The 67,624-nt window shown below is 51.2% G+C and overlaps 6 protein-coding genes and 2 long non-coding RNA genes across 12 annotated transcripts; 3 read left to right on the plus strand and 5 right to left on the minus strand.

Moving 5' to 3' along the window:
- The first annotated feature begins 12,164 nt into the window (after positions 1–12,164).
- SLC16A11 (solute carrier family 16 member 11) lies at positions 12,165–15,050 on the plus strand. Its single transcript, XM_036452054.2, has 5 exons — positions 12,165–12,321; positions 12,575–12,794; positions 13,040–13,183; positions 13,917–14,684; positions 14,770–15,050. Exons 1-5 carry the CDS (start codon positions 12,304–12,306, stop codon positions 14,997–14,999), a joined length of 1,380 nt encoding a protein of 459 aa, XP_036307947.1. The 5' UTR covers positions 12,165–12,303; the 3' UTR covers positions 15,000–15,050.
- Positions 15,051–15,667: 617 nt separating this feature from the next.
- On the minus strand, positions 15,668–19,645 carry SLC16A13 (solute carrier family 16 member 13). Its single transcript, XM_036452056.2, is given in 5 exon segments — positions 15,668–16,134; positions 16,136–16,247; positions 16,947–17,684; positions 18,793–18,936; positions 19,066–19,645. Coding segments are annotated over 5 exon segments (1,368 nt in total). The 5' UTR covers positions 19,265–19,645; the 3' UTR covers positions 15,668–15,959.
- Positions 19,646–19,804: 159 nt separating this feature from the next.
- LOC118726832 lies at positions 19,805–21,860 on the plus strand. Its single transcript, XR_004990417.2, has 2 exons — positions 19,805–19,966; positions 20,243–21,860. It is a non-coding gene; the product is annotated as an uncharacterized LOC118726832 (long non-coding RNA).
- Positions 21,098–28,017, minus strand: BCL6B (BCL6B transcription repressor). The gene is made up of 9 exons (XM_036452053.2): positions 27,787–28,017; positions 27,055–27,244; positions 26,584–26,805; positions 26,123–26,473; positions 25,714–25,838; positions 24,727–24,891; positions 24,511–24,641; positions 24,225–24,362; positions 21,098–23,798 (listed from the first exon to the last, which is right to left on the minus strand). The coding sequence occupies exons 2-9, from the start codon at positions 27,231–27,233 to the stop codon at positions 23,682–23,684; spliced, it is 1,428 nt and encodes a 475-aa protein (XP_036307946.1). The 5' UTR covers positions 27,234–27,244; positions 27,787–28,017; the 3' UTR covers positions 21,098–23,681.
- A 3,040-nt stretch (positions 28,018–31,057) lies between these two features.
- On the plus strand, positions 31,058–35,261 carry LOC123652948. The gene is made up of 2 exons (XR_006742539.1): positions 31,058–31,532; positions 34,855–35,261. It is a non-coding gene; the product is annotated as an uncharacterized LOC123652948 (long non-coding RNA).
- On the minus strand, positions 33,341–36,092 carry CUNH17orf49 (chromosome unknown C17orf49 homolog). 5 transcript variants are annotated; one of them, XM_036451780.2, is made up of 6 exons: positions 35,952–36,092; positions 35,648–35,742; positions 34,996–35,097; positions 34,128–34,318; positions 33,843–33,947; positions 33,341–33,598 (listed from the first exon to the last, which is right to left on the minus strand). In XM_036451780.2, exons 1-6 carry the CDS (start codon positions 35,970–35,972, stop codon positions 33,594–33,596), a joined length of 519 nt encoding a protein of 172 aa, XP_036307673.1. In that variant the 5' UTR covers positions 35,973–36,092; the 3' UTR covers positions 33,341–33,593. The 5 variants fall into 5 exon arrangements, with proteins under 5 accessions (XP_036307673.1, XP_036307672.1, XP_036307675.1 ...); XM_036451779.2 differs by having other exon boundaries at positions 33,341–33,602; XM_036451782.2 differs by lacking the exon at positions 34,996–35,097.
- A 208-nt stretch (positions 36,093–36,300) lies between these two features.
- On the minus strand, positions 36,301–38,177 carry RNASEK (ribonuclease K). Its single transcript, XM_036451784.2, has 3 exons — positions 37,972–38,177; positions 37,258–37,334; positions 36,301–36,612 (listed from the first exon to the last, which is right to left on the minus strand). Exons 1-3 carry the CDS (start codon positions 38,047–38,049, stop codon positions 36,471–36,473), a joined length of 297 nt encoding a protein of 98 aa, XP_036307677.1. The 5' UTR covers positions 38,050–38,177; the 3' UTR covers positions 36,301–36,470.
- Positions 38,178–40,007: 1,830 nt separating this feature from the next.
- ALOX12 (arachidonate 12-lipoxygenase, 12S type) lies at positions 40,008–51,942 on the minus strand. The gene is made up of 14 exons (XM_036451785.2): positions 51,710–51,942; positions 50,990–51,191; positions 49,507–49,588; positions 49,292–49,414; positions 49,075–49,178; positions 48,570–48,730; positions 46,857–47,000; positions 45,649–45,858; positions 43,919–44,005; positions 43,549–43,718; positions 42,944–43,065; positions 40,851–40,951; positions 40,576–40,746; positions 40,008–40,460 (listed from the first exon to the last, which is right to left on the minus strand). The coding sequence occupies exons 1-14, from the start codon at positions 51,842–51,844 to the stop codon at positions 40,281–40,283; spliced, it is 1,992 nt and encodes a 663-aa protein (XP_036307678.1). The 5' UTR covers positions 51,845–51,942; the 3' UTR covers positions 40,008–40,280.
- Between the last annotated feature and the right edge of the window lie 15,682 nt (positions 51,943–67,624).

Genomic DNA, 67,624 nt, shown 5'->3' on the forward strand with positions numbered 1-67,624 from the left:
AATAAGTCAGCTCTCTTCAAGGACAACAGAGAAATAAACCCAGAAACCACGAGCCATCTAAGAATAGCCAAGCTGCCGAAGCCGGTTTGGCTCAGTGGATAGAGCATCGGCCTGTGGACCGAAGGGCCCCAGGTTCGATTTTGGTCGAGGGCATGTACATTGGTTGCGGGTACATCCTGGGTGGGGGGTGTGCAGAAGGCAGCTGGTCGATGTATCTCTCTCATCGATCTTTCTAGATCTCTATCTCTCTCCCTTCCTCTCTGTGAACAATCAATAAAATATATTAAAAAAAAAAAAAAAGAATAGCCAAGCTTTATGTTCCATGAACTCAGGCTCTGATATTACCCCGCCTTCCTGCTCACTGGCCATGACCTGGAACATCTGCACCCGAGCCTTTGAGTAAGCTCATGACCCATAAACCAGGATGCCGCTCCTAGGCAGCTGGTTGACCAGAAGCCCAAGGTCTTGCCCTCACCTCTCTGTAGGCCTATGCAGTTGTGCCTTCCCTCCAGGGCCCAGCCACCACACTCTTCAAACTAAGCAGTAGGCACCAGACTCACAAATGTGCTTCACACTAGGATCAGCCACACTTCAAGACTCTTGGTTGTGAATCAAGAAAGAGAGATGTGACCAGAACTTGAGCAGAGATGGATAAAGCATGAGCTGAAAATGGAGTCTTCCACTTCCTTAGCATCTATTTTACTCTCCTCCAACTCTTTTCCTGCTAACGCTGCCTTGTAGCAGGCCCTTGTAATCTCTCCCCGCACACCCCACATGTCTCCTCATGGATCTCCTGTTTCTTTCCCACCACATCACCCTGGTCCCAGCCTCATGAGTTTCCTTAGAATTGACCAGCTCTCTGAAACTCTTGCTGCCTATTTTCCTAGGATGCCTCCCCGCTCCCAATTCTCCTCTACCCCCTTTGCCTATCAAATTTCAAGACTCAGTTCAAGTTCTTTCCCTGAGAAGCCTGCTTGGTGTGCATGTGATTCCAGACCACGTGTGTGCACCCTTCTACGAAGAAGTAAAGATGTTTGCCTTGCTGTCTGGCTCCCGAGTGTTTTGTATTCTATCAGAACCCCTGACTTGGGGGGCTCGCCTTATTTCTAGCACTGCCCACAAATAAAAATGCTTTGACTGTTAGGGAGAAGGCTTTGCAAAGGACATGGCATGGAAGTGCCGACAGGGGCAGAGGAGATTCGGGCAGAGAAGAGGAACTCTGTTCAGAAGAAAGGACACTGAAAGGAAAAGACCTTGTGCATGGACAAGAGGAGGTTTGTGTGGCATTAGCAGCAGCAGTCATAGCCTTTTCAGTTCCCAGACCCTCCCAGAGGCTTCAGGACTTTCCCAGGCTCAGACATCCTCACCCCACTCCTTCCAGTGTCCATACAGGGCATTCCTCTTGAGGAAAGAGAACAGACCTTAACACTTCTGCCTTGTACATGTGAGACCTCCAGAATGTCCAGTTTATGTGCCCACAGCTGCAGGAAGACTTGTTGTCTGACTCCCTGTCTCCTCCCACCTTGGCTTTTGGTGCTGGTTGACATTATTCAGTTGGGAAGCAGATTCTGGGACACTGTAGCAGGTGTTGTCAAGAGAGTTCTCTGGGAGGCTGAGCCCCTTTAAATCAGATGTGAGGTCCCAGGCTGGGGCCAGAAAGACAGACAATGTACCCAGAAAAGTCAGAGGTAGCTAAAAGGTTGGGTACTGCAGAGAGAAATGACAGACCTCACCCCTTGCCCCTTCTGGTGTGAGTCCCCTTCTCAAATCAAGACATGAGGAGTGAGGGACACCTGGACTGAAGTAGACATGAAGGCCAGCTGTGGCCAGAAAATGGGAGGAAATGAAGTGGAAGGGAAACTCCATTTGTAAAGTGCCCACCATGTGGCTGGAGCTGGTCCTTTCCAAGCCTTATTTCACTTAAGCCTCACCAACTACCTAAATGCCTAGAAAATGTTGGCACTGAGAGCCAAGAACTATGGCCCTCGTCTGTGTGGTTCAGTTGTTTAGAGCGTCATCCTGTGCACCAAAGGGTTTTGGGTTTGATTCCAGTCACAGCACAGGCTCAGGTTGCGGGTTCAATCCCCGGTCTGGACAGGTGCAATCTGGACTGGTGTGGAGGCAGTCGATGGATGTTTCTCTTTCTCTTTCTTTCTCTCCCTCTCTATCTCCCTTCCTCTATCTCTAAGAATTAATAAAAAGCATATCCCCAGATGAGGATTTAAAACAAATCAAGAACTATGTTTTTAACACGTCCAACTTGCTTTTGCAGGATGCACACTGTGGTTTCCATTCAAATTCCATCCCCATCCTGACAACCTGTTTTTAGTGGACATTTTGGGCTGCTTTGCACCTCACATTCTTCCTCTCTTTGAGAAATTCCCAATAGTATATTATATTCATTTCACTTTATTCAGTTATGATGGACATGTCCTATCTTATTATTTCTGATGGGAGGCAGAACTCATTCTGCCTGCAGACACTGAAAACACCAGGGGCTCACTTTCCTGGTGTCCCTGCCAGCTAGTGATCAAGGTTCAGTTGGTCAGGAATACGGGCCCTGGACTTGGACTTAGAGCTAATGGTGAATGAAGCAGAGAAGGGGTTCTGAGCAGCAGCCATTTCTAGGCCCTGTGAATGCAGACTGCAGCGACATCTAATGGTGACAGCAGTGGTGCTGGCCACCCATTTAGCCCTGTGGCAGTCTGTGTTCCTGCCAAACCTAGCTCTGCAGCCTTCTTGGTAATTCTCGAGGTACCCAGTAAATGCTGTAATCCATCAGTTCTCTCTCTAAACAATTCTTTGGAATGAGTGCCTAAGGCTGACAGCTAAGACCTTTGACACAGATATTGGCCAAAACTCCAGAACCAGATAATTCCAGATAAGACATACAGAGATCAAGCTATCATTCAGAATGGAAGGTCAAATAAAGAGCTTCACAGATAAGAAAAAGCTAAAGGAGTTCATCACCGACAAACCAGTGTTATATGAATTGCTGAAAGGTATTCTTTAAGAAGAGGAGGAAGAAGAAGAAAAAGGTAAAGATAAAAATTATGAACAACAAATACATATCTATCAACAAGTGAATCAAAAAATCAACTGAATAAAAAAATCTGATGAACAGAATAAACTGGTGAATATAACAGAATCAGGGGCATAGAAAAGGAGTGGACTGACAATTCTCAGGAGGAAAGGAGTGTGGGGGTGCAGGAAGAGACTGGACAAAAATCGTACACCTATGGATGAGGACAGTGTGTGGGGGCGTGTTAAGGGCAGAGGGTGGGGTGGGAACTGGGTGGAGGGGAGCTATGGGGGGAAAAAGAGGAACAATTGTAATAATCTGAACAATAAAGATTTATTTTTAAAAAGTCGCACAGAGCCAAAACCGGTTTGGCTCAATGGATAGAGCATTGGCTTGGGGACTGAAAGGTCCCAGGTTCGATTCCGGTCAAGGGCATGTACCTTGGTTGCGGGCATATCCCCACTAGGGGGTGTGCAAGAGGCAGCTGATGGATGACTCTCATCGGTTTCTAACTATCTCTCTCCCTTCCTCTCTGTGCAAAATCAATAAAATATATATTTTTTAAAAAAGTCACACAGAGCAAGTTCAAATATTTTAGTGGGGTGCTCCCCCCACTGTCCTGATCCCCTGTCCCGGAGACGGCTGTCTGGAAAGATCCAAGAGCTCGAGGCTCCAGACCTTCAGCACTTAAGGGGACTAGGGAGGTGGCAGGGGGAGGGTGCGGGTGACAGAGGGAAGGGGTGGAGACTGAATTGGAAGAGGCACTGGTAGTAGGGGTAAGAGAGAAGTGATGTTGGGGTACAACTCCCATCCCATCCCAGGTCTTGGCTCCAGTCTAGCTCCAGCCTTGGCTGTCTCATCTGTGCCAACTTCAACCTGACCATGGCCTCTTCCAGCCCCAAACCCAGCGGACTACTTACCCAGTCTCAGTTCCAACACAAGGTTCAGGAGACCCAGCTTGGTCCTCCATTTACGTGTGGTCATCCAAGCAGACGGTCCCTTCTACACAGTGAGCCCCGCTGTCCTGAGTGGAGGGCTGGCTTTCCCTTCTCGCTTTATTACCCGCCCCCTCTCCCCCATATTTCAGAGCATCTCCACAGATGTGCTCCCCTGACCCCAAAACCCAAACCCTGGGCTTATGATCTCATCCTCTTCCCAGATCGTGTTTTTCCTCCACTCTTCCAGACCCTGGCTCTGGACTTGGAGATCTATGCTAACTTCCCACGGCATGGGCTCTGGGGAGCTGGGGAAGGACAGGTTTCTGGTGGCTGAGGGGTGAGAGGCACATATTAGGCACTTAGAAGCCCAAGACCAGCCTGGCCGAACACCAGTAAGTCTCGTGTTTTTGTGAACCTCAAATAGTGCTGTTTCCTGTGGGTAATGCCACCCATCTTTGCCTGTCCCCTTCCCTCCCATCTGCAGAGGAGCCCCCAGTGGGTGTACCCAAGGAATGGCTAGGCTTAGTTCAGGCCTTCCCCAAGGTTGCAGATCCCCTGAGGCCCCCAAACCTCCCATGAGACAGGTGCTCCCATGAGAAAACCCCAGAGCAGTTGGGGTTCACAAACATAGAAACACTCCTGATCCCATGGTCCCCCAAAGCGAATCATGTACAGACCTTGACCCTCTGTTTTGATCCCTCTGAAGACCCTCCCTGCCTCAGCATCTGCTTCTGCGGCTTCCTCCAAGTCGGCAAGCATCTAGCAGTTTAGTCCACCAGCAATCCCTTCTTTAGAATAAAGTAGGATGCAAAATTCCACATACATTTCCAATGTCAAACAAGATGTTTCAGAGAAACTTCCTACACATAAAAGGTCTATAACCCCAGACTCTCCTGACCGCTCTGACTTAGAAATGAGTCCCCTTTCCTCTGTGTTCAGCTTCTAATGTTAGCGAATGTTAGCCAATGCTACATAAAAGTCGACCTTTTTGAGAAGTGTCAGCCTCTGGGAAAACATCTACATTTCTTAGCCTGGCCCTTCTGCCCCAGCAGAAGTCTACATTGGCCTCCTACACGCTCTCTGTCCTCCGCGCGGCAGCTATTTGCAGCGCCCCAAACAATACGCCGTGTGCCAAGCTGGCTCATGCCTTTGTGATGTTTCCACCGGCTGCTCCCTTTGCCCGGAGTGCCCCTGCCCACACACCCATCTGGCAAACTCCTCCTCATCCCTCAAGACCCAGCTCACACGGCTCCTCTTCTGTGAAGCCGCCCCAGCAGAGTGAGTCAGTTCCCAGCATGCAGCACTCTGTGATGTCTGTGTCTCTCTCCTCGTGTCGAGATTTCTTTATTTCACTCTATTCCCTCTCATTTGATTGTGAGAGTGTGGAGGGGAGAGACTGTGTCATTCATATTTGTATCCCTAGCATAGCATCTGGCATGGGAGGTATCTATAAATATGTTGTAAGAACAAATGAACAAAACTTACTTAGACTCCTTTCTTCTCTTTTATTTTTAGAGTCAAGATAGGGAGACCAGCATTTTCTTTTCTTTTCTTTTTAAATATATTTTATTGATTTTTTTTTTTTTTTTTTTTTACAGAAAGGAAGGGAGAGGGATAGAGAGGTAGAAACATTGATGAGAGAAACATCAATCAGCTGCCTCCTGCACACCCTCTAGTGGGGATGTGCCTGCAACCAAGGTACATGCCTTTGACCTGAATTGAACCTGGGACCCTTCAATCCGCAGGCAGACGCTCTATCCTCTGAGCCAAACCGGTTTTGGCAAGACCAGCATTTTCTTATAAACTTTTGGAATGCTAAGAAAAACACTTACCACATAGAAAAAAAAAAAGTCCATTTAACCTCTTTTTGTAGCCATTCGCATCCTGTAACTAGTGTAGTTCTACTGAGAACTCACCAGGCCAATGAGTTTCTTTGACCTTGAAGCATGAAGATGCAGCCAGGTGGCAAAATCTCGGTGGTACTTGAAGGGTCGAGTCAGGTTCCTCCAAGTCACAATAGCAGCAATATGGGGGACACATGTCATGCTCCAGGCACCACTTTAAGCTCTTTTTTATACATGTAGACACAGTGACTCATTTAATCCTCATACAACCCTTATCATGTAGCTACTACCCTGTTTCCCCGAAAATAAGACAGTGTCTTATATTAATTTTTGCTCCCAAAGATGTGCTAGGTCTTATTTTCAGGGGATGTCTTATCTTTCCATGAAGAAGAATACGGTACACATTTATTGTTAAATGAAAATAAAGGAAATTTATTACCTGTATACGGTATGGTAGTACGGTTGTTGTCAACACAAACCAGACAAACTGTGAATCCTACAGTATCAAGAATTTACTCATTTATTCAATGACAATCCTGTCATCATCTTCTGGAACATCATCATAACAATCCAATTCCTGAATTTCCTGGCGAATTTCTTGTGACTCCATTTCTTTCAGAATCAGTGGACCAAATCTCTCATGTTTAGCCTAGGGGGGGGGGGGGCTTATTTTTGGGAATGCCTTATATTTCACTCAGAAGAAAACCTGTAAGTAGGTCTTGTTTTCGGAGGATGTCTTATTTTCGGGGAAACACTGTATTACTATTCCCATTTTAGAGATGAGAAAACTGAGGCACAGAGAGATTAACTTGCTCACAATCATCCAGCTAATAAGCGGCTGAGATGGGATTCAAGCTAAGGAAGTGTAGCTTGGAAATCTATTCTACTAACCTCAACACTACATTAGCTCAATGAGCAAAAGTACAGTGAGGGTAATTTTGGCTGAGAATGTAGGGGACAGGAGGTAGAAGAGGAATGTGCTTTTTCACAACCAGTCAGCCCAGGTCCAGGCTCTGGGACGCCCTCTGGGTTCGGGAGGTTCCTTTGAAGATGCTCAGCATAACCCTATAGAATTCCCAGACCCAGACGGCCCAGGCTCCTCTTTGAGTGCCTGGCATTATCTTCACCATGGACCGGGAGAGGTTTGTTTCTGGGACTACTTTCAGCTGGGAACAGAATCCTCACCACCCACCTCCGGAAGTGGGCTCCCCGCCCTCCTGGTGACTGAGGATATGCTGGCTCCGCCTCCCAGGCGCCTTTCACCAAAGCAACCCGGGCTAGGAGAACCAGTGAGGCCACTTTTCTAGGTGTGTTTGGCAGGGCCTTAAACTCTCAAGGACTCTGGGCCCCACCTTGGACAAGCAGAGGGCATGACATATGCAAACATTCAGGAGGGAGAAAAAGACAGGGCGAGCACTCTGGCCAATGGAAGGGCGTGTGCGGAAGGAGAGGGTAATGGCAATGGGAAAGTATTCTTTGGTTGTGAGAGGCATCATACCCAAAGAAGAGAAACTTGATTCTTTTCCTCCTGCAGGCAGTGGAGAGCTCATGCTGTATTTGTTAGATTTACCGGTTCACTAGTTAAGAAGCTGTTTTTTTCTTGAGCTGCAGGTACTTGTCAGCAATTAGGAAACACTGCCATCATGTGGCTTTGGGGAGGTACATGCTCCAAACAGTAACTTACCTAATTTTCTGATATTGTATAGGAATGAAACCAAAGAACACATCTCTGATTTAAATAGCTGAAGTATAGCAATGGCGACCTTCATTCTAATGTAAAAAGGATGCTTTTACTAAAACGTTTTGCATAGCAAAGGAAATCATCAACAAAAAGAAGACAGTTACTGAATGGAGAATATATCCCCTATGATACATCTGATAAGGGGTCAATATCCAAAAGTTATAAAGAATCCATTCAGCCGAGACCGGTTTGGCTCAGTTGATAGAGCGTCGGCCTGTGGACTGAAAGATCCCAGGTTCAATTCCGGTCAAGGGCATGTACCTTGGTTGCGGGCACATCCCCAGTGGGGGTGATGCAAGAGGCAGCTGATCGATGATTCTCTCTCATCGATGTTTCTAACTCTCTATCCCTCTCTCTTCCTCTCTGTAAAAAATCAATAAAATAAAAAAAGAAGCTTAAAAAAAAAGAATCCATTCATCTCAACACCAAGAAAACAAATGATCCAATTAAAAATTAGCAAAGCGACAAAACTGGTTTGGCTCAGTGGATAGAGCGTCGGCCTGTGGACTGAAAGGTCCCAGGTTCGATTCTGGTCAAGGGCATGTACCTTGGTTGCAGGCACACCCCCAGTAGGGGGTGTGCAAGAGGCAGCTGATCAATGATTCTCTCTCATCGATGTTTCTAACTCTCTGTCCCTCCCTCTCTCTTCCTCTCTGTAAAAGAATCAATTAATATATATATATCCCCCCCCCCCCACCCGCCAAGCCTGGGGTTTTACTCCTGTGGTGTTGTTGCTGTTTTGGCTGACCCTGATTGAGCTAGGGTCCAGTTACACAAAATAGAGGATAACTCCACCCTGCCCCACAGTGCAATAAAATATATTAAAAATAAATAAATAAATAAATAAATAAATAAATAAATAAATGAAAATGAGCAAAGGACCTGAATAGACACTTCTCCAAAGAGGACATACAGATGGTGAATAGACATATGAAAAGATGCTCAATGTCAATAATTATCAGAGAAATGCAAATTAAAACCAAAGTGAGCCGTGACTGGTTTGGCTCCGTGGATAGAGCAGCAGCCTGCGGACTGAAGGGTCCCAGGTTTGGTTCCAGTCAAGGGCATGTGCGTTGTTTGAGGGCACATCCCCAGTGGTGGGCGAGCAGAAGGCAGCTAATTGATGTTTCTAACTCTCTATCCTTCTCTTTTCCTCTCTGTAAAAATCAATGAAATATATATTTTAAAAAAACAATGAGATATCACCTCACACCTATCAGAATGGCTACCATCAATAAATCAACAAATAACAAGTATTGGCAAGGATATGGAGAAAATGGAGCCCTCATGCACTGTTAGTAGGAATGCAGATGGTGCAGCCACTGTGGACAACAGTATGAAGGTTTCTCAAAGAATTAAAAACGGAACTGTCTTTTGACCTGGTGATCCCACTTCTAGGAATATATCCTAAGAATCCTGAAACACTAATTTGAAAGAATATATGCACCCTTATGTTCCTTGCAGCATTATTTACAACAGCCAAGACCTGGAAACAGCCCAAATGCCCATTAGTATTATAGATGAGTGGATTAAAAAAGCTGTGGTAGCCGAAACCGGTTTGGCTCAGTGGACAGAGCATCGGTCTGTGGACTGAAAGGTCCCAGGTTCGATTCTGGTCAAGGGCATTTACATTAGTTGTGGACACATTCCCCGGTAGGGGGTGTGCAGGAGGAAGCTGGTCGATGATTCTCTCTCAACGATGTTTCTAGCTATCTATCCGTCTCCCTTCCTCTCTGTGAAAAATATATATTTAATAAAATATATTTTTTAAAAAGCTGTGGCCAAAACTGGTTTGGCTCAGTGTGTAGAGCATCGGTCTGTGGACTGAAAGGTCTCAGGTTTGATTCCAGTCAAGGGCATGTACATTGGTTGCGGGCACATGCCCGGTATGGGGTGTGCAGGAGGCAGCTGATTGATGTTTCTCTCTCATCGATGTTTCTAGCTCTCTATCCCTCTCCCTTCCTCTCTGTAAAAAATCAATAAAGTACATTGAAAAAAAGAAATTATAAAAAAATAATAAAATAAATAAAATAAAATAGTTGCTTCTGGAAAAAAATTAAAAATTAAAAAAAAGCTGTGGTACATTTACACAATGGAATACTACTTAGCCATAAAACAGAAGAGAATCTTACTCTTTGCGACAGCATGGATGGACCTAAAGATTATTATGCTGAGTGAAATAAGCCAGTCAGAGAAAGACAAATACCACATGATCTCACTTATATGTGGAACCTAATGAACAAAATAAAAACAGAGGAGTGGATTCATGGAACAGACTGGTTAGAGTGTCATTCCAAAATGCCACGGTTGCGGGTTCGATCCCTAATTAGGACACGTACAAGAAGCAACTGATGATTGCATAAATAAGTGGAACAATAAATCTCTCCCTTCCCCTCCCTCCCTCTCTCTCTCTCTCTCTCTCTCTCTCTCTCTCTCTCTCAAATCAATCTTTAAAAAAGTATATGGGCAGCAACCTGGATGGAATTGGAGAACATCATGCTGAGTGAAATAAGCCAGTCAATGAAAGAGAAACACCGCATGACCTCACTTATTTATGGATGATAAAGAACATTATAAACTGATGAACCAAAAGATAGATATAGAGACAGTAAAGCAACAAGCAGACTGTCAAATTACAGCGGGGAGGGTAGGGATATCTGGGGGAGATAAGAGATCAACTGAAGGACTTGTATACATGCATTTAAGTACAACCAATGGACACAAAACTCTGGGGAAGGAGGGTATGTATGGGGGGGGGCAATGGTAACATATGTACACAGATAATAATTTAATAATAAAAAAGTATATGGTTATCTAACCACTATAGTGTATACATGAAACTAATACAAAATAATGTTAAATGTAAAAAATATATGTACTTTTGATTAGATGAAAAAAAAGCTACACATTGCTTAGAATTGTCTGAGAGGGCAGGGCGGGGCGGGGCTAAGTCCTGACTCCATTTTGTACTGTGGGGCAGGGAGGAGCTATCCTTCATTTTGTAACTGGACCCTGGTCCTCACCCAACCAATCAGGGTCAGCCAAAGCAGTGACATCACCACCGTATAAAATCCCTTGACCTGTTGAAGCCCGTGCTCTTCCGCCAAGCTGCTGGCGTACGTGGGACAGAGCCCACGCTGGCATGGACGAGGCTCTTTTGTTTATTGCACTGGACTCGGCTCCCTGGTGGTCCTTAGGGATCATGAAATCTGGGTGTAACATGTCCAAATTACACTAATTGTAATCTAATTAAAAATAAATAAAAAAAATCTAAAGGATACAGTTAATAAAGGTTTTAAATCAGTACCTGAACGCTGGCCAGGTAGCTCAGTTGGTTAAAGCATTGTCCTGGTACACCAAGGTTTGATCCCTGGACAGGCCACATACAAGAATCAACCAATGAATGCCTACAAAAGTGGAACAAGTCAATCTCTCAATCTCTCTTTCTCTCAACTCAGTAAATAAATTTAAAAGTTTTTAATTAAAAAAATCAGTACCAGGGTTCACGTCTCAGATTTCTCACTTTGTTTTTAAAATTCTAATCTCGAATCTTTAGCGATTCTGATGGCAAAGATCCTTCCTATTCTCCCAGCGCCCCTATCTTAGAATCAAATTCTCTGGCCCCAAAAGGCTGCCTTTCCAGGCCAGTTTGGCATCAAACTGTCTCCAGGCCATTCCCCTCCACTCTGGCAGATTCTGCTTCCATCCTGGGTCTATTTAATCCTCACCAGAGGCTACTTTCCCCCATGGAATTTTAGACACATTGGAAGGGAGGGGAGAGATGCAGAAAGAGAAACATCGGTGTGAGAGAGACACATGGATTGGTTGCTTCCCACGTGTGACCGACCTGGGCTGGGGATTGAGCCTGCAAATGAGGTACTATATGCCTTTGAAAGGATCCTTCATTCCGGGGATCCTTCATTCCGGGATCCTTCATTCTGGGGCCGACACTCCAAACCAGCCGGCTATTCTCCTTGTATGGTCCAATCGTTGGACGGCCCCAAAATTTAAAAACATGTTTCCAGCCATCTTTTAGCTGTGTGGTTCGGGCAAGCCACCTAATCTCTGGAAGACTTCACCTGTAAAATGAAGATGACACCAGCTTCACCGGGTTATTGTGAGGGTGAAAGGATGACACGTGTGAAGAGTGCCTGGCACATCACAGCTCCTCAGAATAAGGGAGTCCCTCTCCCTCCCTCGAGTCCTTGAGGGCATATTATCGTTGGGCACACAACAAGCACTCAGTGGAGGTCTGTGATTTGATGTCCAAGCTACTCCCAGCAACACTCAGCCCTCAGACCGGAGAGGAGCTGCCCGTTTTAGTGCATGGCTGCCTACCTGTGCTTGCTGGGATGGCAGTCACCATCTCCTCAGTGCGCAGCAGCAGCAGGTGCTTGTCTTTGGCCAGGTGCATGCGTGGCATACATTCCTGGCTGCTCCCTTTTCTTGAGCTTGGGGTGTGTGTGTGTGTGTATGTGTGTGTGTGTAAAACTTAATCCCTGTGAGACTCAGTGTCTGGCCTCACCCTGGGCTTGCTGATTGGCTGTCTCTGCTGCCCCGCCCCCCCCCCCCCCCCCCCGCCTCCCCAGCACAGCACCCCAGGTGGCCCAGGCCCCTGCGGGGCCCTCTGTTTACCGAGAGCCTGTTCAGGCGGGATCCATCTCCGCACTCCTCCCCTCGGCACCTCGGTAACCCCCGCCTCCGCCCGCCTCAGAAGCCGGAAGAAAGCACACCGAGCCATTCTGCGCCCTGTCCCCCATGACCCGGAGGGGTCGGGTAAGGAGGAGGGGGTGTGGGGGAAGGGGGAGTTCCAGGGACATCCCCTGCCACCTGTTCGGTCAGATATCTCGCCGACCCAGGAATTGCATCCCTAGGCCCAACCCTCGCCCCCCCCCCTCCCTGCCCCTTCCTGTCGTGCTCCGGGTACCCCACCTTCCCTCCCACCCAAGCAGCCAGGAGCTGGATCGCAGGTCCCTGGAGGAAGCACAGGCTTGGAGACTTCACTCCACGTGTTCCTTCCCCCACCCAGACGGTGATGACCCCCAGGCCCGCCGGAGCCGAGGCCGGCAGCCCGGACGGGGGCTGGGGCTGGATGGTGGCCGCCTCGGCCTTCCTGGTGAACGGGCTCTCCTACGGGCTGCTGCGGTCCCTGGGCCTCGCCCTCCCGGACATCGCCGAGCACTTCGGCCGAACCTCCCAGGACACGGCGTGGGTCAGCGCCCTGGCCCTGGCCGTGCAGCAGGCGGCCAGTGAGGCCCGCACCCCGAGGCGGGGGCGGGAGCCGGGGTGGGGGGCCCTGAGGTTGTGGGGTTCCCCCTGCTCCAGATAACCTGAGGAAGGGCGGCAGGTGGCTCCGGATTCCGGAGCAGAGCGGGTGGAGGTTCAGAGGGAGGAGCTAGCAGGCTGGGGGCGGAGCGTTACCCGGAAAACAGCCAATGAGAAGTGCTGGATTGAGGGTTGGGGCGTGTCTTCCCTTGACCCCGCCCCCTTCCAGGTCCGGTGGGCAGCGCCCTAAGCACCCGCTGGGGGGCGCGCCCCGTGGTGATGATTGGGGGCGTCCTCACCTCGCTCGGCTTCCTCTTCTCGGCTTTTGCGGGAAGCCTGCTGCACCTCTACCTCGGCCTGGGAGTCCTCGCCGGTGAGGGGGGATATACCTGGGTCCCTCAGGGGTGGTGGGGAGACAGGAGGGTGGCGGGGGAGACAGGAGCGTGTGGGGGGCCGGAGGTCAGCTGTGCTGCAGTGGTGGTGGGTGTCCTCCCACATCCCAGGCCCCTTTCCTCACCCAGTCTTCTTCCTTTCAAGAGTTTAAGTGACTTTATTTATTTTTAAAAATATTTTATTGATTTTTTACAGAGAGGAAGGGAGAGGGATAGAGAGAGACATCGATGAGAGAGAAACATGGATCAGCTGCCTCTTGCACATCCCCCACTGGGGATGTGCCCGCAACCAAGGTCCACGCCCTTGACTGGAATCAAACCGGGACTCTTCAGTCCACAGGCAGACGCTCTATCCACTGAGCCAAACCGATTTCAGCATGACTATTATTTATTTATTTATTTTTAAAAACATATTTGATTGGTTTTTCACAGAGAGGAAGAGAAAGGGATAGAGAGTTAGAAACATCGATCAGCTGCCTCCTACACCCCCCACTCCCAACTGGGGATGTGCCTGCAACCAAGGTACATGCCCTGGACAGGAATCGAACCCGGGACCTTTCAGTCCGCAGGCCAACGCTCTATCCATTGAGCCAAACAGGTTTGGGCAAGTGACTTTATTTTTTAACAAAACTTGGCTAACATACATCATATTGGTCTCAGACATACAGCACAGTTATCCAGCATTTGCATATCTAACGGTTCGTTCGTCCGCAGGCTCCGGCTGGGCCCTGGCGTTCGCACCGGCCCTGGGCACTCTCTCCCGCTACTTCTCCCGCCGGCGGGTCCTGGCCGTGGGGCTGGCGCTGACGGGCAACGGCGCCTCCTCGCTGCTCCTGGCGCCGGCCTTGCAGCTCCTGCTGGACGCCTTCGGCTGGCGGGGCGCCCTGCTGCTCCTGGGCGCCGTCACCCTCCACCTCACCCCCTGCGGCGCCCTGCTGAGGCCCCTGGAGCTCCCCGGCGACCCCCCCGCCCCGCCCCGCGGGCTCTTTGCTGCCCTGGGCCTGGGCCTCTTCGCACGCCCGGCTTTCCTGGTGTTCGCTCTGGGCACTGCCCTGGTGGGCGGCGGGTACTTCGTCCCCTACGTACACCTGGCCCCCCACGCTTTAGACCGGGGCCTCGGGGGGTACCGGGCAGCGCTGGTGGTGGCGGTGGCCGCGGTGGCGGATGCGGGCGCCCGGCTGGCCTGCGGGTGGGTGGCGGACCAGGGCTGGGTGCCCCTCCTGCGGCTGCTGGCGCTGTTCGGGGCTCTGACGGGGCTGGCGCTGCTGGCCGTGGGGCTGGTGCCGGTGGTAGGGGGCCAGGAGGCCTGGGGGGGCTCCCTGCTGGCTGCGGCCGGGGCTTATGGGCTGAGTGCAGGCGGTTATGCCCCGCTGGTGTTCGGGGTGCTTCCCGGGCTGGTGGGTATCGGAGGGGTAGTGCAGGCCACGGGTCTGGTGATGCTGCTGATGAGCCTCGGGGGGCTTCTGGGCCCCCCGCTGTCAGGTAAGGGCCTGACTGAGCCAACCCATACTCTCCCGCCCCCCTACTGGGGTCCGAGGCATCTAAACTCCTTTCCCCTTCCTCTCAGGCTTCCTGAGGGATGAGACCGGAGACTTCACGGCCTCCTTCCTCGTGTGTGGCTCCTTGGTCCTCTCGGGCAGCTCCATCTACATGGGGCTGCCTGGGGCGCTGCCCTCCTGCCGCCTGGCTTCTCCTCCAGCCACCCCGCCCCCTGAGAGCGGGGAGCTGCTCCCAGCGCCTCAGGCGGCCCTGCTGTCCCCAGGAGGCCCTATTGCCACCGCGGACACGTCCTGTTGACCATCTTCTTTTGGTCTGAGCCCCTCCCTCAATAAAAAAAAAATTCCAGTGCTTCCGCAAGCTCCCATTGTTGGCCCATCCAGGACACCGAGAACTTTATAGACATTCAAAAGGCCGCTCGGAAGGAGCAGGATCCCGCTAAGCCCTGGGAGAGAGGAAGGTACCTCTGTCTGTCAGTCCGTTTCTCTCTGCCCACCCTGTTGCCATTAGAACAGGGCCTCTCTGAGAAGTTGTCTGCCTGCCAGCTTCCAGCTGTCTGAGGGGGAGGGCGGCTCATGAATGCTGTCTCCCCCATCCTCGATTCCTTGACTCAAAACTCTTCCCGTATCCCAATCTCCTTCTATTGGCCTGAGGTGAATACAAGAATCCTAGACCCAGATTTAGGCTCTCTCAGCTTCAGCTCTCCCTACCAAACCGCCCCCCGCCCCCTGCCCCTACCATGTTCCCACCATGTTCTTCATGTCTCTTCTAAGTCACAGGGGCTAGTGGGAAAGAGGGAGGTCAGCCGGCAAGTGGGAGGAACTGTGGTCCAGAGAGCAGGGTCCAGGGTTACAGATGCTCGGAGTCTCCAGAGCTCCTGGACTCCTCCCCACTACCCCCAGCCATGACCCCACTCAACCAACCCCAGCCTAGGGGCCGCAGTTCTTTCTGAGTCTCTGGTTGTGACTCAGTTTCCTTATTCAGTTTTATCTCAACGGGGCGGCCCTCATCCCCAAACATCTGTCTTCGGAGAAGAAGCTTAGTAGGCAACTCTAGAGATGGATTCCCTTGGAAAACATAGTAAGACTCTTGGCCTTTGATTTTCACAGTGGATTCCCAGCTCCCTGGAGCAGGCTCGACTCTTGGATCCCGCAGGAATGGTTGTGGAAGCCAAGAAGAGACAGGAGTCCTCCAAAAGGTGCTAGGAGTTGGCACACACACACATCGCAGGGCCCCGGGCCTGCTGTGGCAGGAGACAGATCAAGATGTTGAAGGCACTGCGGTCCTGGGGGCACTGATATGGGGCAGAAGGCCCGGGGCTGCCAATCTCTGGCTCTCTGGGTCTTTCTGGAGCTCAGTCCTCTCCCAGCTCTTCCTTCGCAGGGGGACTTGGGGATCCAGTGCCTCTGTGACGAGGTCCTGAGGCTTGGGGGACTGAGACGCAGAAGAAGTGGGGCAGCGTGATGAGAACGCCACTCCCTGCGAGAAGGAAGACCCCGGCCACCACGAAGGAAGCCGTGTAGTTGCCTGTCACGTCCCGGAGGTAGCCTGCATCGGAGGGAGAAAAGGAGTACACATGGGTGATCTGTTTCCTGGGACTGACGGCTCAGGCACATTTTTGGGTGGGAGGAGGAAACTAATCTGTAATCTGCCATCCTGGAAGAGTTCGAACTCCCAAGGTGGGACCAGATGCGCTTGAGAACTCTGGCTCCCCAAGTGGCTTCAAAGGTGATGCCCACCACCTTCCTGCCTTCGGAAAGGCCCCCCCATATCGTATCAGCCAAGGGGATTTTGGGGATTCAGATTGAGTCAGGCACACCTGTGTCTTTCTTCCTGGCGACTGTTGGCCCTGTCATCTGACAGTTAGTAGTCCAGAGGAAAGCGTAAAGGGTCGGAAGGTTCTGGCATCTGAGGGCTGTGGAGAACTTTGACCACGTGGCTTGGACATCTGAGCTGGGGCCAAATGGGCCAAGGGTAAGGACGTGTTATGTCTGGCCAGGTCCAGCCACGTCTGAAAATCCAAGCTACAGGTATCCCACCAAGGGCTCCGCCTAGCTCGTTTTGGTTTTCCCACAGCCCCAATTCCTTTGTCTCATGGACCCACTTCTGCTGTGATTGGTTACACGGGCCACGTAGCATGCCATACCATGTCACGAGCAGTATTCACACCCACTCTAATGTGAACAGTCCCCTCCCTGAATGGTAGACATGGCATCTCTGGCCACTTGGGAGCCGCGTTCCCCTTACCTGACAGAGGAGCCCCCAGCAGTCCTCCGATGCTCTCCACCATCTGCACCAGTCCCAGGCCACAGTATATCCTTCCAGTCCCCACCAGCTCAGGCAGCATGGAGAAGGCCACGGGGGTCAGGGCCCCTGATGTGAAGCCGTAGGCCACGGCCAGAGCCACCAGGGCTGTGGGAGCCTGAGCCACGGGGAACAGGGCCAGCGACACCCCAGTCAGGGTGGTCCAGAGCACCAGGAGCCGTGCCACAGGCCCCGGGGCTACATCCCCTAGCCACCCGGAAACCACACGCCCCACGAGGTCAGAGACAGCAATCACCGAGAGGAGGAAGGCAGCAGGCAGTGGATCCCAACCCAGGTCCCGGAGGTGGGCCACCAGGTGCACATAGGGGATGAAGTAGCCAGTGTTGATCAGGGTGAGGGCGACAGTGTAACGGAGGAAGGGACCGTGATGGAGGAGGGAGGCCAGCTGGGCCCCAGGGCCACCCGCAGCAGGGTCCTCAGTCAGGGAGAGCGGGCGGAGGAGGGCCCCACAGGCCACCAGGTGGAGGGAGATGGCCGACACCAGCAGCAGGGTGCCCCGCCAGGCATAGTAGCTGAGCAGCCATTGGAAGAGTGGGGCAAAGGCAAAGGAGGAGAGGCCCACGCCAGTCAGCGCCAACCCCATGGCCAGGGATCGCAGGCGAGAGAAGTAACGGGACAGGCAGGCAAGTGTTGGCGTGAAGGTCAAGGCCCACCCAGAACCTGTAAAAAATAAATAAATAAATAAACAAACAAATAAATAATAGAGAAAGAAAAAGAAATGGTGGCCGTAGCTAATTTGGCTCGGAGGATAGAGTGTTGGCCTGCAGACTAAAGGTTCCCAGGTTCAATTCTGGCCAAGGGCACATGCCCGGGTTGTGGGCTCCATCCCTAGTAAGGGGCATGTAGGAGGTAGCCAATCAATGATTCTCACTCATCATTGATGTTTCTCTCTCTCTCTCTCTCTCTCTCTCTCTTTCTCTCTCTCTCTCTCTCTCTCTCCCTTCCTCTCTGAAATGAATAAAATATGTTTGTTTGTTTTTCTTAAATGGTGGTTTGGGGACTCTTCGGGAGTTCAGGGCGCCCAGTAATCCCAACACTGCCCAACAGCAGAATGTAGCGCAGGTCTGGTTACAATCCTAGCTGTGATACTATCTAGCTCCGTGACTTTACCTAATCTCCCAGCCTCAATCCCTTCATCTGCAAAATGGGGGGAATATGCTTTACGGGCCTGTAGAGACCTAGAGATAATGTTTTTAAAGTAACAAGCACAGAGTTTGGGAGTTGCACCCAGGCCCTACTATTTCTGGCCGTGCGATCTTTATTTGCCAAGTTTCATGAGTGTCCGAAGCCTTGCTTCATCTGTAAATAGGATAGCGAAGGCCGTCACGAGAGACAACAAAGGTCACTACGATAACACTCAAGGGATCGATCCAACAAGAGGCTTTCATCCTGGTAAACATATATGCACCCAATATAGGAGCACCTAACTATACCAAAAACTGTAAACAGGCTAGATATCTATGTTACAGGCACAGTGCCCGGCACAACTATGTACTATGTGATTCTTCCTTTTGCACTCCAGTCCCACTAGCTCCGGTCTTGCACACTGTGGACTCATTATCCCCGGAACGTCTAAACAGCCCCACCAGCCCCACCACGTTTACTAAATGAGTCATCCCTCTTCATTCCCCTTCGGGGCACAGGTGTTATTCAAAACTTTCTCCCAGCTTCCCCAGGAAGTCTTTTGGGGAAGCTTAGGAGGAAGGTGGTGGCCCAGAGTCCAAAGACTCCAGGCATTTGACTTTTCCTGCCCTGCCCAGGGTCTCACCTGAGAGCAGCCCGATGCTCAGGTACAGGTGGGTCAAGGAGGTGGCGAAGGAGGCCAGCAGCATCCCCAGCGCTGCCAGGACGCCCCCAGCCATCACCACTGGCCTCGGCCCGAACTTGGTGCTCAGGGCACTGCCCACGGGGCCTGGGGAAGCGGAAGGAGTTCAGCGAGAAGACTTCGGGCATCCTTCTCCAGCATCCCCCATCTCCCCCTTACTGTCCCCGCATTTCCCAGGGTCCCAGGACCCCGGCCCCGGGCGGGCGCGGCACTCACTCCCGAACTGCTGCACCGCGATGCCGATGGAGGCGATCCAGGAGACGCGCGCCGCCGGCTCGCCGAACGCCGCCACGAACTCCACGAAGAAGACGCTGAAGGAGCGCAGCACCCCGAACACCAGCGCGGACTGGAAGAACGCGGAGAGCACCACCATCCAGCCCCAGCCCCCGTCCGGGGGCTCGCTCCCGCGCGCCATGCGGCGGGGGTGGGGTGGGGGGGAAGGAGCTGAGCTGCCGCCCCGACTGCCCTCGTGGGAATCAGGCTCGGGACGCTCCCCTCCGCCCGCCCCGCCGGCCCCGCCGCCCCCGGCCCCGCGGGGCAGGGCAGGGTGGCTCAGAGGGAGGCGCAGTCGGGGGCTCGCGCGCTGGCTGCAGCGAGGCTGCGTGCGGCGCCTGCGCCCTGCTCCCGGCGGGAGCGCGGGTGCGGGGGGACCGGCCGGGGCTCGCCCGGGAGATTAGCGCCCGGGGGCGGGGCTGCGCTGCCGCCGCGGGGAGCCCAGGCCCAGGCGGGCCGGGGCAGCGTCCCGTGGAGCAGCCGGGACGCGGCGCCGGGCTCGGGCTCTCCCCTGGAGGCGCATCATTCTCCGAGCGGATTATCTGTTTTATCGTTGCAAGGGTCGGCCTCGGGCCAGCCGGGCAAAGGCCAACATCCCCGCTGGCGGGACTCCCGGGCGGGGCGGAGCCAGCAGGCAGGCGGGCTCTAGAGCTTTGTTCGGGGTCGGGCTCTTACCCCCCCCCCCCCCCCCCCCCCCCTCCGAATGGGAGCTTGCGTAAAGGGGGAGCTGTAGGAGGTCCGTGAGATGGGCCCCAGGTGACGCAGGGACCTGCCCGGAGCCCGCTTCCGTCTCCTGTCCACCTAGCAGGCCAGCTCGCCCAGATCTCAGCACCCAGACCCGCGTGTGAGGAATGCATGGGGGTGGGTGGTGAGTAAACTGGTTCCGGAGAGGAAAACAATCCCTTGCTTAACGAGGAGCCCAGGAGTTTGCAAGGCCTGGTGGCCAGCGAAGGGATTGTGCAATGAGATTAAAATAAAATGCTCCCAGCTCCTCGGGTTGCTAGGATCTAGATACCATTGATCTCTGAGGGGTTCCGGGGCCAAAGAAGGAGACAAGGGGAATGGGCTGCTGGACTCCTGGAGTTCGTTTCTGTAGTGTCGCTTCTGTTCCCTCTAACAGGAAACCTACAGGTCACAGAGACCAGAAATAACTGAGGAGAGGAAGGGCGAGCCTGCCAGCATCACCTACCCTTCCTTCAGCGGGGCTAGGGCACTTTCCCCAGCCTCTCACTTCCTATCCGCGGTTTTTTCTTCTCACGATTACCTCAACAGACAAGCCAGGAGCAACCCGCCCCTCCAAGCCAGTCCCCGCACCTCCCCGAGCACGAGGGGCTGGGCTTCCTGTTTCTTCACTTTAATCAAGCTCCCAGGCCCTTCCCCTTGAAACTTGGACTCAGAGATCTATACCCAGACAAGGGGGGGGGGGGGGGGGGTGGAGAGCGAGGAAGGCTGTGTAATTTAAAAAGCATATTGTGCCTTATAATTTTATATGTGGGAAATAAAAATGGTCCCACCCCAAAACTTTTTTTTTTTTTTTTTAAGCAGAGTCAGAATTTTGCGTGGTGGGAGACTGTGCCGATGATACAGAAATTGGTGTGAGGATATAACCTAGCAGTTAGAGAGGGCAGCCTGTAGAATCATAGTTCCAACCTCAGCCTCATCACATATCGATATTATCTTGGCCAAGCAAGATATTGACTCTCTTACTGGTTTTTCCTGCCTGTAAAGTGGGAAAGAAGACAAGGGGAAGCACTCACTCTTTAGGGTTGTCAGGGGCGTTGAATTAGAAAATCTATGTACTAAAATGCTTAGCTGAGGGCCTGACATGGAGCAAGACTATTGACTGATCTCATTTTCAGCGGGGAATACACTGTAGTGGGAGAAGAGAGGTTTTAGTTTCTACATTTCCCTTTAAATAAAATAATCCAGGTCATGGGTTTTAAAAAGACCGAAAGACACATCGACAAACTGTAAATGTTGGAAGCAGCTGCAGAGACCATGTGAATAGACTTATTTCACAGACGAGTAATTTAAGTCCAAAAGGAAGGTGATGTCTCAGAATTAGTGGCCTTGTATGTTCTACCCACAGGGCAGTACAGAGCTGTGCACCCAGAACACACACAGGACGGGGGTCAGGATGGGAGAGACGCTTACGTTGGGCAGTGGAGAAATTCCAAGACCGCATTGCTGGGGGAGGGCCGCACAGCCTCCTCACTGCTACCTCCAGCCCCTGTTGTCCTCAGGGGACCCAAACCCTACCCCCCCCCCCCTTTTTTTTCTTTTTTTGTGTGGTGCTAGTGTGTCCCAGCACAGATGCATTCCCCCAGCGCCTTGGTATTATTCGTGGCTTCCTGGTTTCTCCCAGCCGCCTCCACCGCCTCCTCACTTGAGGCAGGAAGTGACTTCAGAGCGGCAGGATGCAGGTGGCTCCGGAGCACTTGGTGAAGTCACCAGTTCCTGCACCAGGAGCCAGAAGGCAAGGGCAGGGCCGGGGAGAACACGGCCCATTTGAAATGTCTGGTGGAATGAGCACAAAACCGCAGGATGATGCCCAGGAGGGGGGCCCCTCTTTCCGCAGGCCTCCGCAGTCCCCAGGCTCCCCAGGCCAGAACCCCAGGACACAGCAGGCAACGTGAGAGGCTTCTTTATTCCATGGTTCTGATCTTGCAAGATCTAACATCTCCACCCCGAGGCACTCTCCACCTGCCCATCCAGACCGCTAAAAAATAAAAATAAAAATCCTGGTTCCTCTGCACATCTCTCTTCTGCTCTCTTCCTGCAAGTCTGCGGTGGGGAGTAAGAGGGTAAAGAGTTTCCAAATGATGACCACTAGTACTGACCTATCTTGAGGAAGCTCTACCCCCACACATTCGAAGTCCTTCTTCCCCTCTTCCCCATGCCCCGTAATCAAATAGGCTCCATGGCAAGAGGGGTGGGACTGTAAGTCAAGGCTTCAGAGTATCATCGAACATTCCAGACCTTCTGCCCAGTTAAGAGGCAGACCCCATTCCTAACTTTCTACCTCCTTGGCCTATACCAGAAACTGCACCCCTCAACCAGCCTCTTAATTCTACCTGGATACTTGGTCCTCAAGAAGGTCCATCGGTTAGTCAATCAGTCTTTTAAGTCTCAACCTCTAACCCCAACAGTAATCCCAATCCCAATCTATATCAAACCCTAAATGGAACTCAGCCTCTTTTCTCTCCCCGTGGAAGGTCCTAGTGCGTTCACTGGTTCCGGACAGGAATACAGTGATGGGAAGGCCAGGTCACAGACCCAGCTTTTCTAAGGTAAGAAAGCTACCACGCACCTGTGGCTTCTAGAGGCAAAGAAGTTTCTGGAATCTGGACATGTGCCAGAACATGTCCAAAAACCCGCTGAAGGAAGGAGCTTGTCTCAGGTAGCGAGAACCCCCACGGGACATTCAAACCCAGATGCCTAGGCATCAAAGGACTGGTCGGGACATGTTTAGCTAAGATAAAAAAGAGTTTCAAAACTCTCCCGGAGGTCAGAACATTCCCAGAGACTGGGCAGAGTCAGAAAAGGAATTCCAGAACTCAGTGCTGACAGCAGGCCCTTGTGGGAGGGTTGTAAGCTCTACCGCGATAGGCGCAGCAGACGTGAACCTAGGTGAGCAGATGAATGGGACCCCGTTATGGGTATAAGAAAAAGCCTCTCCAGTCATCCCCCCCAAGACTGAGAAAGCCCCACACGCACAGCCCTCAGGAGGCATTTATTACCTGCATTCCAGGCTCCCCTTAAAGGTCCCATAGCCCCTGGAGAACAGAGAAAGGTCTATCCAGTTCTAGCCTGCTAGAGGACCTCGAATATCCCGAGTCCAAAGGGTTCCTGACCCCATTCCACACACGCACGTGTTGCCAGAGCTGCCCCAGGACAAACAGTGGTCCCAGACCTGGAGTCGGAGGGGCAGGGGACACACAGAACCCCTTTCTCCGCTTTGAACAAACCGACAAGCAAACACACAGGAGGAAGAACAATTCTAAAGTCAGAGGCGGTGGCAACAGGAACATAAAACACTCAAGCCAAGTGCCGATCTCTGCCAGCAGAGTGTGACCTCACGTTCTGTGCTTCAGGTCACCGATCGCACCGGGAGGGGGAGCTAGGAAAGGCAATAGAACGAAGGCCCGGGTGCCACCCAGAGGCCTCAATAACTTATATTTACAGAGAAACCGTATGAGATGGGGACTGCAGGTGGAAGACTGTTCTCTTAAGGTGGGTGGCAAACTCATTAGTCAACAGTTGGCCGACCACGGCCTTACGAAAACCAGGCCTCCGGCCTTTTCCCTCCCCAGGGCCTAGCTTGCTCTCTCCTTAGAAACAATGGATTGTGGGGAAGAGGTTTTGACCAGCAAAACAGAGGCAGATCGAAGGGTGACCTGCCCACCCCTGCTCTCCCCAGTGAGAAACGAAGGTGGCGGCAGTTTCTGAGAACGGAGGGGCCTTGCCCACCTCCATGCCCAGGTCTGCCCGAGAAGCCAGGTGCGGGCCAGCAGCTTCCCTGGCCTTCAGAAAGTGCCTGGGGCCTGGGCCCGGCTCGGCTAGGGCCCGCCCAGAATGTGGTAGTGCACTTTGGTGTTGGTAGCAGCTCCGTGTTTCTGGCGCAGATGCAGCCGCAGTTGGCTCTTGTGCCGGAAATGCAGGCCGCAGGGGTCGCACTGTGGGGTGGGGAGGGAGAGAGCCGGGTCAGGTCCCTCCTCATCTCCGAGCACCTCTCAGGTGCTGAGCGAGGGAGACCTGTTAGCTATCAGGCCAGGAGAAGCTCTCCAGTCCCCTCATGGCCTCCCAAGTCCTCTGGGAGAGGCCAAGGAGATGGCTCCCCCTCTTCAGCAAAGGATGTTCCACCCCTTCATTCCCCTTCAGGAGCCAGTGTCCAGCCAAGGAGCCTAACTTCTGTACTGCCCATCCCTACCCCCATCTTCGCCCCTTACTCACAGGCCCACCCTAGGCCCCACCCCTTGCACACATGGACTCTCCGAGTTCTAGGGCCCGAGGCCCCCCCTTCCCTACTCCCCACTTCCTCTCGGAGCCCAGCCCCCAGGGGAGCGGGAGGTAGGAGTAAGGCTTCGGCCCCCGGTACTCACGTGGTAAGGCTTCTCCCCCGTGTGGATGCGAACGTGGCTTTTGAGGGTCTGTAGGTGACGGAAGCGAGTCCCGCACGTGGGGCAAGGATAGGGCTTCTCCCCGGTGTGGATCAGCACATGCGCGCGCAGGTGTGCTACCTGGGGGGCGGCAGGAGGGGGGGGGAGGTGACCTCAGACTAGGCCTCCGGGAAAGACAGAAAGAACCCTCCCCAGGAGGCCCACGCCGTCCTCTTGCAAAGCTGCCTTCAAGCTCGCGCTGAGGCTGAGGCTGGGGCTGGCTCTGTACCTGGACAAAGCGGGAGCCGCACGTCTCACACTTGTAGGGCTTCTCTCCCGAGTGGATGCGGCTGTGCGTCTTCAGGTTGGCCGGCCGGTTGAAGCGGGCCCCGCAGATGGAGCAGTGGTAGGGCTTCTCCCCTGGAGGCAGGGGGAGAGAGGGGTCAGGGACTCCGCCCCAGGACAGTACCCTGGACGGGAAGGCCGGGGGCCGCTCCTCCCCTACCTGTGTGCACCGCGCGGTGACTGGCCAGGTTGCCCTTGTAGCGGAAGGCAGACCGGCAGAGCTGGCACTTGTAGGGCTTGTCCTCATCCCCAGAAGCCAAGGGGTCCAGCCCCGAGGAGCAGCCAGCCACAGCTTCACAGTTTTGGCAGCTGAAAAATTCACTTCCTGGGAAGGGGGTGGGGGCAGATAATGACCACAGCATCAGGGAAGTCTCCAATCACACAGTAGGTGTCTTTTTCCCAATTTACTGTTAAGACTTCTGGGGCTCATTTGACTGGCTCGAGGTCACAGGGTTAGCAAGAGGGGAAGCCAAGATCTGGCTCCATGTCTGTCTGTCTCCAGGGCACTCTGCTAACCCCCTCATAGTGGTGATGGTCAGTGGAGGCCCCTACGAGTGGTAGAGGTGTCTGTTTCTCTCTCTTTTCTGCCACTGCGCTGGATCGCACCTTGCTGGAATGGCCCTGCCCAGCTCCGTCTGGGCTGGCCGCTTAGCCCTGGATGGGAATAGTCCCGAGGTTCCCAAACACCACTGCTTAGTGGAAGCTTTGAAAAATACTGATGCCGCCGAAACCGGTTTGGCTCATTGGATAGAGCGTTGGCCTGCGGACTCAAGGGTCCCGGGTTCGATTCCGGTCAAGGGCATGTACCTGGGTAGCAGGCACATCCCCAGTAGGGAGTGTGCAGGAGGCAGCTGATCAATGTTACTCTCTCATTGATGTTTCTAACTTTCTATCCCTCTCCCTTCCTCTCTGTAAAAAAAAAAAAATCAATAAAATATATTAAAAAAGAAAAAGAAAAATACTGATGCCTAGTTCCCACGTCTACACATTTTGGTCTATGGGTGTGGCCGGGGCAATGAGAGTTTTAAAGATTCTGATTTGCAGGATGTAATTGGCACAGGTCCCTCCCGCAGACTTTTGGCCCAAACTGGCTTCGAGCGGCCACAAGGAGGAAAGCCCAGGAGGCGGTAAAAGGAGGAGCTCTCACCTGGTGGAGGACGAGCCTGCCCGGAGGGAGGTGATGCCGTGGCTTCTTGAGGCCGGGGTGTGAGATGGGGGGTACTGACGGGAGCCCCACATTTGAACTGAACGGTGGCAGCCATTGGAGAGAGCCTAGGCAGAGGGAAGGTTAGGAGAGGTTACGTGGCAGGGATCTTCTCTGCTGAAGAACTGGGAGCCACAGGCCCACCCTCTGGAAGGGAGCAGTGCTGATCAGTGAGCCACATCTAGTCGCACTGCTAAAGACCCGCCACGCTGAGCACGCCTGGCCTCCAGCCAACTTCCCAAGGGGGGTTCGTGTCCCTTGCTCCCTGTCCCAGACCACCCAGGCCCTACGGCTCTCTCTGTCTCCTGGCAGAGGCCAGCCACAACACCTTCTTGGGGTTCCGTTTCTGTACCTGCTCTGGGGACCGGGAATGAGTCCTTCTTCGCTGCCACTGCTGCTGCTGGAGGCCTCGTCGCCGCTGGGGAGCCCAGCTTGGGGGCAGAGTTGACCAGAACTCCTCTCCCCCACCAGGCTCCCCGCTTGGGAGGCCTGAGAGTTGAGCACGATGAACTTGTATTTTTTCCAGTTGCAGGCCTTGGGGTCGGGGCTGCCTGGACTGGGAAGGCCTTGACTGCAGCTGCGAGACTCCGTAGGCGGGTCTGGGTGCCCCTCGGAGCGCCTGGGGCTGCCTGGTGGCCGGGCCGCTGGGGGCGTGGGGGCTTCTGCCTCCAGGGGCCTCAGGGAGATGCCCAGAGGCTCATAGCTGGGGAAAGGATGGCTGACGTGAGTGCTGTTTTCTAATCGTGGCTTCTGCCCCTGACACCTGGGATACCCACCACCTCGCCCACGGAGTACACGGAGCGGGCGCCTCACCTGGCCTGAATGAAGCGGTGGCATGCCTGCACCACGTGATCCATCTGCAAATAGGTGGCGGCCGCCAGGACGGCAGGCGCGGTGGCGGGAGAGAGGCGTAGGCGCGAGGTGTACATGAAGTCCAGAAGGGGAGCGAAGCCTCCGGCTTCGGGCCCCCCGGGCAGGGAGAGCACATCCACCCCAACTCCTGCACGGCCCCGGAAGATGGAATAGAAGAAGCCACTGGAGAAAGGGCAGATCAATCCTGTTAGGGGCTGGGGAACCACCGCAGGAAGCCGCGCCCCCATCACAGGACGCCCCTCCCCTCCCTTTCACCCCGCCCCCAACCTCAGGACGCCCCGCCTCCTCCCCTGTCGCCCCGCCCCCAACCCCAGGACGCCCCGCCTCCTCCTTCTGGCAGGTTTGGCTCCAGGTTTCTTCCCCAAAAACCTTACGCCTCCGCCCCTTGCCCATTGGGTCCCGTCCCCGAACCTGCAGGCGATGAGCACCGCCTTGTGAGCCCGCAGGGGCTGCCCGCCGACCAGCAGCGTGACGTCGGTGAGGATGCCGCGCAGGCGCAGCTCGTTGAGGTTGCCCAGCACGTCGGCGGAGTGGCGGGTGAACTCGCGGACGTAGCCCAGCGCTCGCTCCGGGGCCGCGGCGGAGCCCATCGCGGCCAGGCCTGCGGGGGCAGGGGGTCCGGGCGGTCCGAGGGCGCCCTCCCTCCCCTCCACCCCCCGCAGTCCGCCTCTTTCCCCCGGGGCTTCCCTAGACAGAGCCAAGCCCCGGGTCCGGCCCCGCAGCCTTCCTCAGCCCATCCCGTTCTCTCTGCCCTCGGACACTCCGTTGGCTCGCGTGGCGCCTCTACATGTGAAGGTGCCCACGGGGTCGATGGCGAGCGTGGGGACCCCGGCCCGCAACGCCCCTGGTGGGACTCCGCGTGCCCTTCCAGCGCCCCCCCCCCCCTCTTCCCCTCACCCCTCTCCCGCAGGCTCCCCCGCGCCCCGGGTCCCAGGTGCCCACCCTGCCCCCGGCGCTTTGCGCTCCGCACACCAAACCCCAATGGAAGGTCCCTCCCTCCAACCACGAATTCTACTGCCGTCTAGTCCCCGGCCCCCTGGCTTCGTCCACTTTTTTGGGGGGGCCTCCGTCTCCCTACCATCACCCCCAAACTAGTCCTTCGCATGGTCCCCGCGCCCGGCTCCCTCGGCCGCGCGCCCTTACCCCCGTCCTGCAGGGGCTGCCGCTCCTCTGCTCCGGGGGGTGGGGCCGCGCTCCCCTTTTGGCCTCGGCCCCTTTATCTGGCCGGGATGGCGGGGGCGGGGGGTGGAGGTGGGGTGGACGCCTGGGTCCGTATCCTTCCTTCCTCCATCCGTCGCCCTCCAGATGGCGGGCCCGGGGCGGGGTCTCCGGCTCCAGGGCGGGCCTCGGAAGCTCTGGGTGGTCGTGACCTTCGGGGTCTTGCTTGGGTCATCACCGGGGATGGGACTCGGCATTGGGGAGAGAGCTGGGACCTCGAGAGTAGCAGCACGAGTGGCTGGGTTGCGGGGTGAAAATGGGTGCGTTGGCTTTGGGAAGGGGTGCCAGGCGCCTGTGGCAGGGGGGTGTGCACAGCGAGGCCCCCGTCCAGGGTACGGTTACGGGGCGCAACGGAGGCGCCAGGTTTGGGGAGGCCAGAGTTCGGGGGGAGGGGGGGTCCCAGACAGCAGAGGGGGTGTGAAGGCCGGTTCCTCCAGCGGGCCTGCCCAAAGGGGGACTCGGGCCGGGCGGGGCAGGGAAAGGGCGGATATGATTTCTAGTGCGTTTCCTTCCATTGTCCTGCGACCGGACGGCTCCTCCAGCTGCTTCCCCTCGAGGAGGTGGGGAAAGTCCCGGGTGGGAGCGGAGAGACGCTCCGGAGACCCAGGCGTCCGGACTCTCGCTCCCGACTCGCTTCGGAATCCTTTTAGGGACCCGGAGAGAGAGGCTCCCGCCCAACGCCCGCTCGCCCTCCCCCGTCCCGGCCCGCCGAGGCCTCGGGCGGGCACTCGCCGGTCCGCTCCGCGGGACGGAGGTGGCGCCGGGTCCGGCGCGGCTGGCGGGCGGGCGGGCGGGCAGAGCTCTCGGGCGTGCAATGCTCGGCTCCTTCCACGAGGGGGCGGGCGCGCACTGGCTTCGCCTCGCCGGTCCGTCTTCACCCGGCTTTGGGGGGGGGGGGGGGAGGAGAGAAAGGGGGCTGGAGGAGTCCGCTCTGACAGGGGCTCGGGATCAATTCCGTCTGAACTGAGGAAACCTTCGACCTTGTCGTCCCCTTTGCGCTGGTTTATTTTGTCCTTCTGGCTCCTAGGAGGAAACTAGGAAGGGTGGGACAGAGGGAGGGAGTTAGGCCACAGAAGTGACTTTTCCTCCGAAGCTGGGGTTCCTACAGGGGTGAGAAATCCGACAGCTTGGGAAGTTAGGGAAATGGGTGGGACAAGGAGTGTGTGAGTGTGTGTGTGTGTGTGTGTGTGTGTGTGTGTGTGTGTGTGGTGGGGGTGGGGTGGGGGTCTGAGCCCTGGGATCAGAATTTTCCTTTCCAATTAGTCTAGGTGCTATAATCTGCCTTAGGGGTGAGTTTTTAGGGAACATGAATATGAAAGTGGGATAGGGTAAACAAAGAGAAGGGAAAGCAGGATGAAAGAAGGGAAAGCGGGAGAGTCCTGATAACGAATTTTAGGTCCCTTATCCGGGAGATGGCACAGACCAAACGCTCACATTTTGTCTGAGGAGGTGCTGGTTTGCAGGCAACGAGGTTCCTTTGGCAAAGCAGGCCTGGGATGTGGGCTCAGGGGTTTCCCATCGCCAGGAAGTTCATACCCAGGCCTGGGGTCCTTCCCTTCAGATGTGAGGGTGTCTTTTTTTTTTTTTTTTTTTTTTTTTGGCATGCACAGAACGGTGGAAAAACTGGGACTGGGGGTCACCGAGGACTGGGGCCCATTGGGTGGCTTTTGATGTGATGGTTACTTTTGATCTCTGACCGGTACGGAGATCCCTCTGGTATCACTCTGGTATCAGGATGGAGTTGAGTTTGTGTTGTCTGGTCAGTTGTGGTATGGGGCGCTGAGTCAGCTTGGTGATTCTGAGCCCTGTGAGCCGCATTCAGGCTGGACGGCAAATGGTAAACCTGAGGCAGGAGGCTGATTTTGAAGCTACTTCAGTTCTGGAAACTCTGACACCCACAGTTTGGAGACTGTCATCACGGAATAGTAGGAGTTCCTGCGAGGCGTTCTTGGGGACGTGAAGGAGGATGTATAGTCATTGGTGTATATGGATGATCTGACTTCATGCTGCTTTGGGGGTGCATTATGTTTTGGGGTGCCGCATATGTTGCGAGGCTCAGAGTAGATTTGGGGGGACATGAGGTTCATTTTGGAGTCTTTCGTTGTTCCGCGGTGGGGCATAATGGAACCTGGGAGCATGCATGAAGGCCTGCTATGATTGTGGGTCCGTCAGGGGGAGCAACGCGTTGCATTGGGACGTTGTGGAGACTTACTTTGAGGAGGGGATGTGCCTGTGTGTGCACAGATGGCCCAGGAGCTTCGTCCAGGGGCAGAAACAAGATGAGGGCTCAGGGTGGGAAATTAAAGTTTTTGGGGTGTTCTTATTTTGGAGTGTTTGCAACTATTTGGGTGAAACTGGGGTGGGCTTAAGGTGAGATTGATTTAGGAGTTTACTTAATTTGGAATGCATTTAGTTGTCCTTTGCTTATAGCTCCTTTTCACCCCAGATTCTAGAAATCTTCTTTAGTGAACCCCAAATATGCCCAGGATTTAATGCGAAAAAATTTGGGAAGGAATGCATTTCCTCTTATCTATGTGGTCCAAAGAGGTCTGAGGGAGAAAAGGTGATTTTAGACTCTGAACCCCAATTTCTTAGGGGGAGCACACCTCAGTTTGGGAGATTGTGGAGAAAATGGGGTGTCTGGTGGTAAAGTGGACACCCCTGAATAGGTCAGTGCCGTTGGAACTGTGGCAAGGAGAGGTGGTGGCTGGGTACAAGGAGGTGATTCCTGTACCCTGATTTTCTAGATAAGAGCCCCAAACAGAAAGCCGAAGAGCTGGGAGTGTGGGTGAGGTGGGGGGAGGGGTTCCCCACGGCAGCAGGGGCTAGGGGGCAAGCCAGGCCAGCCCGGCATGCCTGGGTCCCTGCTCTGTGCGGCTCTCCTCCCCCCTCTCCCTCCACCGCCCACCCCACAACCCAGGGGAAAAAACTGCCTGTGCAACAGCAATGGCAGATTCCAATACTCCAGGCTTTCCTGAACCACCGAGACCAGCCAGGGGGGAGGGGAAGGGAGGATCGGGCTTTCCTGCTTCCCTGAGACTGGGGCTAGGCGCGTGACCTCCTGGCCCCTAGCCCTTCAAGGAGTGCCCCCCCTGGTGTGGGAGCCAGGTGTCCTGGGCCCCAGCCCCCGAGCGGGGGGGCCTGGAGAGACGGGGAGGAGGAAGGAGGGAGTGACTTCCAAAATTGGCATCGGGACAGAGCAGGGCTGGCGGGAGGCAGGCGAAAGACAGAATTTTCCTGAAAAAACGGGGCTATCTGAGGACCCCAAATTTGGAGAGGTAGTTCAGGACCGTCCTGCCAACAACCTAGATTTTTTGGGGATTTTTTGGGGGCCCCAGGACCCCTCTAGATGGGGTGAGGAATGTAGTGTTGGGGGAATCTGACTGGGGCATTGCAGCTGCCTCTCCCGCCGAGTTGGACACGGATGGGCTGGGACGGGTTTGGGGGGTGTCCCCAATTCTGACTGGGAGTGGAGGAACCCCCTCCTCAGCTCTCTTGTGGGGGGTCCCCCCTCCCTAGGGCACTCCCCACTCCTTGAGCCAGCCGAGAGGAAGGAGGCCAACGATGCGACCGGGCGGCTCCTTTCTCCTGCACCCCAAATGTGAGGGATGCACCCCAAATTTTGCTCCCTTCAAAATAGGGGACCAGGATCTCAGGGGAGAGTAGCTGAGGTAAGTGGGGAGGAAAGTGTCCCCTGTTTTCAGGAGAGACGTGGCGGTTGGGGGGGGGGAGAGGTTTGGAGGTGCCTGCTGGGGTGGGGTCGGGCTTTGTCAATCTTGGAACTGGGGGGATAATTGGAGAGGCTTTCTCTGATGACCCTAACGTGTAGTCCCCCAGGAGGAAACCAAAGGCTGAGACCAGAGGGTGCCCCAACATCCCCAGCCGTTAGAAAAGTGTTTGATTTCTGTTTCACCCCCACAAAAGCTTTGCCAAAAATGGGAGCTGGGGGCTGCCGTTCAGTTTGGGGGCTCCGGGGGTTAAGATGGGGAGCAGGAGGCTTTGGCAAGATTTGATGCAGGAGAGATAGGGGTGTCAGAGGGGTCTGGCCCCCCAAGGGCCTAAAAAGCCTGCTTACACCTACCATCGTAGGTCTTTTTTTATTGCTAAGAGTTTTGGGGGTGTGTCGAAAGGTAGGGTGCTAAAGGGTGGGATGGGAGGTGAGAGGGTAACTTTGGGGCTGTAGAGGATTATTTTGATTTGCAGGAGGGATTTTGCCCCTTGGTGTTGATTTCTGGGGTGTGCTTTTAAGAAATCATACTGGACAGGAGAGAGGGCTGCGGGCAGGCCTTGGGTGGGGGTGGGGAGGCATGTCTCAACTGAAACGTGGCTTTTTGGGGTGGGCCCACGCCTGAGCCTGGCGGGCGGGCCGTGGGGGCTGTTGCGCTGGGTGGGACTTGGGTCCTGGGGGGCCGTGGAGAGTGGAAGCAGAGCTGGGGGCTGGTTACCTGGCCCCCAGGTCGAGATGGCCCCTTCCTGGCCCTGCTGCTCTCCCTCCCCTCCACCCCCGGCCTCCATTTCCTGCCTGTGGCCTCCATCTTGAGGCAGCCCAGGCCCAGGCCACTTCCGGCCCCCCTCTGCCTGCCACGCACTGGCCCCACCGCCTCTGGATTGCCAACTCCAACCCTGCCGTCCTTGGCCTCCTCTCTTGGGTCCTGACCCAGAGAGGGAGGATCGGACACAGGAAGCCTGGGTCCCTGCCCTGTGACTGGGGCGTTTGTGGGCCCCCGTGTCATTCCCATTCCTCCGCCTCTGACCCACCCTGGGGATCCCAGGCAGCTTCTACAGGAACCAGGAAGATGGACCCAGGGTTATTACACTGAGACTCCCCACAGGCCCCGCTCCCTCCCCGGGTGCCTGCCCAGCTTCTAGCCCTGGTTTCGTTTTCCCCAACCGTTCTTGGGGGCCATGTTTGCTGCCTTTCCTACCTCCTTTCTCTCCCTGCTCTTGGTAGTGAGGGTCTTCCTAGCACCGCCTTATTCTCCCTTTCTCTCAACCACCCGTCCTGCTCCCGCCCCAGCAGCACACTGTGGTTTGTACGGCTCTGTGGCCACGTCCAAACCACACTGTGGTGTTAGAGCGAGGGTGGGGGAGGCACCGCTGAGCCCGGGAGGCCGCCCCGGAGAAGTGACACAGACATCTGGGGCCTTCCTGTGAGGTTGGGGGTGGGGAACCGGGAAGGGAGGTATGAAAGCATGGAAACGGGCCCCTCTCAATGCCTGGGGCAGCCTCAGGGGTGCTGACTGCTAGGGACCATGGGAGTGAGTCCCACCGTCGAGAGCAAAGTGGAGTCTTTGTTCCCCACACCCCGCTCCCCTGGCTCTAGCAGCACAGAAATATTGGCACTGGGAAGAGCCTGCCAATATTGGCTGAGCTGCTCCAGGCAGGGGCGTGAGAGCTGCCAGGAGGGCCCGAGCCCTGGGGGCTAAGGAGGGAGGGAATGGTCCCTTGTCCCTCAGTAATGCCAAGTGAGGGAACCCGCTGAGAGCGAAGTCTCTTTATTGTGTTCTGTATAAAAACGTCCATCCGATGCACATCAGAGGGGGTGGGGCAGGTGCCTGTACAGGAACAAGGGGCGGCCCCAGCAGTCTTTGACCCCCGCTGGGCAGGCCTTGCTTCGGAGTCCCAGGCGATCCACAGGTCCAGGGGAAACAGTGAGAGGGGTCAGAGGTGGAAGGCTCAGCGAGACAGCAGAGGAGGACCGGCAGAGGTCACGAGAAGGCCAGAATCCAGGGTCAGGCTGTCTGGAACAGGAAGTAAAATGGCCGAGATGGAGCGAGCCCCAAGTATGCTTCCGAGACAACTCCTGCCTCCCCAGAGCTCCCGGTCCCTCACTGACCCGATCACCTGCGCTGTGTGTGAGAGCACCTTCTCTTCCGAACCCCCTGCTGAGGGAGGGGCCTCCTGCCGGGACCTCCCCTGCTACTCCCGGGACACCTCCTCCCCGGCCCCTTCAGCTGGTGCGGGCGGAGAAGGACTCCTACCCTGGTCGAAGTTGAGTTTCTTGCATGGAGGAGTTTCTCCTAGCCCTTCAATATCCACCAGGTCACTGTTGGCGTCGGAGTCGTTCAGAGCACTGAGTGTCACATCTGGGAGGGGGCATAAGCTAGGCTCTAGGTCCCCTGACTCTCCCTCCTACCCCCGCCCCCGCCGCTCTCTGGGAACCTTCACTGCGAGGGGAAGAGATCTGTCCTTTGACCCGAGCCCAGCGCTCTCACTGAACCTCAGCTGGGATTTTAACCGCGAGGCAGCAGCTCCACAGCCCTCACCAGCCTTCTGCTTCTTTACGGGGGGCCCCCCGGCCTCGGGGACACTGGAGCTGCTGGGTGGAGGGGCAGCTGGAGGAGGCGACGAGACACTGGACGCCATCTTCTTCAGCCCTTTCTTGGGTGACTCGGACGGAAGGGGGATGCCAGAGTCTTCATACACTTTGCGCTTCACGGTGGCCTTTATCTGCGCCCTGAGGGGAAGAGAGAGGTTAGGGGTCACCGTCAGAGAGGCTGCGGGAAGGAGGGAGGGGTGGGGCAGGGATGATGGGCCTCTCTGGAGGAATCCGGGGGAGCCCCTTCAGAATCTGGATAAGAATCCACGCCAGGGCCCCCATCCTTCGGAAGGGTCTCATTTTCCTGAAGCCTTTCACTCACTCAGGGTAGATGAGTATAGTGAGTGAGTTTCCTGAACTGAGAAGCGGGCAGGGCCCGTGTCCTAATTCTCTTTTGGGAGAGAAGTATGGATGTGAAAGGCAAACAGGTAAGTCTCGGTGACCTACAGGGAGAGCCTGATAAACTAGTTCAGAATCACAGCATCCCTGGAAACAGCAATAGAGTCTCAAAAGGTCTGTATAAATAATCAGGTAACTCCCATGACCAAATTCAATGACTGGGTATCGCAGGCAATCTAAAACTGAATTCTGGGAAGGTCCTGATGACAGTAGCATTTGAGTGACTTCTGACTGATGGTGAGTTTTTTTTTATTTTTTATCTTTCGGTCCTCAAGGGGATGGATGCTACCAAAACTAAAAACTAGCGGCAAAGTAGGAAAGATGCTGAGCTAGGCTCCCGAGGAAGATGGAACAATGGGCATGGAGGAAGCAAGCTGCCCACCCCCCTCGTTGTCTACCGGCCACCCCTCCCTCACACTGTCCGTTCCTTGATGACACAGCTGATGTGATTAAGATCGTCCCCAAACCGCTTCACAGCAGCCCTCAGCATCTCTATCTCCGTCTCCGTCCACTTGGCACTGTCAGGGGGGAGAGGGGAACAGCGAAAGTGGGAGGAGGAGGGGTGTGGAGACAGCTCCCAGGCTATGCATTCCACAGCAGCCAGCCTCCCCCCACCATCCCTAGAGCCCCTCCCATAGGTCCATAGAGAGGTCCTCCTTAAAAAAAAGAAAAAAAGGAAGAACCAAGAGCTCTTAAGATACCTCGGGAACCCCGGGGACCCCCAAACATACACTGCACAAACCGCCACATTACAAGAAAGCCTGTTCCCCGAGATCATGAAATAGCTGCTGTAAACTGCCCACTGAAACCAACTCAAAAAGCAGGGGGTCATACAGGACACCTGAACAGGGCCTGCAGTCATCTGAGGGAATTCCCCAAGATGTGGGGTGTGGTGGTGGTCTACGGTCTGTGGGTTCGGGGTTCGGGTGAAGAGCCTCGTATGTGGTTCTACCTGCCATTCATTCAACCCCTTTCCCAGGCACAAAGGTCCCCGCCCCAAGTGTCCGTGTCAGTGGCGAGTCCAGGCGTCCGCACTCGGCGTCCCCGACCCGGGCCGAGCTCACGTACCCCGCGGGGGACGAGTCGGCCACGGGATGCAGCTGCATCGTCAGCTCCCCGAGCTTCGTGAAGGCGGCCCCCGCCGCGGAGAAGATCTCTCCGACCTGCAGGTGGGGCAGCATTACGGGGGCAGCGTTACGGGGAGCCCCGCGCCGGCCCGCCCCGGCCCCTAGCCCCACCCCGGGCTCGATTCCCGCCGGCCTCCCGCCGCCCAAACCCTATCCCAGGCGGAAAAGGCGCCAGCGAATTGGCGGGGGACGGGCGGGGACGGCCCGTGGCCGCCAGGGAGCGCTGTCCGCAAGGGAGGTCGAACCTTGGTGGACGCTGACGTCATGGTCCGTGCGCCTCCGGCACGGAGACGCCGCCGCCGCCGCCGCCGCCGCCAGGGAGCCGGGACCACCGAGCACCAGCCGAGCCAACGCGCGACCCGCGCAGGAAGTCCCGCCCCTCCCCGCACCTGATTGGCTGGAACTCGCCCGCTCAGCGTCTCCCCGGCAGGTTACTTAGGCCGCCTCGGCGCGTGGAGGGAAGTGGAAGAGCCCGCCTCTTTTCCGGTCCGGCTTCACTACACTTCCGCCGAGGGGCAGGGACTGCCTACTCGGAGGCCCACTTCCAGCCCCCCGGGCACGCCTCTCCCAACCCAAGCACAGACTCCAGGCTTAAGAGAGCAGCTTCTCTTTATTGTGTTTTGGGAAATGGCGAGGGGGCTGGAGGGACGGTGACAGCCAGGCCCAGCCTCCCTCCGCAGGGCGGGCCCCAGAATGAGGGCAGAAGGGGCGGGGAGAGTCTTTAAATAGAGGAGGGGACTGGGGAGGGTAAATGCGGCCCGGCTCTAGCGCACCATATATTCCTTGCGCTTATTGAGCCGCACTTGGCAGAAAGAGAAGCCTCCGAGGAGGAGGTAGAGGCCCGCAGCGATGAAGCAGTTGTAGCTGACTTGCTCGTAAAGATTGTATATGTTCTGGGGGCCATTCCTAGGGGGAGGGGGTTAGGCAGAGAAGTGTCAGAAACATGAACAGCAGCAAGCATTTACAGAGTACCTACTATGGGCTAGGACGGGTTCTAACTGCTTTTACGTGCATTATCTTTATTCAGTCTTGTTCACCCTACGGGGTAAGTGCTGTTACTGCATCCATTTGCAGAGGGAGACGGAGGCACAGGAAAGTTAAGAAAATACGTAAAGAGCCGAAACCGGTTTGGCTCAGTGGATAGAGGGCTGGTCTGTGGACTGAAAGGTCCCAGGTTCGATTCCAGTCAAGGGCATGTACACTGGTTGCGGGCACATCCCCGGTAGGGAGTGTGCAGGAAGCAGCTGGTGGATGTTTCTTTCTCATCGATGTTTCTAGCTCTCTATCCCTCTCCCTTCCTCTATGTAAAAAATCAATTATATATATATAAAAATAAGTAAAGAAGCCACAACTAAAGTGGTGGGTTTAGGATGGCTGCTGAGGTCTGACAACCAAGACCAATACAAACTGTATGGTACAGAGCAGTTCTCCGCACCCGGTGTCCTAGCCGCTGGGCCCCGAGCACCCAGGCTCCTGAAATTCCCCGCCAGAACGCTGACCGCAGGCTCAGCCACCTCCCACCGCCCGCAGCCGCTCCCATTGGACACTCACTCAAAATCTTTCTCCGTGAAGGGGACGTCCTCAATGAGCACAGCCGAATGGACGTTAAAGAAGATTCCCAGCATTATCTGAAACGGAATGGGTAGGTTTTGACTTCAGGCATCTGCGCTGGTCACTCCCTAAACTCCTTCCACTTCTAATGTTGCCACAACACCTGGGTTTGGGGATTGACAGAAAGCACTGGGAACAGAGGTAGCTGTGGCTAGATTCGTACTCAGTCGCCTGGAACAGGGCTGGAAGTGGTGACAGAGACAACTTGGCTGGAAAAAGGGCAGAAAGAGTGAGTAACCCAGGAACCCCCGGATCATTCCCCTCTTCAGAGGCGTCATTATCACGGGACAGGGCAGAAGGGGTCGGGGGAATCAGCATTTATGATTTCTTCCTGGAGTGGGGCGGGTAGAGTCCTGGGCAGACAAGGCCCCAGCTACACATTTCGGCAACAAAATTCCGTTTAAGCATCTCTCAGGAACCCAGCGCTGCTGCTGCTTACCAAATCTACCAGCTCCCTCCTCCATGGCCCGCCCCACTCTAGTTCCCTATTTCTCAATCTCAGTTCTGTCTTGTTCTCCGAAGACGAATTCTCCCCCACAATCTCCCTTCCCCCTCCGCCTGCCGCTGCTTTCTAAGGCCTGGCGTCTCCTGGCCTCCCAGTCCCCCGCCCCCGGCCCCCAGGGCCTCTCCAGTCCTCGCAGGCCAGCCTCTCACCAACATGATCACCCCCCAGGCGCTGAGGACGATGCCGCAGGCGGCCAGCTTGGGCCCGCAGCACAGAAGCGACACCATGGAGATGGCAGTCGGGGGTCGCCTGGAGCTGTGCCGAGTGGGAAGACGGTGGAAGGAGTCCCCGATGGGCAGGAGCGGAGGAAGCCGGCGGAACTCGGAGGCTCGCGCCGCGGACAGCCGGCTGGAGGGGCGGGGCCTCGGGCCCAACCTTCGCGCGGGGGGGGGGTGCCGGGCGGAGGACGCCGAGCGACCTCGGCTCTTCTCCGGGCATGGCGGTAAAAGGCGGGGTCTGAAACCAAAGCACCCCCCTACGTGTCCCCTTATGGACCCGTGTATCCGGGGCGCGAGTGGTGGAAGAGCAAGTGCCTAAGGTTTCTCGGTCCCCCCTCTCCAGGTTGGAATGGACGGAGCCGGAGCATCACGTGATCCGGTTTGGCAGGTCACATGAGGAGGAGCCCCCAGCAGCTGGTGTTTGGGGAAAAGAGTCCTGGTCGCAGGGCTCCTGGTAACCTTGGAGGTGGGCTCTTAGGAGCAGCGGACTGGAACCGATTTGCCAGATACCGTATTTTCGGGTGGTGGCTGTCTGTGGCGGGACACAGAGATTCTCGCCGAGAGGGAACGCCTGGATCGCCTCACATCCCTCCCTTTAAAAACAGGGATGCTGACACAGAACAAGGAAATAGGAGACCCTTCCTGAGGCCCAGCGTACTGCTGTGGCCGGAACGCTTTAAGATTGCGGAGCGTTCTTGGCACCGGGGATACTTGAGTGACGTTTGTTACCAAACACGGAATACTAAGTGGTTTTGGATGCCAAATCCAGAGAAAATAGGGCGTCGGGAAAAGCCTAGGGAAAGTAGGCCGTGGGTAGGATGTGAAGGTGCGTGGTCCTGCTAAATGCACTGGAGAAAGAAATAGCGCACAAAACGTCACTTTGCTTCCCTGCTGTGAACTAAGGGAGCGGATTATAGGCCCTTTGAATACGGTAGGGGCACGATTTAAAGGATATGAGTAAATCATTCACTCCAAAGAAAAAGTTTGTATGCTTCCCTGGTGAGAGACTGGTTTGTAGTAATCATTCAGGGAAATGCATGCTTGAAGAACACAGTTCTGTTCTGAGCTTGTACCCAGGATAGTGAAGAAAGAGTAATCAAAGCATAATGGAGAGGGGTCATTTTGAACCCACGACAAACGAACAGTGGTTAGTATAATTTTGTGGTACTATTTCACTTATTTTGTGCATATTGTTCTGAAAAGAGTAGTGAGAGAACATAGAACCTCGGACACATGTAGAGACTCCAGTGCACTAAGGGGCTGGGAAAGTGGCCTTAAGACATGATTTTCATCTCTCTTGTTTGAGACTATTTAGGGAAGGAAGCCAAAGATTTTAGTCTGCTCTAGGAGCATCTTTCTTTAAAAAATTTTTAAAAATATTTTATTCAGTTTTTACAGAGAGGGAGGAGGAGGGAGAGAGTCAGAAACATCGATGAGAGAGACACTTCCATCAGCCACCCCGCCCCCCCACCCCTCCACATACCCCCTACCAGGGATGTGCTTGCAACCAAGGCACATGCCCTCTACCGGAATCAACCTGGGATCCTTCAGTCTGCAGGCTGACGCTCTATCCACTGAGCCAAAACGGTCTTGACATAGGATCATCTTTCTTATTCCTGAACTTTTGGGGGTAGCTGTGTGAATAGAAGTGGAGGGAAATTTGCAAAAGAACAGGATTAGGACTTTTTAAGTTGGCCACCAAGCTTGAAGTCTAGCAGCTAGGAAAGGAGAATTTGTTGAGGTAGTTCATTCCTCCAAGAAATCTTCCCACCCACCCCTGAGAGTGTTCTCTGGATGTTTGCAAGTAGGGTCAGTGCCTCAGGCCAGGTCACGCACCCTTGTCCAGACACTGCCACTGAGGGCCAGATTCAGCCTGCAGCCTGTGTACGTCTCTAGCATAGGACAGGGGTGTTTGTTTTGTTTTTGTATTTTTGAAACAAAAGAATATTTTGTGACACATGAAGTTTACATTTCACTGCCCATGAATAAAGTTTTATTGGAACATAGTCATTTTCATATTGTCCCATTTGCTACAATGGGAGTTGAGTAGTGACAGAGTCTGTGTGGCCTACAAGCCATAACACTTTTATTTGGCCTTTTACAGAAAAGGTTTGCTGCTTCCTCTCCCTCTAGCACCCCACTCTCCCTACCACCACCACCTTGCTCTGGGCCAGTGGAATACTGATGTAGAGAATTTATTTGGGAGAGCTGAAGGTCTCCAGGTGGGGGCGCCATAGAGCTCAGATAGTGATACTGTTCTCTATGTTGCTGGGCTTTAAGTATTCGTAGGCAAGGTCAAGCTGCTCATTCCGGGCTGTCATTTCCTTTTCCCAGTTTTCCAGGTCTGCTTGGAATTGGTCCAGTACAGCTTTGGTCTTGGAGCCTGAGAAATACTTTTCTTTGTGATGCCCCAGAGGAACCTAAGAAAAAACAAAGGATCAGTTTCTAGTCTGAAGGCTGAAGCACCTCAAGCCTAGCCCCTCACTGATGTTCCCCTCCCATCATCATTTCTCTTTCCCTGGAGGCCTCACTTACCATGTCTGGCTGGCGTCGACCCAGATGCCACGTGATAGTCATTTGCAGACAGGCCTGTTGGACATTAGGGAGTGAGCCCATCACTGTGGCCATTGTCACATCTTCCTTGGTGGTGGGTGGGGGCATTCGCATTGTGCATGGGGCATTGGGGACCCAGGCATACCAGTCCAGCTGGGGAAAGAAAGTACAACCTTAGGATCCTGGCACTTAGGGTTTGAACCCCTGTCTCTCCCTTGGTCTTGCTTTCAGGGCCCTGGGCTTTCATGTGTCCATACCTGGCCCTTGTTGATGGCCCCATGCTGGGCACTGCACGTGAACACACACATGGTAAGGAAATGGCAGAGTTGATTCCGAGACTGGAAGGAGACAGGGAAACCTGGGGAGGAAAGAAACAGGATTCAGAGGCTACAGCATGAGAGGAGAGAAATAAAGGTTGATGTCTTGGGATGTCTGCCTATTGGAATTGATGGGTGTTGGTTCATTTATTCAAAAATATTTGCATCAGACATGATTTTCAGTTCAGGCTCAAGCAATCTAGTTTGGACATGTTAGGCCAATTAATTTCTCTGACCTCAGTTTCTTCACCTATAAAGTGTGGATGATACTTACCTTCTAAATGAGATGCTGTATCAGATATTGATTTAACTGCTTAGTAAGTAGTAATTATTGTCATTATGGAAGGGTTGGGGGCTGAAAAGATTAAGTGATCAAATATCTTCTGCCTTAAAAAAGTGGCTAAGAATTTAGGGCTGCTTCTCCCTATTCCCAATTATAAGGTGAAGAATAAGAGAAGTCATGGTTTCCTAGAGTCACAGCTAAGAGAGGCTTTTTACAAGTTATCCCAGGCCACCCTATAATCCTACCTGTTAAGTGGAACAAGTATAATCACCCTCCTTTTATAAATGAAATGGACACAGTTGGGAAAAGGCAGAGGCTGACCTTGAACTTGGGATCCTGACTGCTAATTTTGGACAGTTTTTAATCTTAACACATTACCTCTACAAATCTGTTGGGAAAATTAGGCAAAAGCCAGCTATGAGAACTGAGGGAAAATGAGAGGCAGTTAGCTGGAGGTTAAAGTTAACATGTGGAGGTTGTATTTTCCAAATGTAGTTGCTACTAGTTGGGGGAAAGATGGCCAGGCAGAGGAAGTAGAGACTTTTCGGGGGCATGTGGAGCCTAAGGATCAGTATGGAGATGTCTTAGAGAGTTAGTCCTGGGAGGGTGGGGATGGTGCAGCCTCAGGTTCCACAGAGAGAGGCCCCTTCAGAGCGCAGGTGTTGGTTTATTGCTCACTGCATCGCCAGGGTCTGACCACAATGGCTCCCCAGTAAATGTCAGTAGTTGCCGAAAACCAGTGTGGCTCAATGGATAGAGCGTCAGTCTGCAGACTGAAAGGTCCCAGGTTTGATTCCTGTCAAGGGCATGTACTTTGGTTGCGGGCACATCCCCAGTAGGGGTTGGGCAAGAGACAGCTGGTCGATGTTTCTCTTTCATCGATGTTTCTAGCTCTCTATCCCTCTCCCTTCTTCTCTGGAAAAAAATCAATAAAATATATTTTTTAAAAATGCCAGTAGTTGTCCTACAGAGGCAGAGATGCTGGTGTGAAGTGTGAGGAGCTGGGACTGAAGGACGATTTGAAGCGGTCCAGGTTGGTCCACACGTGCTAGAGAGAGGAGGATGAACTAGGAGAACTCAAGAAAGGCAATTTCTTCCCCAGCAGTTAAGTGTGATTAGGGTATGCTACAGCTAATGACTAGATCTTAAGCCAGCGGCTAGATCCCAGCAGGAGTGGGGAGAGGACAGATTGTCAAAAGGAATGTGAGCCCCAAGGGACAGGGAATTGAGTTTAGGTTTGAGCCAAAGCATGTGCAGTATTGTGTTTGCACCTAGAGATAAAGTGTGCAGTATGCCTGGACCATCTGTGTGTGCTGGACAGTAGCAAAAGGAGAAGAGAGAAAAATCAGAGTAGGTCATTGTGGGGTTTTGTGGGAAAAGCTTCCCATTCATATCCTCAGGCAGGAACACAGACATATGAAGAGGGATGTAAGCCCCAGTAGGGCCTGGCCAGATACCCCGCTGGCTGTGGTTCTGGACCCACTGAGCCCCATGCTGTGGCAGTTTGGGGCATCTGTGACAAGGCAAGGGGGAGGGATGCAAAAGTTGATGGTCAGGGTCTTTGAGGAGGACAATCTTTGTGTTTCTAGGATTGTCCTGAGACTCAGAAAGTAGGAATGAGATCCAGATGCTTCATGTGTGGAGGGAGAGAGGGGGATGAAGGGTAGGGGCCATGTCCCCAGAAGGCAAGGCTGACAAGGATTCTGGGCAGAGTGTCCAAGGAGCTCACTTCTCTGGGGAGGGATCTCACCTCGGTCCTGGGCCTGGCACAGCCCCACCTCAGTGATCTCCCGACACCAGGCCTGCAGCTCAGGGTCTCCTCTCACGACGTCATCCCCGTGGTAGAAGAGGTGGACGATCCCCTCCACGTACCTGCCCAGAGAAGGGAGCTGAGCTCCTTGAGAGTACAAGGCTCTAGCCCTAACCTCTACTCCTTTTCTGTGGCGTCTATCCAGCACACTCTGACTGTGCCTGAGGACAGATCTCTAGAAACTTACCTTTTCTAAAGGTAATGTTTCTAAACATTAGTGTAGAAAGGAAGGAAATGTGGGCCACTTGTAGAATTGCCATACATGGTTGATAGATAAAATGGACACAGTTGGACAAAAACCCTGATTTCTCCAGATACCTCAGTCTCCCCATCCACAGCTATCCCATCTGAGGCTGTCTACCCCATCCGAGTCTCTTCCTTATCAGACCCTACTCGCTATCTCCTCACTGTTCCACACCTCTCTCAGACTGAGTCCTCTGCTCCTCCTATTTGGACCTTCTTGTTTCATGTTCCTTTTGTCCCATGGTGACCTCAGGCCAAAGCCCCCTTCTCATTGTCATTTCTCAGCTCCCATTCTCACCCACCGGGCAATGATGTCCCAGAGCCGTAAAGCATCATGGGCATAGAGGGCACTCGGGATTCCCAGCAGGCCCCGGTCAGCCAGATCATCAGGAGGACAGAGGGAGCGGTAGGTCAGCTGAGCCATGGCCCGACAGATCAACTGCACATGGCCCCCTCCGCCTGTGCTCACAGCCTGGGACAGAGAGATGAGAGGCCTTGAAGAAGAAGACAGAGCATAGTGTACAGGAGGCTCAGATGTGGGGTTCTCACATTTAATAGCATCGGTATAAAGGGACAGGCTCCCGGGCTTAAGGGTCAGGGCATTCACACAGGTTGCTCTGGGATCTGAACATGACAGCAGTTGGGCAGCCCCATATTCCATTACCTCCTTACCTTATCAAACACACCTCCATCTGAGATGAGTTGGGTCCTCGCCCGTGTGTTGATCTCCATGGTGTAGCGGGTGTGTGGGATCAGGAGCTGGAGGGAGAAGGGTGGAGGGGTGGTTTGTGGAGGACATGCTTGGGCCCTTCTTTATCAGGGAGTGGCACTCAGCACGGTGGCCTCCTGTCCATGTTGCTTTCCTCCTTGCTAGTGCCTTTGCAGGCTGGTCCCCTTCTGATTCTCTGGTCACTCGTTCTCATGCTCTTTACTCCCCTGTGAGTCAGGCTCTGGAGCTAGATCTACCTGGGTTTCAATCTACACTTAGATCCTGTCCAACGTAATGGGCCCTCTAATAATAATCTGTCTCATCCCCTATCTATCCCCTCATCTGCCAACAGGGGGTGATAATAGGGTTTCTCATCTCGGGAGGCAGTGGTGATGCTTAGGTGAGTGACGTATGAAGAAAGTATAGTACACAAAGAAGTCCTCAAGTCTCAGCTGTTGTCATTTATCTTCATTATTTCCACACTGAGTGTTTGATTTTAAAGAATCAGCCCCTTTTGATTTTCTTTTATATTTCTATCATTTGCATCTTCATAGCTCATAATTACCCCTCTACTCATTATCAAAACCACACTCTTCTGGTCGCTTCACAGTTGGCTTTTAGGGGGTGAGTACCTTTAGTCAGAATAAAAGGAGGCATTCTAAGCTACCTACTGAAGCAACATGGGGGCTGCACCCTCCCCATGCTCCGTGAATAGAGTGTCAGTCTGAAGGCTGAAGGGTCCTGGGTTTGATTTCAGTCAAGGGCAGGTACCTCAGTTGTAGGCCCCATCCCCAGCCCCAGGTGTGTACAACCAATCCATATGTCTCTCTCACATCTATGTTTCTCTCTGCCCCCTCCCCCGCCCCCTTCCACTGTCTCTAGAAATCAATGGAAAAATATCCTCAGGTGAGGATTAACAACAACAACAACAACAACAAAGATTTTGAGAATTCTTTCAAGCAAGCACAAGTCTTATTTTGCTGCCTTGTGCCTAGCAGTAGATACTGAGCTCACTCTCTTAAAAAATTACAACCCATCCATCCTCTGGACTCTTAAGTGTTATAGCTCGGACCTGTGATCTTTCTCTCTTCGGTCTTATTCACAGGCATGTGCACCTGTTGTTTCCTCCTTTCACGAAGTCTTTGATTTGTTTTCTTGTCATTCCTGAAACCACCTTGCATGTCTTTCTCCACCTATTTCCTGGGCAGGTATAAGTAACCCACCGGACTGCTCTCCTTGCCTTTTGATCCATTCCTACAGCAGACTCCTCAGTTAGGGTGGGGCATTCTCTGTCAATACTGTGGTGTTTATAGGCTGTCTCATGATTTTAAATTCTAATTCCCGATGTTATTCATCTGGTTGGTTCTTATAGGCATCACTTGTCTTCCTGGATAAACAATAAATCTGCTATGACAGGAGCAAGGGTTTGGTTTTCCTAACAACAGTCCAGCAATACTCCAGGATCATTGCTAGATTGCCAGGTCTCTGTAATTTCAGAGGGTTCCTTTATAACATGTCCTGAAGAAACATTAGGTGACTTGATGCAATTAAAATGCAAGTCTTAAGATATTGACACAGTCTTCCTTTTCTTTCAAAAAATGGATATAAACATTGTTTTTTGCTGCTGCAGTATCATTTGATATTTGATATTGGCCATTTCTCCTCTTGGGTCTGAGCAAGGTAGAGGATTTACCTTGAAGACAGGGTGCAGTCCTGGGAGGCACCTCATGGTGGCGACAGCGATGACTTCAGCCAGCAGATGAGTGTTGAGCAAGTGATACTGGAGCTCATGCAGTTGGAAATCTGAATTTCGAACCCAGGACTTTGCCAGGAGCCAGGCAAGTGGAGGATCTGAAGGCAGGAACAGTGGTGGGGTGGGGGAGCTGGGGCTGGGAGGCTGGATCTGGGAAAAAGAAATTGAACATTTATTGAACTTCTACTTTATGAATGACATTATGGTCACCATTCTGGGGGAAACATAGAGGACTGAATAAGCTTATTCTTACCCAGGAAGTTATAATCTAGTAGGAGGAACGAGGACCTTTCCACCCGGCCTCTCACTTGTGCTTGCTTGAATTTAATTAAAAAATAAAGACATTTATCTAGTGTCTTGCCATTATCCTATATTAGTACCAGAGCCCTACTGGCAGAACCAGAGCATCTTGTCCAATTCTCTCATTTTAAATAAATGAAGAAACCGCTGAGTGTGGGTTGATGGCTTGTGCAGGCTTTGTGGTGGCAGGCCCGGGTTTAGTCCCGAGCCATGATGGTCAGGTTGAAGGCAGGAGAGTCAGAAGCAGGAGCCCAGTAAAGAGATTCTAACAGTGGTTTTGGAGAAATGTGGTGAGGTTCTGAGTTAGGGTGGGGGGATTGAAAGGAGAAGTTGGATGTATTAGATAGTTGACAGTATTTGCTGAATGTTGAGAACTTTGGGAGAAAAGATATTCAGGAAACAATGTGTATTTAGAGTCAAGGCTACCGAGAGAGTAACCAGTGATTCTTAGAGTATGTTCCCAAACCAGCAGCAGCAGCATCACTTTGGAACTTGTTAGCAAGGCAAATTCTCAGTCCCCACCCAAGATCTACTGAATCAGAAAACCTGGTGGTGGGCCCAGAACCTGTGTTTTAACTAGCCCTGCTGGTGGTTCTAACTAACGCACACTAAAGTTTGAGAACCACTGAGTACAGGGTGAGAACTCCAAGAGGCCATTATGACTCTTGAACAAGTACTTCCAGTTGGGTGAGTCAGGGAAAACCAGGCTGTAAGCAAAGACTGACAGGAGGACACGTCTCACTTGTGAGGATGGCATTTGGGAGCCCAGAGCCGGGGCTGGGCCCCTGGGAGCAGAGGTTGGGTAAACAGAGGGCAGTGTTGGGAGGCAGATGCCCCAGGTGCCTCACCTGGATGGCCATGGGCAGCAGCTTCCCACTGGGCTCCAGCTTCAGCATGACGAGGGGGGCAGCCAGGTACTGCTGCTCTCCTCGGATCACATTGGCTGGAATTCCATCCAGAAGGATGAAGTCAGCTTCAAACAGGGAACCGTTCTGGGGAAAAGTTGGACATATCTGTGGTTAGAATACAAAATCTACAAGGATAGGGCAAAGGTGGGAGGGAGATATTTAAATATATTTAATCTTTTTTTTAAATATATTTTTTATTGATTTTTTATAGAGAGGAAGAGAGAGGGATAGAGAGTTAGAAACATTCATGAGAGAGAATCATTCATCAGCTGCCTCTTGCACACCCCTTACTGGGGATGTGCCCACAACCAAGGTACATGCCCTGGACTGGAATTGAACCTGGGACCTTTCAGTCCACAGGCCGACGCTCTATCCACTGAGCCAAACCGGTTTTTGTAATACTTAATCTTATTAACCAAGATCAGTCCAATAAATTTAATTAAAAAATAAAGACATTGCCAAGACCGGTTTGGCTCAGTGGATAGAGCGTCAGCTTTGGGGACTGAAGGGTCCCGGGTTCGATTCCGGTCAAGGGCATTTACCTTGGTTGCGGGCATATCCCCAGTAGGGGGTGTGCAAGAGGCAGCTGATCGATGACTCTCTCTCATAGATGTTTCTAACTCTCTCTCTTCCTTCTTCTCTGTACAAAATCAATAAAATATATTTAAAAAAATAAAGACATTTATCTAGTGTCTTGCCATTATCCTATATTAGTAACAGAGCCCTACTGGCAGAACCAGAGCATCTTGTCCAATTCTCTCATTTTAAATAAATGAAGAAACCACTGAGTGTGGATTGATGGCTTGTGCAGGCTTTGTGGTGGCAGGCCCGGGTTTAGAACCTGGCACCTCGATCCAGTCTGCATTGTAGGCATTGCAAACTCTCCCGTGTCAAGATGGCTGTGCCCCTTCCCCAGTGTCCCCCAACGTTCTGGTCCCCGTGTTGGGCGCCCATCAGCTCAGCAAACTGTTCCACTCACTGTCCAAGTCTCACCTCCTCTGCCAAGTAATCCACAGAGGTTCCCTGACTACCATTGCCACGGAATCCAGACACAGGCACACGGACATGCTCACATCCTGCTTTGTTTGTCTGCCTTACCCCCAGCTCATCTTTTCTGTATCCAGCTTTCCTCCTCCCTGAAACTCCTCAGTTCTCCCCACCTGGCAATGCATTTAAAAAAAAATATATATGTTTATTGATTTCAGAGAGGAAGGGAGAGGGAGAGAGAGAAACATCAATGATGAGACAGATTGATTGGTTGCTTCCTGCATGCCCCCTACTGGGGAGCAAGCTTGCAATCTGGGCATGTGCCATGACCGGGAATTAAACCCTATCCTCCTGGTTCATAGGTCAATGCTCAACCACTGAGCCAGGCCGCTGGGCTGACTGCGTTCTTTACCTTTTTGTTACCCGTGAACACTGGGAATGTGTTTGTCCCAGTTAACATCTGGCCCCACCTGCATGCACCTTGCACATCCATGCTGGGAGTTCCTTCTATATGTTTTATCCTCTCTGGGTTGTTTTCCAGCACAGGACGCTTCACCCAAGGACAAGGGTTACCACAGCCTCCCTCACCCGACTCACTTTTAGTTCCTCTTCACCACTGCTTCCTACACAGACAAGGAGAGAACAATGTAGGGTGGGAGGCTGTACCTGGAGTTCTTTCTCCAGCTGGGCCCGAAGCTCCTCCATCCCTGAGGGCAGCACCAGCCGGGAGGGCAGAGAGGTGGAGCGTCTCAGCAGCATGGGGTTGGCGCCATTGAGGAACTGGTAGCCAAAAAGCTCATCTTCCTGCCAGCGCTGGTGAACCTTCTCTGTGGGTCAGAGTGGAGGTTAGGAGGAGGATATTCTTTTTAAAAAAATTGAATTTATTGGGGTGACATTGGCTAATAAAATTATGTAAGTTTCAGGTGTATGATTCTATAATACATCATCTGTATCCTGTATTGGGGGTTTACCACCCTAAGAGGAGGAGGATATTCACCAAAACCCTCCTCAGGCTCTACCCCAGGGATCAGGCATATGACTGCCCTGTATGCAGCCCCTCTCTGAGATGATGTCTCATCTGGCAAGGCCTTATTGGGGACTATGGAGTATGAAGGTTGGGTCATCCAAAGGGGTCATCACAGGTTTATAGACACCTGGGGGAATTACTTACCAGCCAGGAAGCTCCTCTGACCCCAGAAGATCTGATCAAAATCCTCCAGATGATTCCAGGAGCTCAGGAGGGTGCGAACACGCTTGAGGGCTATCTCCAGTGTCCTAGGACAGGCATTGAGGCATGAACCCGTTAGCTGATTCCTCAGCCCCTCACTATTTACCACCATTCCTGGGTCTCCCAGCCCTTACTCTACTGAGCTCCAGCTTTTCCTCACCCAGCCTTCAGTGTCCACTCAAAGTCCAGCCTCTTCTTCTCGTGGAATCTCGTATTTGGAGGTAGATCATCCTCACTGCCTGCAGCTATTGTCAGAGGTAAGCCCTCCTTCCAGGTGGCCCAGCTAGGACATGGGGACAGGGTTTGGGTCAGTGATGTGGGCAGGGTCAGGGGATAGGGGGTGAAACTTGGGGTCTAATATGGGTGGGTGGTCACCGGTATATTTGCTGTCTTTCCTTTAGTTCCTTCTCTCGATGTTTCTGGAACACATCCGATGCATTGTCTCCTGGCAGGCGGGCTGGGGAGACATGAAGGCAATCGGCCACAGTTTTGTGTGGTCCTGTGCTGCTTGTCCTCACCGTCCTTTTCATATCGTGGTCCATGGTTCAGTTGTGCTCTGTTGCTTTTATTCCTGACTGTGCCTCAGTTCACTGAGTCCCCATACACTTTTGTCCCAACTTTGTCCTCCTGGTCTCACTTACCTCAGCCCTCATTTCTTGCCTTGAGGCCTAAGTGTCATGTTCGCCACCATTTTCCTTGTTCCTTAATTCATCTTTCCCTACCTGATCCTATTTCATCAATATCTATGGTTGGATAAATCACCTGAATTAAGGTGACAAAATCTTTTTTTTTTTTTTAATCCTCACCCGAGGATATTTTTCCATTGATTTTTCAGGATGAGTGGAAGAGAGAGGGAAAGACAGAGAGAAACATCGATATGAAAGAAACAAATTGATTGCTTGCCTCTTGCACAAGTCCCTACCAGGAACTGGTCCGAGGAGGAGCCTGAAACCAAGGTCTGCGCCATTGACTGGAATCGAATCCCAGATCCTTAGGTCTGCAGGCTGATTCCGGTCAAGGGCCTATCCACTGAGCCAAACTGGCTAGGGCCAGTGATAAAATTGTAGTCACCCCTATGCCCACACCTGTTTTCTACAACATATGGCTTTGGTGACTTTTCACTTCTTGCCTCTCACCTGCCACACCTCCAGCTGTTCTCAAAAGCTGTTTGCTTTCTTTACCTGTCTTCATCTTTCCTAGGCTTACTACCGAAGTCCGTGTTTACTGACTTCTTCCTGCTCTTATCAGTACTTACACTCACCTGTATCAACGTCAGATATGTAATGTTTCCAGCCTTACCTGTTCTTGCTCCCGTTTGTCTCTGCGTTCCTGTCTCTTATTTCCCACAGTAATTCAACATTTGCTATCCTCATTTGTTCCGACACATCAGTGTGCTCCCTGCCCTCACAGGTGTCTTTCCATGTTGTCTCAGCCAAACCAGCTCTTCATGGTCATGCCATGTATTGCTTCCCTTCCCTGCCTCCTCTCAGGGGTCACATGTGCTAGCCTTACCTGTCCCTGCCCTAACTTGTTCCCAGTCACATGGAGATCTCCTTTCCCCTTTACTTTGGCTCTTCTGTTTCCCAGCACGGCTGCCTCTCCCATTCCCTCTGCTCACATTCTTGGGGGTGGGATCCACACATCACTCACTTCCCTGTCCAGTCCCACTTCCAGTCTTTTTCATTTCATGTGTACATTTCCCCTCATTGCCTGCCTTGGCCATCCTTAACCTACTGAGCACGCACTTTTTCAAACCTTTAGGACCATCCTCAGTGCGATCCTCCCTCCTTCCCACCCACCATCCTCCTTTCCCTCTACTCCCTGGGTCCCCCACCCACTTCCCCAGGCAGCCCCTCACCGGTGCCCTCGGGCAGGGTCAGCAGGCCCTCGCCCTGCACCCAGCGGTAGCAGGGGAAGGCGGCCTCCTCCAAGGCTCCCGGGCCCTGCACGGTGATGCGGTCGCAGAACCAGGCGTTGTCCACCAGGGAGTGGTGTTTGCGCAACTTCACGAACTGCAGTGGCCCCAAGTCCTGGGGAATGTCCTGTTCAATCTCCTCCACCTGTGGGGACCAGAACCCGGTGAGAAATAGTAGCGGGGACCCGGGAGAGGACGCTTAACTGAGGGTGCGGGGTCCTCTGTGGAGTCCGGTGACATGGCCTCCAGAGACAGCATTGCTTCCTCCCAACACCGTGCTGACTGTAGGTCTCAGACGCCCCATCTCACCGGGAAGACAGGAACTTGGGGCGAGGCCCTGAGTGACTTGAATGGAACGCGGAGCATCATCACAGCCTGGTCCACTAACTGAGCTCTCCCCGCGCCCCGCTCTCCTGGGACCTTCCCTGTGACCATTCATCCCAGGACACTAGCCTGGGGTCACTTGGGAAAGTAGCGGAGGCTGCGAGGACCACGGTGGGTGCGGGAGGGAGAAAGGGGTTGAGCCCAGCCCGGCCCTCTCCCCGCTTAGGGGCCAGCGTCCCAACTCCTGGAAGTCCCAGTGGGCGCGTTCGCGCCGTTACTCGCCCCCGTCCTCCTGCCGTGAGCCCGGCGGGGATTGGGGTCCCGGCTTCCCGCGCTGACCTGGCCCCGCGCCGGCAGCAGCTGCAGCTCCAGCTCCGCCTCCCCGCGCTCCCCCACCAGCCACAGCTGCACGCGGTTGAAGGACCCGGAGAAGAGCCAGGCCCCGGTGGCCACGCGGATGCGGTAGCGGCCCATGGCGAGGGGGAGCCGCTCGGTGCCGCCGGTGTGAGTCTGGATGCCCGGAGGCAGTCCGGCCTTGAAAGATGATGGGTCTGGGTCCCGCCCTCCTCCCTACTTTAAGGCGCTCCCGAGTCTCCGCCCCAGACGAGCCCCAACCTGCCAGCTGCCCAGTAGACGGGAAGGGCAGCGCCTACTGGCTGAGCTGCTGTGGGGAGATAAAGGGGCCCAGAGTAGGGGGCCGCAGAGCCTCCAGGTGGGAGGGGGCGAGGATGAGGACACTCCCCGGGGCCTCCAGGCCTTTGGAGAGCTAGTTGAGGGGTGAGTCGGCCTTCCCTCTCTGCAGGGAAGTTTCCCTTTTTCTGAACCGGGAAGTGGGAAGGCGATGGCCAATCTATGGAAGGCCAGCCTGGGAGGCTTCCCTGGGCTGCCAGGCCCGTTACGGTCCCGTAAGTCAGTGTTTCCCAAAGTGTGGTATGCCTACCCTCCGGGGTACGGGAAGAGTTTGGTGGGAGTTTGGTGGGGATATGCACTGCACCGTGCTTAGCTGCGCCTAATTCTACGTTCTAATGAGTACGAGGGTTACTCAGCGTTACGAAAATTATAGAAGGGGCACACATATGTCAAAAGTTTGGGAAACACTGCATGGCATAAGTCTTCAGTTCCTGGTTTCGACCGCATCTGAGCCCAGTCCTTCCATAAATGACCAGAGGTTGCCAGGCTGCCTAGGACCTGGAGAAGTAGCAGCTCAAAGACTTGCTCCCTGCCTGGTTTCAAGCCTCCTGGCATTAGGGTCCTGGAAACACCAGCTATGGAAGGAGGCCTATTGAGGCAGACAGTGAGAGCCTCCTTTTGTCCGACCTTCTTCATGGGTGCAGGGAGTGGTAGGGGGCCGGGTATTAGGGTGCCGTATGGAGTCACATAGGCGCCCAGAATACATGGCCAGTTCTCATGAACTTTGCCCTTTCCAGGTGAATGCAGCCTTTCCCCCTTCACTGTATTCCAGGTAAATATTTATAATGGCCTCATTTTACTGACCATGGCGCCTGCTTCCTCTACCAGAATTCTAAAAAATTATACGTGAACAGTTTTTATTAGGCACAAAGTTCTTTCTTCTTCCCTCTTGCTTCCAGGTTCTTCATGGCACTCAGGGGAGGAAACCAGGGAACAGGAGTGGGACAGCGCTGGCCAGGACCTTGGTACACATTAGAAAGATGATTCGGGGGGAGAGGGGGCAATGTTAAAATATGTACACAGATAATAATTTAATAACAAAATTAAAAAAAAAGATGATTCAGGGCTCAGGCTTTGTCACCTACCCGGCAACCAGATGAAGCCCCTTGTAGGTCCCTAATCTAGATCTTCTTGGCCTAAGTCTCTGTAAGCTTTTGGCTCACAGTGAATATGACTGCTGGCTGGGTTAAGCCAGGGCAATGAAATCTGCTTTCTTGAGCCAAACCCTCAAAAATGACTTTATTGTTGCGGATAAAAAGGATTCTAGTCCTGCCCTCCAGACTCCAGACCTCACGGAAGTGTCTGATCTGTACTGGATGCCCTTCCCCTTATCTTCTAAGCCCACTCCTGCCTACATCCTCCGTGCTCTGGACTAGTATCAGCCATATGCTGGCCCTCATTTCATCCAGTTTTTGGATCACTCTATCCTGTCCTATGCGAATAGTTTGGCTCACATTCCCATCCTATGCAGTAACTGAATCTGGCCTTTCCACACACACCCTTCAGGGGTCACTTTTGCCTAGAAAAGAGAGTTTGTCTCAATCCCTACTTCCAGAATCAGTCCATACATCAGCCTGCTTCTCTGCTGGTGATAGATACCTTCTCCCCACTCTACTGTGCTATGAGGTCACACGGCAGTGGGGGTTGGGGATGAATACCAAGAACAGTAATCCAAGTTATTGCATGAGTTAAACGAGTTAATGTTTAAAACACTTAGAACAGTATGTATTTAGCTGCTAGCATTCTTTTACTAGAGGCCCAGTGCATGAATCATGCACTGGTGGGGCCCCTCGGCCTGGCCTGAAGGGATCAGGCCAAAACCGGCTCTCTGACATCCCCCGAGGGGGCCTGAATTTCGAGAGGGTGTAGGCCAGGCTCAGGGACCCACTGGTGCATGATCAGAGCAGGGAGGGGCCGAGAGAGGGTTCCAGAGCACATCTGGCCCATCTAACCTAGCCAGACCCCAGCAAGCTAACCTACTGGTTGGAGTGTCTGCCCCCTAGTGGTCAGTGCATGTCATAGCAACTGGTCCAACGATAGAACGGTCAGACACTTCGCACATTAGGCTTTTATTATATAGGATTTGCAGAGTGGAAACAATTCCCAACTAAATGCCAGCATCACTCCTCAGAAATGCCTCTGCCTTTGCCACCACATACTGTTTCTCCATGTCCCTCCACAGGTCCCAGCCTCCCACTACGGGTCTTATTACTTCAGACTCTTCCTCTGACTTCTTTTTCTCTTTTCCTTTTTAAGCACACACATTATGTTGGGGGAAATAATTAAAAACAAAATTTCCCAACCCAGAAAATCCTCTCCATGAAGGCAGTAAAGAAAGAGGATGGATTTATTATTGAATAAGCACGAACCAGTGTGATGTGCATCATAGACAATCCACTAAGAGATTGTAAAGACAGAGAAACCTCACCCTTTTATGTAGCCAACCAGGCACAACATTACACGTTCCCAAGATAGACAATAACTGTTCCTCAAGGAAGGGGCTTGATGCCACCACTTGTCACATGCTTCATTCCAACTTCACCTGGTAATTGGTGACCATCTGCATAATTAATAGGCTTAATAATAGGAAAAACAAAGCATATATATATATATATATATATATATATATATATATATAAATGTATTTTATTGATTTTTTATAGAGAGGAAGGGAGAAGGATAGAGAGCTAGAAACATCGACCAGTCGCCTCCTGCACACCCCTCACTGGGGATGTGCCTGCAACCAATGTATATGCCCCTGACCAGAATTGAACCTGGGACCTTCAGTTCGTAGGCCGATGCTCTATCCACTGAACCAAACCAGTTTCAGCAGTCCTTATATTTTTATGACAAGTCTAGAGGCCTGGTGCATGACATTCATGCCCTGAAGGTGGGGTTCCTCAGCCTGACCTGTGCCCTCTCCCAGTCCAGGATCCCTTGGGGGATGTCTGCCTGCCAGCTTAGGCCCGCACCCCATCAGATATCCCTCTCACAGTCCAGTTTAGGAGCGTTGGATTTATCTGAGAGTCTTTAGCACTGCTGCAGATACAGGAGAGCTCCCACCACCGCTGCGCTTGCCAGCCGTGAGCCTGGCTTCTGGCTGAGCGGCACTCCCGCTGTGGGAGTGCACTGACCACCAGGGGGCAGCTCCTGTGTTGAGCGCTCCCTGGTGGTCAGTGTGCATTATAGCAATTATAGGTTGTTCCACTGTTCAGTCGATTTGCATATTAGCCTTTTATTATATAGGATATAGTTTTGCAACTTAGAGCAAGGAGCCCATCTCAGTTAGGTTCCCACCCACTCACAGAAACTGGGAGATAGGGCTGCTGTCTTCCTAGATTTTAAAAAAACTGGTTCCCAGGTCCTTAGGAAAGACATTCCTGTGGCACAAAACTGACAAGACGCTTATTTAGCTTCTAGAAAGATCTACACACATTTCAAAGAGACAAAGAACTTATAGTTACAAGTTTGCTAAAGTAAATGCTCTAAGAAAAGGGAGGTGGGGAAAATCTATGTTCAACAGGGAGAATCAAGCCTCCTATTTACCATGTTTGATTTGTCCTTACAGTTACCATTTTTTCCTAATGTGAGCCACAGGAAGGACTGAGGGCTTGACTTTCCTGGGCCTTTTGCAGCAGGGAAGCCCACATCTGCCACATGTGCACACCAAAGCTAAACCCTTTTTCTGCAGACTCCCTGGGCCCTGGTCTCTGTGCCAGTAAATGACTCCCACATTCTTATTACCTCTCTTTGCAAAACAAGTTAGCACCTGCTGCTGCTGCTGCTGCTGCTGCTTCTTCTTCTTCTTCTTCTTCTTCTTCTTCTTCTTCTTTTTATTAATATACTTTATTGATTTTTACAGAGAGGAAGGGAGAGGGATAGAGAGTTAGAAACATCAATGAGAGAGAATCATTGATCAGCTGCCTCTTGCACACCTCCTACTGGGGATGTGCCCACAACCAAGGTACATGCCCTTGACCGGAATCGGAACCTGGGACCCTTTAGTCCGCAGGCTGATGCTCTATCCACTGAGCCAAACCGGTTTCGGCAACAAGTTAGCTTCTTGATTAAAGTTGCTCTCACTGTTGTTTCCCCAGAGGGTATGGGTAAGAGGAATGGACCTTACATTTTATAGACAAAAAAGATTGTTAGCCCTAGCTGTTTTAGCTCAGTGGATAGAGTGTTGGTCTGTGGACTGAAGGGTCCCAGGTTTGATTCCAGTCAAGGGCATATACCTCAGTTGCAGGCTTCTCCCTGGAATGGGCCTTGGTCAGGACTCCTACAGGGACAATCAATTGATATCTTTCTCTCACCTTGATATTTCTTTTTCCCTCTCTTTTAAAAACAACAACAACAACAACAACAACAAAAAATCAATGATAAAATATCCTCTGGTAAGGATAAAAAATGATTGTTAAAGTGTTTTTCTAAACACAAGAATAATTTTATCCCCTTCCTTTCTCCTATGCCAACGTGGCTGCAACTGCAACCAACTTAGAGGACAACTTTGTTGTCCCTGCCACATGAGCGTTTGGAGCCCAGATTTGGCATGGGGCTACATCAATTTGCATTTGTTTCTTGGGGCCAAATTGGACATACAAACATGAAACTTCAAACTATGTAAATATAGGATCTGGTTTCAGGGTAGAAACTGTATCTGTTTTTCCAATTAGTAATTAGAGTGCCCACTCTCCCTACTTGCAGGAAGTCCATCCAGCACTTCCCTCTCTGACTGCTGTTACTTGCTTCTGTGCACGTGCAAAGGTATAACCGAGGAACATTATCCTGCACCATCTACCGGGTCACTGGCTAGTGCTGCAGGAATCCCTGCCTAGGCCACATGAGTGACATACACTTGAACTTCCCAATCCTTAGTTCACACAGCCTTGGGCAAGGTTTGCAAGCTTGACTGTAGTGCTAAGGGACTGTGTCAGGGCCCTATCCAGCCGCAGCCTCTTAAAACTTCAGGTCTTAGTGAGGAGCCTGGTCATTTAACCAGATCACTTTCCCTAGAGGGATCCCTCTTGGTTCTTAAGGGTTCTTTCCTGTGGAGGGATCTCTAGTAGAACCTTCTCAATCTTTCAGAGGGACTTCATTAATATTGAACAATGTAAAAAGTAATGCAAGTCTCAATCTCTTTTCTTCCAGGCCCTTAATGCAGATTTACCCCCTCTTCCTCATTCAACAGCTCTGGATACCAAAGGGAGGGTGTGGAGGGGAAGGGACAGTCTTTGTGGGGCCTCGAAAGGGTGCTGGAGAGGAAGCACTCCAGGCTCAGAGGAGAGTCAAAGAAGGTTTTCTCCCAAGGAGCCATCCAGAGAGAGAATAAAAGCTGGCAGAGTCTTGCCCATTTGCTGCCTGTTCACTTTCCCCATCTCTGTGGCCCCAGGTCAAGCCCAAAGGGTCTGCTCAAGATTCTGTGGATTCATAGGTGCATCTTCAATCATGAACACACTTCAGGGAGTGGTTGATTTTGGTTGTTTAAAAAAGGAGTTGTGCTGCATGGCATACATTTTCTGGAAGTTTCTCACTCAAGAGATAGATCTCTTGGGAACCTCTGCACTTCAATAGTTATGCCGCTGACTCATTCTTTTAAATGGCTGCATGGTGCTCCCCAGTGCACCAGCCATTCCTCTGTTGATGAGCATGCAGTGACTTCCACTGTTATGACCGATGCAGAATGCTACAAAGGGCGTGCTTGTCCTTACATCCTTATGTACTTGACGGTTTTACTTCTCTGGGTTAGAGTTCTAGGAAAGGGTGCAAAGGATAAAAGGTTACCAGAATAGAAAAACACCCAGGAACAAAGTAAAACAAACAAATAAAAGAAAACGACACAGCTGTCTTTGCTTTTCAGACAGAGGATAATTAAAGTGACTCCCCGCATACCCACCCCCCTCAAAGTGTCATGGGCTTGATTTATATTGTTAACACCCATTCTCTGACACTGTCATCTTTTGTCCTTGTCACTTTGATGAATCCACTCCCAAGTTTTATTTATGACTTCTTCATTCTTAAAGCACATTCCTAATTTCTTATGTGCTCATTCTTTTAATAGTCTCTGTTGCTTTGATTGGGACTCCTAGGATGTACAGGGTCCAAAGCAAATAATTTTTTGCAGGCCCTTTATCTATATAAATAACCTGATTAAAAATGTATCACACAATCCACAGGCCTATGTGAGGGATGATGGATCATTAGTGAAATTGCTGCACACAAAAGACATTGGCTGAGTTGTCATGGAGAGGAGTAAGTCAAGGATGTTTAAAGGGGGTGTTCCTAATGTTTACACGAATTAAAGTTGAAAGCTTATACGATGGACAGGCAGACTGCATTGACTACACAGGCTGGATTGTATACAGTCATTTGAACCAAGTCCTAGGTCCACTAAGAATTAGGCATACCAGTGTTGCTCAATATTTATGGTTATTTAACATCTCCAGCTTTCTAGAAACAGTTGTGAACACCTGCATTCAGTTTTGCTATCTCCTAGGCAAGTGCTGCTAAAAGTTCTGTTACATGGAATTGCTGGCTGAACGAGTGTGCGTGTGTGGGAGACACAATTCATTTGTGAAATTATGGAGAACAGGTTCAGTAGAGAGATGGAGAGTGCAACCTGCCTTTCAAGAAAGAAGGCCGGAAGGGAACAGAGAGGGCCATAGGGGGAGGTGGGTGAGCCACCGAGCCAGTGAGAGGGAGAGGCTGGGATGCAGGAGAATAAGGGTAAGTGATGAGAAGACCCTGAGGGAGGAGATAAACCTGGAAGATGTGAAGGAACTGGCCTCAGATGGTGCACTCTCACAGTGGGGCAACAACGTCTTAGTTATTACAGTGGTTGGTGGCCTTCCAAAGGCCACGTACATAAACAGATTCAGGTTTCCTGGAGCAGGACAGAGATCGATTAGGAAAAACACGTCTTACAGGCTTTGTAGGGTAAGGTGACGAGATTTTAACATTGGTAAAGCAGGACACCACTGACGGGAGGGTGGGGCGGGGTGGGGTGGGGTGGAGTGTGGGGGGTGGGGTGGGGGCGGAGAAGGGGGAGTTCTTGATTAAAAATTTGATCTATATTGAACAACAAAAATTTTCATAGAATGGAAAAATAGTATTGTTATATAGATATATATATATTATATATATATATATTTTTTAAATTTTCAACATAAGTACAATTTACAAATATAATAAATAAAAAAATTATGTAGCCGAGACTGGTTTGGCTCAGTGGATAGAGCGTCAGCCTGCGGACTGAAAGGTCCCAGGTTCGATTCCGGTCAAGGGCACATACCTTGGTTGTGGGCACATCCCCAGTAGGGGGTGTGCAAGAGGCAGCTGATCGATGATTCTCTCTCATCGATGTTTTTAACTCTCTATCTCTCTCTCTCTTCCTTTCTGTAAAATATCAATAAAATATATATTTAAAAAATTATGTATAGTATTATTTTATTCTTTGGCATATTTCTCATTTGAGTGATTTTTTTTTTAGTAGATTGCTGTCGTTGTTTAAAAGATCATGAAATTTTTCACAAGAATTTGTTAAATTATGTTTCACACATAAAGTGGCTTTCAAAGTCTCAACACTTAATTGTGACGTAAGTCATAAGTGTCACATACCAGGCTGGCGCTAGACTTTTTGCTGCCACTATAAAATATAAATAATAGGAGTACTGTCTACTAAATTCAAGAAAATTTATGTATTTATGAAATAAATAAATAAATAAATAAATAAATAAATAAATAACTTACCTAAATTATCTGAATAGTTGATTTATAATGACATCACTGTTTAACTAGCTTACTAGCACATAGTACGATGTGTATCGTCTGAGAGATGGTTACAAAATGTTTTCGTCATTGCGAACTTTGATAAGCAGTTCTTGATAATCAGTTTTCAATAATTATTTGTTATTATTAAAATTTAACATTATAAAATTAACAAAAATAATATAAACTCATATCCTGGCTAAATAGCCACATGACCACAAGTATGTTCCCTTCCCATTCTCCTGCCGTTCCCTAGCTTGTCGTGAATTCTTTCCAAAAATCAGGACCCGGGACAAATTGTTAAAAATTGGGACTGTCCCTCCAAAAGCGGTCACCTTATTGTAGGGGCAACAAAGGAGGAAAAGGTAGAGAAACATGGCTCAGGGATTTCCCTAGCAGTACTCACGCTTGGTTGCTGACACAAGGAAAATGAAAGGTTGGGTTCATCCAGAACAAGAGCGGAACAGGGATCCAGAGGCTCTGTGCCTTGCTCTCACCTCCCCACCTTCATCGGTGCAGGAGGTATGGACTCCAAGCACTCTTGTTTGTAGCCAATTTGCATTTTAAGCAAGCCTGGTGTCAAGATAAGCCTCTTAAGCTGCCTGGCCAGCAAACTGGCATCTCTAGAGGACTTGGCTTTACTTGTTCTGAAGCTGGCTCTTCCCAACATTTGTGTAAAGAGGTTGAGAGATTAATCCTGTTCAGTCCCTCCTGCCCCACTGGAATCTATTTTCCTCAAGGATCCAACATCCAGTTCTTGGCCCTTCTTTTCAGGACCAAACAGCTGGCCAGGCCCACGGCATCTTGGGCTTCTCACTCCATTTTTGAGAAGTAAAGATTGAAGGACAAATGCGTTGTGCAGTCCAGCAGAGGGTCCAGGGGACAGAGAAATTCCATTCTTTCTCTGGGATCCATGCCCACACCCCCGAGCCATCCCAAAGTCTGTTTATCTTTCCCTTTCTCATGTTTACTGTGTAATCCTACATTATTCAAATTCCTTGTTCATACTGACTTTAGAAAACTTTTTATGTCCTGCTTACTGTTGATGGCTTCCTTGCTCCATCCTATGTTGAACCATTTTTTAAAAGCTATTACTAGCCGAAACCAGTTTGGCTCAGTGGCTAGAGCGTCGGCCTGCGGACTGGGGGGGTCAATAAAATATATTAAAAAACAAAAACAAAAACTATTACTAACCTAAAAAGGTGTTCTGCCTAGTAGACTTGTACTGAAGGTTGAAGAGGTAATAACCAGGCAGGGACTGGTGTGAGGCGAGTGGTACTTAACCTCAAGAGCAACATTTAAAGGGCTTCACAAAAAGCCAGTAATCAAGATAAATAACCATGATCAACAAAATATCACAATTTAAAATAAAGACGGGATCATTCGCAATGATTAATACTAGCCATCTACATTCTTAACATTTTTGCAATCATTCCTGCCACCAGAAATTGCTCTGTGGCCTACTTGACTCTCCAGTACCCCCATGCCCAACCCACAGGTTCCTTGTTGTGGAAATATCTTACCTTACCTTGACTTTGCTTATTCCCAGGCTATCTCCCTTCCCCCTCCCTTTATCCTCTTCCCATTAATGGCATACTTGAAGACATCAATATTATTCTTAGTTTATCATGTAAAACAACTTATCTCTCAGTCTCATCTTTGTTCTGCTCTGCCTCCTGGCTTTCCAGAACCAAAGTGGCTCTTGGGATGTTATGTAAATAGTCATAGGCCTGTTAGGCCTGCTATACTTTGCCAACATAAATAAATGATCTTTAAAATTAATTCTCAGGCATCACTGTTTTTTTTTTTTAATTAATGTCTGTAAATGAAAAAAAAAACAAAAAACAAATCAGATATTGACTTTCTTAAGATCCATACACTGCCACCCCCATCTCCAAAAAAATAATTGGCAATTAGCTGACAATCCAGGTGTGTGTGTGTGTGTGTGTGTGTGTGTGTGTGTGTGTGAGAGAGAGAGAGAGAGAGAGAGAGAGAGAGAGAGAGAGAGAGAAAGAGAGAGAGGAGAGAGAGAGAGAGAGAGAGAGAACGGAATGAATGTGTGTACTTTAATCTTATAAAACAGAGTAGATCTTATCCCTGCTTTATACGTGAGGGGCTGAAGTTGAAGGAGGGGAGGGGGAATGGGTGAACTAGCCCAGAAAGTGTCATGGCCTTGATTTATATTTGTTACCACCCATTCTCTGACACTTAGTGTCACCTTTTCTCCTTATCACTATGATGAATCCACTCCCAAGTTTTATGACTTCTTCATTCTTTAAATTATTACATATATCTCCTTTTCCCTCATTGACCACCCCACATGCCCCCCTCCAAAGTGTCATGGGCTTGATTTATATTGTTAACACCCGTTTTCTGACACTTAGTGTCATCTTTTGTCCTTGTCACTTTGATGAATCCACTCCCAAGTTTTATTTATGACTTCTTCATTCTTAAAGCACATTCTTAAATTCTTATGTGCTCATTCTTTTAATAGTCTCTGTTGCTTTGATTAGGACTCCTCCTAGGATGTACAGGGTCCAAAAAAAATTTTTTTTTTGCAGGCTCCTTATCTAAACAACTCAATTAAAAATGTATCACACAATCCATAGGCCCATGTGAGGGATGATAGATCATTAGTGAATTTTTAGGATGATGGTGAGTGAGATTAGCACTTACATATTTGTTTATTGTGCAGCCAGTGCACATGGAGCCTGTTCCAGAAGATTTCTGAGGAAGATTGCTTAAGAGGTGTCTTTTTTGATATCTTATATGTTTGAAAATGTCATTATTTAACTCACATTTGATTTGTGATTTGCCTAGAAATAGGATCCTGGATGGGAAATAACCTTCCATCCCTCAGAATTTTGAGGGTATTCCTATTAGCGAAAGTATAGGCTAAGCTCCATAACAAAGAAGCCCCACAATATAGTGTCCTAAACATCTGATCAGTAGTTTTTATACTATCTCTTCTGTTTTCCAGCTCTTTTTTTATTTTTATTTTTATTTTTATTTTTTAGTATTTTCTTAGAGACTTTCTCAACTTCTCCACCTCTTCTATGGAATTAAAAATTTTCTGCTATTAAAACTTTTTCTTATTCTTTGTTACTTTTAGGAAACACTTTGTTCTTGTTTCAAGGATGCTAAATCTTTAATATTTCTGAACATGGTAATTACAGTTTAAAAAAAACCTCACACTTCTGTTCCTGTTTTCCTGAATACCTTTTTCTTTCAAATGTCTCACCAAACATTTAGCTTTCTCTTCATATTTAAGCGGGAGGCAATACATTTCAAAAGTAAAAATTGGTAATTACAAAAAAGTTATGGGGGATGTAAAGTACAGCTGAAGGAACAGAGTCAGTAATGTAATAACTATGCATGTGTCATGTGGATATTAGGTTTACCGGGGGATCACTTCGTAAGTTATATAAATGTCTACCCATTATGCCGCACACCTGAAGCTAAGATAATATTGAATGTCAACTGTAATTGGAAAAGAATGTTAAGAAAAGGTGATTATGCTCATTGGTGGAGCTTTTCAAAAGAATGTGCAGAGAGACCCAGTCATTTGGGAGGGCAACCTCAGTATGGGTATCTTCAGGTCTGTCCTCTTGCATTGCTTGGTTTCTCTAGAGACGGCTATTTCGCTTTCCTCATTGGGGTGTGTAAGCCTGACAATCAGCATTCTTGGTAGCATTTGGAGAAAGAGAACTGGGAACTCACTTGTTAGTGTGTTGGCTTTCACTTAGCTTTTCTGTTTTCAATAGGACACATCCCAAGTCCAGAGTCCCCTTGCTCTGATCAGAGGATAAACGTTTAGCCTCCTGTTCAGGGGAAGAGGGAGAATTGCCTGAGTGGGTTGATAAAGGAATATAGAGACCATTTGCTTTTATGCAGATTTTCTTTTTTCTTTTTTTAAAAATGTTTTTATTGATTTTTTAGAGAGAGAGGAAGGGAGAGGGATAGAGAGATAGAAACACTGATGAGAGAGATAGACAGGGTCTAAAGCAAATAACTTTTTTGTAGGGCCTTTATCTATATAAACATCTATGGGCTGCCCCCTGCATGCCCCTTACTGGAGATCAAGCATGTGCCCTGACTAGGAATCACACTGGTGACCTCTTGGTTCATAGGTCAATGCCCAAACACTGAGCCACACCAGTTGGGTTTCATGCAGATTTTCAGTCAGTTCTACTGTGTCTAATCTCATCTCATACACCTCCCACATACACCTTCAGGAATCACTGACTCCAACTCCTGATCCTAATGGGGATCACTGCCCGCTCCTTTGAAAAGACTGTCTGCTGTTTTGACTTCCACAGCTCAGTTGGGGAGAGGAGCTGGTGTGCAGTCAGGGTTGCAGTCTATTTCTTTTCACTGAAAGTTGGAAGTGGATGGGATGAGCTGCTGGTGAGGTCCATGGGAATTGGGAATACAGAGTGTGATGGCTTCATATTCCCTGACGATGGCTCCCATGCAGCTATCACACCTCAGAGCATTCATTGGCCTTGTTTCCTTCTGATGGAGAGAAATATACACTGAGTGGCCAGATTATTATGATCTCTGAATGAATAATAATCTGGCCACTCAGTGTATATCCTATATAATAAAAGGCTAATATGCAAATTGTCCCCTCAACCAGGAGTTTGACCGGCAGGCAGGTCCCCTCTCCCTGGCCAGGCTGGCTGGACCCCACCCATGTACAAATTCATGCACTGGACCTCTAATATATATACTGAGTGGCTAGATTATTATGTGTTCAGAGATCATAATAATCTGGCCACTCAGTATATTCCTCCCTATATGGTCTTGCTAGTGTTCTAGGCTACAATGTTCCCTTTTAATCTAGTCTAGGGTGATTTTTTTTTTTTTTTTTTTTTCTCTATTCCACCAAGCATTCACTTTTTAGTTTGGGAGAATAGTCATAGTTCCTATTGTTTCTATAGCTGGAATTTGGTGTAGGAGGGTATACTCCAGTGTCTATCAGTCTCCCATCTATAATCAGTATTGGATATTTATTATATACCAAAGTTCCTTGTTTTGGTGACAGAAAAGATATTTTATTTTTTTTAAAATGTATTTTTTATTGACTTGAGAGAGAAAGGGAGAGGAAGAGAGAGATAGAAACACCAATGATGAGAATCATGGCATGGCTGCCTCTTGCACGCCCCCCTACTGGGGATCAAGCCTGCCACCCAGCATGTGCTCCTGACTGAAATTGAACTGGGACCCTTCAGTCTGGATGGCTTGTGCTCTCTTCACCAAGCCAAACCAGCTAGGGCCAGATAAGATCTTTTAAATGTCTTGTCATTCTCAAACTGTGAATCAAAGAAGCAAAAAGTGATCGAACCTGCTTTACCAGTTTGTTACAAAATCCAGTTATACACCTTTCAATATCTAGATTAAACTTCTGTACCTCCACCTTGCCTATTAGGACCTGTTTATTCTTTCTTCAGGATCATTCTTCTGTGATTACAGTTAACAGTTTTATAGTATTTACTTTGGGCCAGACATTCTTCTGGCTTTTATGTAGATTAATTTATAATCTCAGGGAAGCTTCTTACACTTAATGGGCTAGCACTTCTTATTATTACCTGGAGGAGAACAAAATCTGAAAACCTGCTCAGTTCTCCAGAGATTCTTTTTTAAAATTTATTATTATTATTATTATTATTATTATTATTATTATTTACTTTTATTGCTTTTACTCACTTGTGTGTATTGCTGGTGAAACTCAGGCTGCATAATGATTTTGCTCCTTGTCTTCAAGTTAACGATTCAATGAAAACCAACCAATTAGAGTATTACATCACCTTGGATAGTATTTGGTTAGGAGGTGGACATGGGGCACAGGATGGGCTAACCAGAGCCAAAGAGGCTTACTTCCAGGAATTTGATGGAAATAGAATGAAGTCTCTGTGTTTCCATCCTGGTTGTTTATTGACTACAGGCAGACCTCACTTTATTACTCTTCAGTTTACTGCACTGAATTCACAAATGATGTCTCCCCTCCTTCCTCCCACATACACAAAAATTGAAAGCGCAATTCTCCACAAGCAAAAAGGTTATGACTCTCTTTATTGCAATCCTTGCTCTGTTGTGGTCGCCTGGAACTGAACCTGCAACACCCCTGAGGTGGGCCTGCATGGACCTGTTGGCTCTTGACTCTAGTGGCCGCACATGAGGAAGGTTATCAGAGAACAAACCAATAGAGAGGAAAGCAAAGCTGTGTCATGGAGGGAAAGAGAGGGACTGAGTCCTGATGATATTGTTTGAGCCCCTTGGTCCAGCCGTACCCGAGGTCACACAACTCCTGCCTTTTTATTAAAAAAAATAATAATAATAATAAAAAAATATATATATAATATATATAATATATTATATATATATATTATATATATATATATATATATATATATATATATATATATATAATTGATTTTTTACAGAGAGGAAGAGAGAGGGAATAGAGAGTTAGAAACATCAATGAGAGAGAAACATCGATCAGCCGCCTCCTGCACGCGCCCCCCCCTCCGAGGGTGTGCCTGCAACCAAGGTACATGCCCTTGACTGGAATCGAACCTGGGACCCTTCAGTATGCAAGCCGATACTCTATTCACTGAGCCAAACCAGTTTCAGCACTCCTGCCTTTTTAAATCATAGGAGCCAATAAATGCTTTGCTTTGTAAAAAGCACTTTGAATTGATTTTCTGTTACGTGGAACAAAGAGCCACGGATAATGCAAGGGGTAAGGCAGTGGCGCAGTCTTTAGACTGGAGCATCTGAGCACCTACTCGTGTTGTCTGGGTCCAAGAGGCGGTGTCAAAGGAGTCATATGTACGATACTAATTATAATACCTTAAACAATTAAAAAAAAAAAAAAAGGAAAGAAAGTACCAAGTCACAGTTAGACCTGCTCGTCTTTACCTCCCACACTGAGAAAATAATTTACGTTGAGCATTTCTGGGCATGCTCCCTCTGGGGAGCATGTCCACACCCACGCCTTTCTTCCCCTTCTTTCTCAGGTGTGCTCTTTCTCACAAGTTCTAAGGGTCCTCACAAGACTTGCAACCAGGGGAGCACTGGACAGCAGCAGCTCATCTCGGGTTAACCCCTTGACCCTGTCCTCAAGGCCCCCTTTCTCTGCCGTCCCTGTGACTTCAAGCAGCCCAGCCTAGGCTCTCTCCTGTGGTTTCTATTCTAAGCCTTTCCCTGTTTTATTGCCTTCAGCTTTAATAAACAAACTCTCAAAAGAAAAAATAGAAAAGAAGAAGAAGCATCTCTGCTGTGGAGGAGAGACTGTTCATGATGTGGCTGCTGAGGACCCTCAAGCTAGATTCCAGCCAGGATGGCGAATGCTTCCTGCAGCACATCATGGAGACTGGTCTACTCCTGCCCTATGTCCCTCGGGGGTGCTGCTTCCTGGAACTGGCCATTGCCCTGCCCCCTGCCCTGGGCAAGCATGATGAGGCATTTTCACTCATCTGGGATGAGTCACACTCTAGGACCGTGTCCATCTTGCCCTGTTCTATGTAACTTTTTAGCACCTGCCAAATTCTTCAAATTCTTTAAAAAAAATATATATTTTATTGATTTTTTTTTCTTTTCTTTTTTTCAGAAAGAGAGAGGGATAGAGAGTTAGAAACATTGATGAGAAAGAATCATTGATCAGCTGCCTCTTGCACATCCCTACTGGGGATGTGCCCGCAACCAAAGTACATGCCCTTGATCAGAATCAAACCCGGGACCTTCCAGTCCACAGGTGGACGCTCTATTCACTGAGCCAAACCGGTTTCGGTGTGC

The sequence above is a fragment of the Pipistrellus kuhlii genome, unplaced genomic scaffold (genome assembly GCF_014108245.1).
Source record: "Pipistrellus kuhlii isolate mPipKuh1 unplaced genomic scaffold, mPipKuh1.p scaffold_m20_p_23, whole genome shotgun sequence".
Lineage (NCBI taxonomy): Eukaryota > Metazoa > Chordata > Mammalia > Chiroptera > Vespertilionidae > Pipistrellus > Pipistrellus kuhlii.

Bases quoted from the DNA above. Each gene is read 5' to 3' on its own strand.
- SLC16A11 (XM_036452054.2), top strand. The intron at 12,795-13,039 runs GTGAGGCCCGCA...GCCCCCTTCCAG, and splicing joins GGCCGTGCAGCAGGCGGCCA to GTCCGGTGGGCAGCGCCCTA. The intron at 13,184-13,916 runs GTGAGGGGGGAT...GTTCGTCCGCAG, and splicing joins CGGCCTGGGAGTCCTCGCCG to GCTCCGGCTGGGCCCTGGCG.
- BCL6B (XM_036452053.2), bottom strand. From the start codon at position 27,233: ATGGGCTCCGCCGCGGCCCCGGAGCGAGCGCTGGGCTACGTCCGCGAG. The intron at 24,892-25,713 runs GTGAGAGCTCCT...CCCCCTTCCCAG, and splicing joins GCAGGCTCGTCCTCCACCAG to GAAGTGAATTTTTCAGCTGC. The intron at 24,642-24,726 runs GTAGGGGAGGAG...CCCTGCCTCCAG, and splicing joins TCACCGCGCGGTGCACACAG to GGGAGAAGCCCTACCACTGC.
- CUNH17orf49 (XM_036451779.2), bottom strand. From the start codon at position 35,972: ATGACGTCAGCGTCCACCAAG. The intron at 35,743-35,951 runs GTTCGACCTCCC...CCCCACCTGCAG, and splicing joins TGACGTCAGCGTCCACCAAG to GTCGGAGAGATCTTCTCCGC. The intron at 35,098-35,647 runs GTACGTGAGCTC...CCCCCCTGACAG, and splicing joins GCCGACTCGTCCCCCGCGGG to TGCCAAGTGGACGGAGACGG.
- RNASEK (XM_036451784.2), bottom strand. From the start codon at position 38,049: ATGGTGTCGCTTCTGTGCTGCGGGCCCAAGCTGGCCGCCTGCGGCATC. The intron at 37,335-37,971 runs GTGAGAGGCTGG...ATTCCGTTTCAG, and splicing joins CCTGGGGGGTGATCATGTTG to ATAATGCTGGGAATCTTCTT. The intron at 36,613-37,257 runs GTGAGTGTCCAA...CCCTCCCCCTAG, and splicing joins TTCACGGAGAAAGATTTTGA to GAATGGCCCCCAGAACATAT.
- ALOX12 (XM_036451785.2), bottom strand. From the start codon at position 51,844: ATGGGCCGCTACCGCATCCGCGTGGCCACCGGGGCCTGGCTCTTCTCC. The intron at 51,192-51,709 runs GTCAGCGCGGGA...TGGTCCCCACAG, and splicing joins TGCTGCCGGCGCGGGGCCAG to GTGGAGGAGATTGAACAGGA. The intron at 45,859-46,856 runs GTGAGGCACCTG...TCTTTTTCCCAG, and splicing joins TGCTGCCCATGGCCATCCAG to ATCCAGCCTCCCAGCCCCAG.